General features: G+C 41.5%; 1 protein-coding gene and 1 long non-coding RNA gene across 2 annotated transcripts; one reads left to right on the top strand and one right to left on the bottom strand.

Moving 5' to 3' along the window:
• The first annotated feature begins 35,259 nt into the window (after nucleotides 1–35,259).
• LOC108942624 (secreted frizzled-related protein 5-like) lies at nucleotides 35,260–50,881 on the top strand. The gene is made up of 3 exons (XM_018766080.1): nucleotides 35,260–36,012; nucleotides 42,214–42,291; nucleotides 49,470–50,881. Exons 1-3 carry the CDS (start codon nucleotides 35,493–35,495, stop codon nucleotides 49,799–49,801), a joined length of 930 nt encoding a protein of 309 aa, XP_018621596.1. The 5' UTR covers nucleotides 35,260–35,492; the 3' UTR covers nucleotides 49,802–50,881.
• LOC108942625 (uncharacterized) lies at nucleotides 49,646–53,592 on the bottom strand. Its single transcript, XR_001966719.2, has 3 exons — nucleotides 52,997–53,592; nucleotides 51,896–52,100; nucleotides 49,646–49,707 (listed from the first exon to the last, which is right to left on the bottom strand). It is a non-coding gene; the product is annotated as an uncharacterized LOC108942625 (long non-coding RNA).
• Between the last annotated feature and the right edge of the window lie 18,497 nt (nucleotides 53,593–72,089).

Below are 72,089 nucleotides of genomic sequence, written 5' to 3'. Positions count from 1 at the left end.
TGGCAGAGAACACGTGTTTGAGGATGTTAAATAAATTTTACCATTTAACTGGTTGTACAACGCAGACCCCCTTGTAATGATGATAGTCTTTTTGCTGCACTACATCTCTGCAGTACCCAGGAATAAAATAAACCCAAAATTAAAAAGTTGAACTTAACACATGAATTTAATGTTCTGTAGAAATAATTCCTCATACCATAAATTACAGGCATGGTATATTGTTTACCTTGTATTTGCAATTTGCTGCAAGTTTTGCAAAGACTTTGAGGTTATGACTGAAAAAAATAGGTTCTGAGACTTTTCTGTTTATATCATACGTTTTATGATGCACCTGAATGCATCATTAGTGGTGTAACCTTGGATCAATATTTTGGGTTCTTTAGCCTACAGCTCACATCTCCTGATCTACAGCCATCTAGATGATCTCTCCACAGCCTTAGTAAAAACTTTAACAGCCTTCATCCTCTGGTTGCCAGTGATACCCAACACACAATAAACCCTAAACAACAGCTTTCCTGCAAAGCCCCTGCAGATTCCTGCTGTGGGTACACACCTTGCCCTCATGCCTTTTGAGAATTACTGTTCCACCAGCTCATATCAGTATCTTTCTGTCTTTCTCTCATTTACCTCCTCCATCTGTTATTCCCATCTGGCTTTAAGTTTCAGCAAGGTGGCTTTCTTTTTCTGACAGCAGTACAATATCTGGTCTCACACATGTCTGAGATGGTAATGGTGGTGGTAAACCCAAGTTGTCTTCCTAATTCAACCATCGGCTACCAGTTTTGTGCCATCACCTGAACTGGCACTGGTTGCTCATTCTGCTCTTTCACTTTCCTTGTGAAACACTATTTAGTATCATGTTAGCCAGCAGGTAATATTGTGTGCTATTCACATACTTGAGCACCTGCCAATGATAGCAGCCCTCAGTTACTGCTGTTGTACATGAAAATATTTAAATTAGACTATGGAAAAGCAAATGGACATCTAATCTGTGTTACTGACTTAAGAGTGTTTAATCGTTAACATTTACATTTATATTTACATTTACATTTATTCATTTAGCTGACGCTTTTATCCAAAGCGACTTACAATGTTAAGGTTACAATTATTTACCCATTTATACGGAAAGACCTTACAAGCATGTTTAACTTTCCACAACTTAATCCATAATCTTCTAATATACTTTTTTTGTCAGAAATGAAAGTGGTTCTAGATCTAATGTCATGAACTTCTTACTGAAAACATTTTAAAAAATATACCTGCATATTGCCTTTAAAATGTAAAGATAGCCAGCAGGTAATATTGTGTGCTATTCACACACTGGAGTCTTTCACACACTCCAGTCTTTCCCATCCATTAATTTAGTAATTTTTGATAATAATAAATGTTTACCTTGACTCTGGATACATAACTTATTTTAACTGTAAATGGTTTAATATTGGGGGTGTGGTGGCGCAGTGGGTTGGACCGCCGTCTGCTTTCTGGTGGGTCTGGGGTTCGAGTCCCGCTTGGGGCGCCTTGTAACAGACTGGTGTCCTGTCCTGGGTGTGTTCCTTCCCCCTCTGGCCTTACGCCCTGTGTTACTGGGTAGGCTCTGGTTCCCTGCGACCCTGTATGGGACAAGTGGTTCTGAAAGTGTGTGTGTGGTTTAATATTTATCATATTAAATGTTCTTTCGTTTATGCAGTTTTTATAGGCCATAAAAACTGCATAAACGAAAGAACATTTAATATGATACATTTTTTATTACATTCATTTATTTAGCAGATGCTTTTCTTCAAAGCGACTTCCAATGAACTCTATGTAGTTATTAGCCCACACACCTTATTCAGCAAGGTGACTTACACTGCTAGATACGCTACTTACAATGAGTCACTCATCCATACATCAGTGGAACACACACACTCTCTCTGTCACTCACACACTATTGGTGAACCTGAAAAGCATGTTTTCGGACTGTGGGAGGAAACCGGAGCACCCAGAGGAAACCAGTGCAGACCCACGTCCTCTCGCACCACCCAGGCACTGTGAGATATATTATATTATATTATATTATATTATATTATATTATATTGAAGTTTCATATAAAATTACTCGTTTTTAACCAAAACACTTCTGAAAATTTGGCCACAAGGTGGCAGCATGCTAAAAGAAAAATGCTTATATTTAAGAAATGAATCAGAATCAGAATGAGTTTTATTGGTCAAATGCTGACGCACACAAAGAATGTGCTGTGGTTCTAGGTGTCTCCAGTGTTTAAGGAGAAGCAAACAGCTGACACAGAATTACAGACTAAAAAAATATAATAATAAACATAATAATATTAAACAAATAAACATAAATTCAAAGATCCAGTCTTTATCTCACAGCTTAAACTTTAAAGAACACAGATTTGAAAAAATTCAGGTAAGTGCCAAGTTTAGCTTGGCTGTCTGGATGTCAAGCCCAATTAAAACTTTAAGTATATATATTTCTGATTATTTGCATCATATTTACATTTACATTACATTTATTCATTCAGCAGACACTTTTCTCCAAAGCAAAAGCAAAAGGTTTTTGAGAAGTATTATGATACTAGTACCATTATTAGTAAAATAATGAAGGAGGATCACAAAATGTTTGTGATTATGAAAGACAGTATGTGAAATATATCAAAAAGTCTTCCAGATGTGCATTTCAGAAGTATTAGGTAACATTTATTACCACTTCTGGATCTTGAACATTGTGGTAATTGCTGTCACTACTTAAAAATCTGCTACCTGTAGCTCTGTTCAAAACAGCACAGTAGACACTGGTAGTAAATTAGTTTACCGAGTTCAAAGAACATTTTTAAAGTTTTTTTTTCTTTTTTTTAGAGTTATGGTTTGAGTTAGCATAATATAGCTTGTGTAAATAAATCCATTAATGGATTATTCCACTTTACTGTACAAGTTCAGTTAACTATATAAATATATTAATGCATTATCACACGTATGGTGCTGTATCTATTAACGTGCAGAAAAAACTAGAAAAACACAATGGAAATAAAACAGTTGAGATGCTGGAGAGTGCCGTTGGTTGCTGCTTCTTAATGTACAGAGCATATCATAGCACAACACAGCATAGAGGCACAGGAGAAAATGAATGCAAATGGCAGGAACAGCTAACCAGAGTGCTGAACCCTCATGATCTTCTTAATTTGGCAACAAGAGAGGCAAAGTCATAACTCGCTCAAGACTGTCTTGAACCACAGTGGGACACAGACATTCTACCAACTGCAGCAGGTAGCATTGTGGGTAGAGTGCACATCTTCATACCAGAATGGGTTCAAATCCTAGTTATTGATATAATGCCTTTGAACAAAACATTTACTATAAGTTGTTCCAGTCAAAATTACCTAGCTCCATAAATGGGTAAATCATTGTAAGTCACTTTGGAGAAAAGTGTCTGCTAAATGAATAAATGTAAATGCCACAGTTGATACAACTTACTCTTACAAAGAGTTCTACTTTGAAGGCAGACTGAGAGCTCTTTCACTGATTGCAGATAAATGAAAACTAAGAACCCATGTAACATGAATTTGTCAGATTTTTTAAAAAATAGCAGCATCATTATGTGTACAAAACACATTTCACAAAGCACACTAGCTCTTGCACCCCCCCCTGAAATTCACAGACGCCTGACTCAGAAGGACAAGACTGGAGGCCAGAAAATCTTTCTGTCCTTGTCTCTGTTAACAATAACAGGTCTTCTTTAGAATTTCTGTGTAGACAGGGCATTTGGGTTCATGGAAGACACAACAATATTGTGTCAATCACTAAGATTAAATAAAGTAGAAGGTCCTTAGCCAAAGCTAACAGGCAATGTCTTTGAAGGCAAAGAAAAGTGTTTGAAGTGCAGTGAACTCAGTGCTTGAGCACAGCCAAACTTTCGATGGAAGCCAGGAAGACTCCATTGCGATCTTTCTACACCTTTTTAGGGGCTTATTGGCACCACCTGTCTTGTATCGGCACCCTAGACCAGTTGAGGGCTCACTTTTTCCCCGGGGTGCAGGGAGATTCCACTCGACCTGCTCACCCACCTTCAGCGGCACTTTGCAGTTCTTCTCTGTTGTCTTCCACAGAGCGTGCTCTTTCCTGGGGTCCCCCTGGAAACCCGTGTTTTGTGACAGCTCCTCCGCATAAATCCCAACTGCTCCTCTTTCGCCAGTCGCTGTTTTATCAGTTTGTGCCAGTTTCTGCTTTTCCATCTTCAGGGTTCATTCAGCTTCTCATGGTCCTGCCTCATCCTGCTTCTGACGCTAATGTAGCACACGATGCTCTGGGTCCAGATGGGATAAAGCAAGACACACAGACACTGTTAATTATGAAAGTTTATTGGAACACCGTTACACAATATGAGGTGTCACCATGTAACAAGGGAAACAATACTCTCGGTCCAAGGACCCCCTTTCGTCAAGGACCCGCACCTTAAGCAAACTGTTACAGCCTTTAATAAGCTTTTCTTAATCTCACATTGCCCAACAGACACTCACCCCCTAATAATCCCTCTCAGCCCCCACAGTGGTTGAACAACTATTTCACATTTTTCCCACAATTCCCCTTATAACTATTTACAATCAACATCTTTTCCCGCTCGAACGTGACGCTCTTTAGCGACACAGGTCGTTACAATATTGATAAATATTGATAAGAAATGGTCAAGTAAGGAATGACATCCACAATGATTATTAGTTTTGGATGGGGTCTGTAGTACAGGGCAGAGTTTTCCGGCTCTTTTGGGAAAACCTGCCATTAACTTTAGTTTAGTTTAAACAGAGCTCAATCAGTTTTTAGAGCAGGCATTGCTAAGTAGAGGCCAGACTGTTCCCTGGGCTGAATTTGAACTCCTGGACCTGTCCCAGCTATTATAGCCAGTAGGACAAGCTTGGAATTTGGAAACCTTCCTGCCTGTTTGAGAACTTTTGTACATGTGGATGTTTTTATTTTATATGTTCATGTTTGTAAGTCACAGCACAATATATATGTGTGCCAGTGTTTCTGCACACACAAACCTGCACTGTTATATTAAACTCATGCAGCCATCTCTCCCTGAAGACATAGATGAGTGTGTTCTGGGCCACACTTACAGCTGCCAGTCGTGTGTGAACACAAAATGCTCCTTCTGCTGTCAGTGTCTTGAAGGCTACCGTATGGATGCCACCGGAGACTGTGCAGAAGAGCTTAGACCATAAATATTCCTGTCTCTCAGTATTAACTACTTAAGTACTACATTTATTCATTTAGCCAAAGCATTTCTCCAAAGCAACTTACAATATTAAACTATTTAAGTTATTTACCAGTTTATACAGCTGGGTAACTTCATTGGAGCAATTGAAAGTATGTTGCTCAAGGGTACAATAGCAATAGGTGGGATTTGAACCTGTCACCTGCAAATCTAAAGGCTGCAGATTTAACCACTACACTCCTAACTTCCCTAAAAGCAGTGTTGAACTAATTACAATTATTTACCTCTTTCAACAGCTAGGTAATTTTACTGGAGAAATTTTAAGGTAAGTTCCTCTCTCAGGAGTATAACAGCTGGAGGTGGGACTGTAACCATGTGCCTTTTAGCTCTGAAAACAGCTCCTCTCACAATACACTACCAGCTGTCCCCATGGTGTACTAGAAAACTGTTGACATGATGAAGGAAAGAGCTCTGCAACTACCTCTGGAGGTTCATGCAAGTACATACATAGGCACGTGTGGTTTCTGGAAAATGGCAAAGGCAGTGCAGATAAATTTCTCCATCCCTCAATCTGCACTCCGTGTGTTGTGTTGATGAGTGTTGGGTGGAAACCAGGACATGTGAGCACATCTGCCACAACAACCAAGGCTCTTTTCACTGCCACTGCAGGCCCGGCTTCTCCCCGGAGCCTGACCAGCGCAGCTCCAGACAGGTCTAGAATCCCACACAAGCACACACAAGATGTTGAAGGGGGTTTGTTATGTGTCAGTCTGCCTCTGTCCAGCATAGTTCTGTCCTGCTGCGAATTCTTTCACATGTACGTGCTATTGGGGTCAGGCTGTCAGAACAATGTCATAAGTGAAATGATGCGACCATATAGACTATCAGAATCTTGGGCCAGCAAAAGGCTTTCAGTGAAGGAACTGGCAGACTTGCACCTTGTGTGCCATAATTGACATTTGTTGAAATATAAGTCGGCTTTAATCAATGACGAGTGTAACTGTGCTTTCTGGCAGCAGCAACTTCAGTTAGCAGAATGATAGCTACTGCTAGGTTGCCATGTAGGCAATGCATTGAGGGCAGTGTCCAGGTAGTGTGGGCACACACTCTTGTCAGGATCACACAAGATACCCTCACACCAGCTCATTAATGTAGCTGTCAAAGTGTGATATAATTATTACTTTGAGCAATGGCCAGCAGTGCTAATGGCACCAGCAGTACGGTACACTAAGCAAGTACACAGAAGAAAGGAAAAGGTCTTATCTTCATCCCTTTAACCTCCTCCAGGCATCAATGAGCTCTGTTTAACACTGAATTTATGGAATTTATCAAAACCCCACTCTCATAAAATGGACCATGTATAATCACAATTTTTTTCATCCTGATCAACATGCATGTCTTAAAAAATTGTTTTGAGTACATTATTTTGATGTACACTATTGTGTGACCTTGGTCATTTACAGGCCCTGTAGCTCTATCCTGTACAAGTTGCTGATTGTCACACAGGGCAGAAGCAGAATGTGGGGCAGAAACCAAGGAGCAAAAGAGAGAGATCCTATCACACCTGCCAGTTGCTCTGGCATGTTGTCCATTTGTGATATGTCAGTGCAAGACCAGCCTATATGTTTGTTCAGACTGAACTTTACCAATGTCTGATGTCAGAAAGGCCCCAAAAGACTACCCATGTGTGATGCGTGCCTGCCAGGACCAAAGCATTATGGGGCTGCTCATAAGCAGCTGCTGGTGCCAGGTGGCAGCTACCAAGCAGATCCTCCCTGAACCACATCAGTCAGGCCAGACTGCACTCAGCGCCAGTGTTGCATGCAGACCTCCCTCCAAATCAAAATAAACAGCTCATTTAACAGTGGTTTTCACGGAACCCCGAGGGCAAGGAGGCCCAGTGTCCACTGGGGCTCCCAACGAGCTGGAACCACAGGGAGCCTGGTCTAGTTGGGCTGACTTCCAGGCCCAGCGGTGCTGGCATGCTAGGTTACAGAGAGAGAGCAATACCGGCTAGCAAATGAACCCAAACCTCTACGTCTGCACCATGTCCAGTGCAGCAGTGACCCAAAGTAGCTCTGATTTAACATTCCAAAAGGACAGTAAAACAACAAATATCTAAGTGGTTCTCCAGTAGCTGTTCACAATGGAGTAGACACTTAACAGGTCCCCTTCAGAGCATGAGTAATCATTTGGATGTCTGCGTGTGTTCATATGTGCATGTATGTACATGTGATGTGTGTATTTGAGCACATGTATCAGTGCATCTGTTTTTGTGTGTACATGTCCACGTTTCTGTGTTTTTTGGTTTTTCTGTGTGAATTTGTCTGGGAGTGTGTTTTTGTGTGTATGTGCATGTCTGAATCAGCTGCTTTCATATCTCATTTAGCACAAAGTGGGAAACCCAAGGATCCACACAGTTCTGGCCCCTTAATGCACACTTTGAGATGTCAATCACTGTCAGCATCAGCTTGGAAAAGTCTGCTGAGATGGGAGTAATACTGGAAAACATATGGAATTGGGTCAGAGAAGCTTTGTGCTGTGGACAGCACCCTCTAATGCTCAGTCCAGCACCATGTGCTGCCAGTAAGTGTGTCTAAGTCTTACCCCTGGAAGGTCTAGCTCCTGAATGACAGTGTGCTCAGGCCACTGGGGTACTGCCAGACATGTTTGATGGTCCACTGGATAGATTTCCCTTTTTATCAAGAAGGGTTTTGGCCAATTATGTGTTTTAGAAAGTAATATGGTCTTGGAAATTTTTGAAAGGCAGTGATTATTGTACCTGGAGACTGAAAGCAAAAGCGCAGCCAGAATGGAACTGTATCTGTCTGTTACACTTTCATGTTGCACTCTTCAAGATACAACCCACCCAAATTACTGTCAGATATTTCAGACAAATCCACATAGACACCCACATTGCACAACTTGGGGGGACAGTACGTGGCCAGGGGAATAACCACTGTGGACATTTTGGGAGAGAACCATCATAATAGAAAAGAATATATATTGGATACAAAAGGCAACACCCTCCCACTGGGTCTAATCAGAGTGATTGATGTGTACACACACCAAGCCTGTGCACACTAATCATATTTTGGTCATGGCTGTGTGTGATTTGAATGGCTGTTGTCAAAGTTTTCATTCACATCTAGGACAGAATATCCCACAGCACAGTTACATCTTACTAAGACATACTGGGAACTGAAGTCACAAGCAAAATGGGATGCTGGGAGTTGCTGGTAATGTCATACTGAAGACAGATATTCACTGAAATACAGTGAAATGCAAATGCAAACAACACACACACAGAGAGGAATGAACTATAACCTTTGTCGTGGCTAAGAGCTTCACATTCCGCTCCATGTAGTCAATGATTAATAATGTTAGGGTGTGTGTGTATCATAATTTTCTAACTGAAAGCACTGGGCACAATACAGGTGGGGCAGATGAGGACACATACACGGAGCAAAAGGTTGAGTGCAGCTACTTGGCTGGTTAGAATCCAGCTTATGCATCCCTTTCACATGGTTCATTGGCTACCTTTGTTCAGCTGTAGTAACTAACAATAAACACTCCATCTTCTCAGAACACAAAAATCAAAGCCAGAAAAACTTCATATGTCAAGGAACCACAGAAAGCAGGTAACCATGACTGTGGTTCAAGGTCTGTGATTTCAGCAGTGCTTCATCTGAAAATATAATAAACCATTAAAGGACAGATCACTTAGATTGCATTAGTGCAGCATTTTTTTTGTAACTGTAGTGCTCTGAACTACACAGCGCAGTGAAGTGAAACAGATCATTTGCCATTTGCTCACAGAACAGATTTGTTTTGCACACTCAGTAATAACATTTCAAGCCACTTCTGAAGGCAGACAGTAATGTGCTACGTTGAAATAGATTCAGTTCAACAGTTACTGTACAATACAGCTGAAATCCACTAAAAGTGAATATGGAATTGGTGGGTATAAAAGTCCATTCTGCATGGTGTTTTATACTTCTCGAAGGATCTGTTTTGCTCAGACGTGTTTTGTAATGACCATATGACTATGACAGACTACAAAGGGTCATCTATGGTGGAAGTGCAGCCCTGGTTACACTTTGCTCCAGATGGAACTGTAATTGCCTAGGGAAGTAAGGGCAACGAATACAGTGGACCATGATCATCCAGAGACAGGTCAACTTCCAGTCTCACATGGAAATGTGCATAGGTCTACACATCCATTTACTTGTGGTGATCTGGGGGGTCTATTTTTCTTAATATCAGATGAGCTACTTGTTTGTTCAGCTGGTGTTTGCATATAGGCCCATGGATTGCTCTGACCAAATACTTTTAATCAGTTTGCTTTTACTGGATAGATGATAATCTTTTAGCCTTTGACAGCTGTGAGGATGTGTTGTGCTTCCGTGGGCTTTCATGTGTGACACTGTATACGCCAAACTGCAAAGCACAAACTTTCACAGGTGGGTCTAGTTGATCTCACATTGTCTTGGTGCAGATTGCTAATGTAATACCCTAGGATTTTGCCAGGCTCTTCAAGATTTGGGGAAATGTTAATGTGCATTTTATTACACGGAGTGATAAGATCTCATTGATACATTGACAACACATGAAAAGGGATACTTTCTCAACACCTTAAACAGATAAAGATGAAGATGAATTCGTTATCATCACCATTCCTTTCATATAAGTAGCTGAAGGATGGAATAGTATCAGCATGCCTTGTGTGAAGGTGTGCATGGCCATCAGCACAATGTTATTGCTGGCATGGTCCACAATGTCCCCTGCCAGGCAGGTGCAAAGCATTTTTCAGTCAAAATACAATAATAGACTATTCAAAGAAAAGGTTACATAAAAATGAAGGACTGACACAAACTAAAACACACCTCCCATATCTCCTTTAGCCAAGTGTTTTATGGTATGGTGTCTTTTATGTATCAGCCTGGGTCTTTTATGGAGGAGTCCATTCACTAGAACAGTAGTGTGTCAAACATAAACTAATCAGTCGTGACAAGAATTTATTCTGTGATCAAGAGTTAAACTGTCATTATTGCAATAGGGCTTAGGTATTTTGACTGGTTGCTGATTGCCAAACAGTTTCAAACAGTAAAATTTGGAAATACAGAAATTAGGCTTACAGTTATGAAATGCATTTCTTAGAAAACAGGGGAAAAGGTAAAACTTTCACTCTAATGCAGAACTTAAGTTTGTGCATGTATTTTACTTTCCACTCGGTATTTTGGTTTGTGTAAAATACATTCAGCTCTGAGTCTTCTGCTCTTAAAATCTTAATGGAAATAAATAAAACACCATGCTAACAATACTGTAATGTCTTCAAATAAATATGACATTTTCGGAACCTGAAAGTCCCCATAGTTTCCAATAAGGTAAGGTAAACAGTCCTTTGTGTCAATCTCCTCTTTAACCTTCTGAGTCCTGTTTCATAGTGAAGACACTTGGGAGATCATTCATGACACAATGAACTCTAAGCTCTAACATGAATGTAGACATTTTTGTAAACCACACATCAGTCCTGCTCTTCAGAACTTTTAGCATTGGTCTGGCACCAATATTTTGTGTCACGTCGGCTACATTTAATAATTTTTAAAATGACAAGATTTTACTAATAACAGCCAAATTCAAATTCAGTTCATTTCAATAAAAGTCATTTTTATGGACTGTTCTTTTCAGCAGTGACAGAAAATATCGAACAGAGATGCTGTAGATGATCCAGAATTTCAATTGAAACAGATATTTTTAATTAGAGAGTAACACAGCTGGCTGTGGAGGAGAAGAAAACATAAAACTCCCAATCCATAAAGAAAGAGAAAAAAAAAAAAACTTCTATTTATTTAAACACCAGTAGGTGCCCAACATCCTGGGCTTTCCACACACACACACACACACACACACACACAATGTCTACAACTGCTTGTCCCGAGCATGGTCACGGTGAACCAAAGCCTAAGCCACCAGCACAGGGTGCAGGAGGAGGAGGAGGGGACACATCTCAGATGGGACGCCAGTTCACTGCAAGGTACCCCAAGCAGAACTCAAACCCCAGACTCACCACACAGCAGTCCCTGGCTAAACCCGCTGTACCACTGCACCCCCATCTGGACTTTCTAGGGTGGTGATAACAAACAAGAATAAAAACTAACAATAAAACCAGAATACACTAGTACTCAGGTAGCAAGGTAGGGCAGAATATGAATCAGAGGACCCCACATAAAAAAACGTAAGTTAAAATGTTACTGTAATAGAGTAATAACAGAGTTTCAAAGACAAAGTTATCTAGTACATGTATAAGAGCAGTGGAGAGAGGTAAACAGAGAGATATGCACGACAACTTGTCATTAGTCAGGTGTAGGATTTTAGACCCTGAGGGTAAATCATGTGTGGGGGATATGAGTTGGGAGGCATGCTAAAGGAAGACCTGGAGCTCAAGTACATATGCTTTCTGTGTCAAAGTCTCCTTTTTATATCTTTTTGATCCCACTTCCAAGTATGACCTTGTGTTCTGGTGCATTTCAGAATGCTGCTCCAGGTGCAAAAAAGGCTTTTAATGTAAGTTAATTGGCGAAAACAGCCAAAGAACAGCAATATTTAAGAAGCATACACATGCTGAGCATATGTCTGTGATTATTTTTTGCAAATGAAAAGAGACAACAAACAATGGCTGGACTGAGCAAAAAACATGTAGAGCCATTGTGCATAACCAATACAAAGAAATCAGCTGAATCAGGGCCTGTGGCAGAACCTGGAATACTGTTTAATGCTAAGTTCACATGTGGTTCAAACATATGAACTCATTGTAGGTCATCTTTGTAGAAGTGGACTGAAAAGCGGGTTTCGCTAAACAATTTCCACTTTGCCAAATGTCTTCTGCTCCTTTAAGTGCAGCTAAGTGTTGCGACGAGTTAATGTTTTACATTTGTGGTGTATTATTCAGTGCTGGCACATCTTTTCTGATATTTCCTTCTCCTTATATAACAACATTAACTGACCAATTTGTCACATGTATCTGTCTTTCATCTTCCCATAGACTGCAGCACTGCGTGGATAAAAGTTGAGTGCAGACCTTACTCGTTTACAGCTCCAGAGTTTTCCACAGTTCATTTCCATCCTTATGCCTGTTACCATGTCCCTGCTGAGTCATTCATTATCAGGCATTCACTTTTTGGCAGCACATACTGATGAATCCCCCTAGGCATTAATTCCCTATAAAAGCTCTGTTTGGACACAGTGAGCCTAGAGTGACAAGAACTGTGGGAATTTAGTGCTTAGCTGCTCTCTGTTAGCTTTTGTAGAGGCTGCGAGAGCTGTTGCAGAGGCAGACTGTTGTAGAGGCTGCTGATTTTATTGCTGTAGTAGCTATGAACAGAAAAAGTATAGTGTGAGGAAGCAAATGATAGTTAATGAGAGTCAATGAGAAAATGGGTGAGTGAGTGAGTGAGCAGGCAAGTTAAAAAGTCAGCAAATGCAGAGAGAAATGAAATGAGAGAGAAAGAAAGAGCATAAATTATCAGTTGTACTCAATTAAATTGACCAACTTGCTGATTTTGCCTACCTTGGCTAAGGGTTTGGGAGTGGTGATTGACTCAAGACTGTCTTTCTCTCAGCACATCAAAGCCATAACTCGGTCTTGCAGATATGTCCCGTGTAACATCTACAGGAGCCATTCTTACGTAACAGCAGACTCTACGCAACTGCCTGTCTAGGTCATAGCGTTATCCTGCTGGACCACTGCAAATCTCTCTTGTCTGGCCATCCAGCTACTGCCATCAAACCTCTACAGCTGATACAGAATGCTGCTGCATGAGTTGGGTTTTACTTGCCGAAGCATTCCCACGTATCTCCCTTCCTTGTCTCTCTGCATTGGCCTTTTATAGCTAGCCAGATATCTACGAGACCTGATCATCTGCTACACCCCAACCAGACTGCTAAGCTCCTCCACCTCTACCCGATTGGTGGTCCTCCGCACAAAAGGTCCAAATGGAAAAGCACAAAGGTTCTCACTTCTGGCTCTGGCACAATGTGATGGAACGCCCCCCCCCACTCAGAACTGCGGAATCTCTGTCCACATTTAAAGAGGTCTTAAAACTTATATCTTCCAGACTCACTTCACCCATGATCATTTAAGTTCATGAAATGTGTAAATGTTTATGCACTATACTTTAAGATCATACAAGGGACTTTAAGCCCCTACTAGGGACAGCTGGTAGTGTAGTGGTTAGTGCTACTGCCTTTAGACACAAAGGTTGTAGGTTTGATTCCCTACCTCTGGCTGTGGTACCTTTGAGCAAGGTACTTACCCTAAATTGCTCCAGTAAAGGTACCCAGCTATGTAGATGATTGTAAGCATGTAGTAATTGTGACCTTAACATTGTAAGTTGCTTTGGAGAAATGCATAAACTAAAGGTACTTGTTAAACAATGGCTAAACCTTCATGTAGCTACTCTAATAATGTAAATGTTCATATATTTAATAAAAATAATTATTATTAGGAAGGTGATTATCAAGCGTTGATATTCGGATAAAGTTTTATGCAGCTACTTTTGTGATGTACATTGGTTCATATGGTGGAAAGTAAACTACTTTAGAATTAAAGATCTGTATCTAAGTCTCTCTGATAATGTAATGCAAACAATTTTCATCTGTGTGGAAGACACAGATTTTTATCTAGCCATCAAAGTTAGAAAACATCTGCTCTGGTCAGAATGAAGGGGGGAAGCTGAATAAGTGTGGATGATAACCTCAATCTGTATGCACCTTATAGGAATGGCCTGGCACAGATGCTGAAGTTATAAGGGTACAATAAGGCAACATCTGAGTGAGTGGCATCTGCTTTGTGGAAGGCAACGGCATACAGCCAGACGTCATGTTACTAGTGACATCACGTACATCCAGACCACACAGGAGCACATTGAAGCCCCTGCATGGAACATGGAACAAAGACTTTAACAAGGAAGGCACTTGTTCCCAGCTCAGGGGATTCCCAAAGCTCATGGAGAGTACACAAGCCTTATCTTTGCTCAATAAGCAGGCTTTGAACAACAGTTACAACTCAACTGCCTTATTCTTCAAATGCTTATATTTTTACATAAGATAATATCTATTATGTCAGACAAATTACATTGTATAGGAAAAAAATATTAGTAACATTCTACTGTAGGGACCACCAGTTCAGGACAACCTCAGGTGTGGATAGATGTGTCCTATGGCTCTAGCGGAACGCTTGTGAACGTGGCGTGTAGCTGTGCTGTCCGTGGTCCTGAGAAGAACTACCACATGAGTTACTGTTATGGCTGTGTGGAGCCATGCAGTGGCGGGAAACCTTGTTTCATGTACTTACTTTGAATTTTTAAAACTTTGGTCAACTTTCTTTTATTAATATAAAAATGACACTGCCAGAACAAAGTACACCTGCAGAAGCAAGAGTAGAAGCACACCTTCATGCTCCAAGGTATGCTTCTACTGCTGCTTTTACTGGTACTGCTGCAAGTTTGCTTTGTTCTGAGAATCAGATTAGTTTACAACGAAGAAGATACTGCCGAGTAAACTAATCTGATTCTTAGTCAGCAAGAAAAATAATACAATTATCATTGCTTTTTTAGTGTCAAATGTCTTTTGATATTCAGCTTGCCATTAGACTATTTCAGCTATATCAACCCCATGAAAGATCTATACCGGGGCTGGAATCAGTTCTCTTGCTTTAAGTGAAAAGACAGAACACGATTTACACGGCTTCATGGGGATCTAGAAGAATGGGTAGAGAGTTAGGTGGTGGAAAGATTTGGAAAGCAGCTGTCAAATTTGCATGCTCTTTGTGTTTTTGTGTCATTGTGTCACATCAGTATTGCTGATATCTCAGAGAGTTTTTAAAGCTACAAGACTACATACATTGCAGTAAGGTTCCTTGGTTTAGAGAATGTATTGAAAGTGCAGCCAGTTCCTTTGTCCTTTAAAGATGGTAGTTGAATTCTGTTCCTATGCAGTCCTCCATATAACTTAGTTCCTGTTTAGAGAATAGAGGCAATGGACCCACGGGTAGCAATGTCACCACTATATGCTATATAAACATGCAAAACTCTCTGTTACAGAATATGAATATCTGTGTTGTCATTTGCAGCACTCTCTTGTCGTTATGTAGATAGATAGAGGAGTGAAGTGCCAGGTGAAAGTTGGTTTATGACAAACATGCACGTATTTTTCACTGTAAAGGAATGTATGGAAGTGGTTTATCATTGTTTTCTTTCTTGTGTGTCCTTGCACTTTAGCACAAAAAAACACAGGAAGAATATGCTAACTCCACACAGACTGAGATGGTGTCACAGAGAGGCACAAGTTTGCCCTCTGCATCACCATATGAGTATTTCTCCCTATCAGATTTTCCAGTTTTTGAAAATTTAGTGATGTATACTTCAGGGGCTCTGTATTCCATTATTACATCTTGTTACATCTTATGAGGTGATGCCCTGATACTGCCCAGGCTATGCAAAGCTAAGAAGTGCTCACCATTCATAGGAAGGTTACTGAGCATCGAAATCCTCAACCTCATGTCCTCATGACATGTCCACATAAAAGGAAAGTGTGTTCGCTATCTCTGATGGACTAAACCCAATCACTGTTCTCGAAGCCACTATTGTGGTTTGATGTCTCCATAGCACTAAGGTTGTAGGGTTTGATGAGACTCAAAGATGTTAAAAGAAGTACACAGTGTGGGAGAAACTTCTTCAGTGTTGCATGGAAGGCAAGTAGGGAACCTCTGGATTGGCAAACTGGGATGGTGGTTCACATATTTAAGAAAAGGGACTCTTTGCTCATCATCTGTGCCATCCTTGATCATGAAGGAAAAATATTTTACAAATATGGTCTGGATTTCGGGGGTGCGGTGGCGCAGTGGGTTGGACCGGGTCCTGCTCTCTGGTGGGTCTGGGGTTCGAGTCCCGTTTGGGGTGCCTTGTGGTGGACTGGCGTCCTGTCCGGGGTGTGTCCCCTCCCCCTCCGGCCTTACGCCCTGTGTTGCCGGGTTAGGCTCCGGTTCCCCGTGACCCCATATGGGATGAGTGGTTCTGATAGTGTGGGTGTGTGTGTGTGTGTGGGGTCTGGATTTTTATAGATCTTATGTTACATTCTGATCATATTTTAAACATTTTATTTTGCAATACTTATTGTGACACTTACTGGGATAATTACTGTTCACTCACAGACACACTTTCTGAACTGCTTGTCCCATTCAGGGTCATGGGGAGCCAGAGCCTAACCTGGCAACACAGGGCGTAAGGCTGGAGGGGAGGGGACACACCCAGGACAGGACACCAGTCTGTCACAAGGCACCCCAGCAGGACTCGAGCCCCAGACCCACCAGAGAGCAGGACCCGGTCCAACCCACTGCGCCACTGCACCACCCCCCCGTTACTATTCATTTTAATATAATATTTAGATTTTCTATAGTGCTCCTTCAAGTGTGATTGGCATTGTTCTGCAGGGTGTTTTTTAATTGAAGAAATATCCTCAAGTGACTGATGTGTGCAATACTTAGTTTAACATATTATTATTATTATTATTATTATTATTATTTACCTGATACTGTTCTCCCAAGCAACTTACAATGTTAAATTATGCAGTGATTTAACTATTTATACAGGTGGATCATTTTTACTTAAGCAATTCTGGGTAAGTACCTTCATAGAGGGTATTAGAATAGGCAGTGGGGTGCGATCACAGGTCCTTTGAGTCCTTACAGAAATAAATCAAAAACATCTAATGATTAACTCAGTTATTTAAATCATAGTAAAAATATGTGCTCTTTCTGAGAGCTGAGGACATGTGAAACTTCATTTAGTAGCATTTACAGAAACGGTGACTGGTGAGTGATGATAGTGAAGGACTTCAGAAATGGAGAATGGCTGGGTTCTCTTTGGCAGGGTGCACACCCTTCTATTGCTCAGGAATGTTTAAATAAAAAGTGATGGAGATATTCTCCCCCCTCCCTCCTGCCATTGTGCTGCTGCACACACATATCCACATATATGAGCCAGTCATATAATTAACTTTGAACAGTTTTAAAACAGTTTAATATATTTTCTAGTGCCCTTGCCAAAAGGCAACTGAGGAGAGGAAACAACACTCCTAATGGTGATACAGAAAAAAAAATTCTCTTGGAATGGTAAGTAAGGCCATCTTACTGCTTAAGCCATGTAGGCAAACTTAGCCCCAGTACAATAATAAACAAAACAGAGCAAATCAGAACAGTCTACTCATTTTATTTTCACTGCTTGTGTGAGTAGGACAACATGGTGGTGCTGCTACCCTATGGGCATAAGATCGAATCCAGCTTAACTTGTGTGGAGTTTACATGTTCTGTCTGTGTTTGTATGGGTTCCCTACCACAGTCCAAAGGCATATGTTTCAGGTTAATTGCAGATTGTAAATGGCCTGTGTCAATAAATGTGCGAGTCTGCCCTGCGACTGACAAGCATCCACTCTTGACCTATTGCCCAGTGATTCCAGGATAGGGTCAGGCCTGATGTTACATGCATGAATTCCATAAAGCATGAATATAGAATACTCATTGCCTACTGCATGAAAATGTATTACCCATGCATTTGAATGCCAGATCCAAGATATTTTTCATAAGCTATTCAATTACATTTTTAAAAAATTATTCAGCTTGTGCAATAATTTTTGGGATTAATTATGTTCTCACTTATTCATTAATTGAATTCAAATATATAACTGAATTATTATCCATCCATAAGAAGTAGATGTCAAATTAACAAAAACAGGCCTTTCTGAGGAGAAACTTTAGTCAGAACTGTGTTTCTACAGATATGGCAGAGATAATGTGGGGAGAAAGACTCAAACTCTTCAGATCCTTCCTCAAAACCATTTGTAGCTTAAAACCTTTTGTTTTCACAAGTTCACAAACAATGGGAAGCTCATACTGCAGTAGTGCATTTCCCTTTTACGGAAAAAGGAAAGGCTAATTCCTGAAAACCACAGTCGGCAAATGATGGACTCTGGCTGAAAACTAGATTTACGTAAAACTCCCTGGAACTGTGCTGCAGAATCAGGTTTACCAAAGCTGAATAGTTTGTCAGAAAAACATATTGTAACGTTTAATGGGTCATAGAAATATTGCCTTTGGTTCCCTGAGCACATTCCACGAGTCGCTTTCATATATTTGGCAAAAATGTAATAAAACCTGGCAGTTGCTGCAGATTTTAGGCTCCTAAGCTGAAATACGACCTAGTCATAACCATTCCCCAATATTCTTCTGACATTTTTGAGAAGAAAAATATATGTTCAAAAAGGAGTTTTTTAGAACATTTCAGCTGGATTTGAAACCGTACTTCACCTGAACATAGAGTGGTAGAATCAAGGACTCTAAAGAAATAACGTAATGGCTGAAAAACTTTCACATCAGCTTATATGAATTTGAACATCAACATGTTATAAAAAGTAATCTTTTTAAATATGCAAATTTGAGATTGGTGGCAAGAGCATTTTTTGTCTGTAGTGACAAAAGTACCATCTCACTTGCACTGTTAAAAATTAGTTAATAGACAAAAACTACAAAGACAATGTACTTGGACTTGCATCTGAATTTAAACCAGTTATATTGACATTTGCATTTATTCATTTAGCAGACACTTTTCTCCAAAATGACATACATATCTGAAAAGAAAACAAAAAGCGCATTGCATCAACAGAACATTTGGATGCAGAGATGTGATTCCTGAGTACATTCAGTTTGTCACATACCACCATATGAGCCAGCAGACATTACAAAAGCAGGTGCATATAGGCTTTATTCATGTACACATTTATTGAGCACCTTTGAGATGTGTGCATGGGGGCTCCATGTCCAAATCATGTATTGATGAAAAACAAACGTCAAATTCATTCTAAAGCATGTCTAAATACAGCCACTGCTCACTTGCTGACCACATTAGAACAAGCAGAATTTCGCGTTCCTGACAGAGAGTGAGATGCGAGGCTTCACTCTTTCCTGGGTGATTAAGAGTTGGCCTGCTGATGGTAACCAGTGGTTCAGGCTAACCTAGTCTGCTACCTAGGGATTTTAAGGATATTCCTTTTTCTGTGCATTTCAGCTCTCATTAGTCCACTATTCTGCCAGTTTTGTGCTGTAGACATTTTCCCAGAGTCCGCACATTGAAGTTCAATGGAATTTTTTCTGCACCTTGTATTTTGACTACATTGATGTGTCTTGGTTTGCTCAAGGTTCCATATGAAGTCAAGTTCAAGCAGACCTGACATATTGATGGAGAAAAAGAATATAGCTGTTCAAAAATGAATGAGCCTAGAGGAATATAATTTATAACAGTAGCCAGTTCACACCAGTGCCCGCTGTCTGTACTCATTCATATTGAAAACCAAAATGAGATATGAAGTTTTCATAAAAATTGGCAACGTTCACTTCAAAGTTTCTTATGCAGATGCACTACTGCTATATAAAATATTTAGCTTTCATAAAGGACTGTAAATGGTGAAATTGGAGATTGTCATGCAGGTATACAATTACCATATTTATTCCTTTAGCAGACACTTTCCTCCAAAGCAACTTACAGTGTTAAGATACTAACAATTATTTATCCTTTTATACAGCTGGGTAATTGTACTGGAGCAATTTTTAGGGTAAATATCTTGCTTAAGGGTAGTACAGCCAGAGGTGGGGCTCAAACCTGCAACCTTTGCAACTCTAACCACTATCCTACCAAGTGTCCCTATACTATATCCCATAAAATACTCCAAAAGGGAATTAATAGGCATTTATAAATGTCTGAGGTGTTTATAACTAATGACATCAAAGGTCTCAAGTTTTATTATCACACTTTGTGGGAGTTGGAGTAATGACTGGGGTGGTTTCCATTAGCTATAATACTTTTGGTGTTTTACACTAGTGATAACAAATGACTATATGTGCTGTTTGTCACTGAGCACACAAAAGTAGCCATTCTGTCAAATTTGCATGTTATGAAACAGGAAAGAACTACTAAATCACACACACACACACACACACACACACACACACGCACACACACAGGCTGAAGCTGCTTGTCCCAAGCGGGGCGTGGTGAACCGGAGCCTAACCCGGCAACACAGGGTGTAAGGCTGGAGGGAGAGGGGACACACCCAGGATGGGATGCCAGTCCGTCACAAGACACTCAAGCAGGACTCGAACCCCAGCACCACCATCAAGCAGGACCCAGCAAGCCTGTTGCACCACTAAATCAGTTTAAAACAAATGGAGTCAAAGTGTTATCCTGCAGCTTTTCAGACATTTGAAGTTCTCAGAGCCATGTCTCCAGCCTGGTAAAAAATGTGGGGCATTGATGGAACCTCAGATAGGCCACCTACAGTTGCCAAACAATCCAGATTCCTTAGTCTTCAGCTGTGAGGCCCAAAGAATTGCTTGCTCTTTCACACATTTCACACAGCCCGCTACTGCAGCTCCCTGACAGACTTGAAGTCCTTCTTGGAATTCTGCTGGATGCAGTAAAAGAAAGATCATTATTTGTTGATCATACTGTTTAGTGTGCTATCTGTTTGTGAAATGAAGAGAGAGTGTACGTCAGACAGTTGGGTACTAAGAGAAGCAGAGTAACTATGCATGTATGACAGAGATAACAGAGAAAGAATGTATTTATAGGGGACAGAGGGAGAGAAAGTAATAATGTGTGTGAGAGAGCAAAGCAGAGGACTACACAGAGCATGTGTATGTCTTTGAGGACAGCTCACCCAAGCAACGGCTGACTGCCATCACAAACATCCCACACTTCACTATTGACTTTACCACTGGGGGAGACTGCTGGGGAACACTTGAACGGAGCTCTGCTCAGGAAATTAGAATTCAAATAAAGAAAAAATAAAAAGTGATTAACTAGAATCTCAACAGAAAAAAGGCAAATAAACATTGACTGTGGGTCCAAGTCACTGGATGTGAATGCTGAGTCAGCTTATTCTCAGAACAACTGTCCTTGCCAGAGCCCAGATGCTAGGATTAGCCCATTCTACCTAGCTCTACTGTTTCGATCCAGGAAAATAGCAACATTGATCCAGAAGAATCAAAGCAGACATAAACACAGAGTAAGAGGCTTTGGCATTTGAGTATTCAGTGGCAGAACAGTCCTCCTGCTAGAAAAGGTCTGTGACAAAGGGTTGAGAGCAGAGGCTGATTTCAGGTAAATAGAAAGGCAACACTATGACGTTTTCACAAGCACAGAGTAATTTGAATATGGTCCATTAATGAGAATCTAAACAAAATTAACACCATGTAATCAGAAAATTATGTATTATTGGCTATCCACCCACTTCACCTTCTTATATTTTAAGACTAAATAATAACAAATGTCCTGGATGGTAATGCTATTGTTAAATATTAAACTGATCCATATCATTCTTACCTGGAGTTTGGCTTTGCTGAAGAAAAGGTTCATAAGATGGGTCCTTGATAAAGTGCCAACGGAGAAGTGTTGGCCTGATGAGATTATGTGAGAACGGCATGTTCGGTCATGACAATGACGTAAGAAACATCACACAGAAATGCCATGAAGAGAGCTAACATTAACACTTATGTAAGGCATTCGCTCAGAAACTGTGGATTAATCATCAAACAATTCAGGTGAAGGATTGGACAGTACAAGTTAAATGGATTTTCATTGCGATCCTGACAGTTCCAAACACCGTAAAAATGCATGGCCTGCTTACATACACAGTTTACAATTTAGGTAATCCTTTTGACATTTTTCAGGAGTCTAAGAAAAACAGTTCTTTACAGTTAGACAAAGGGGATAGGCTGGCTCTTCAACATACAAATATTACAAATACAACCGGGACTTGAAGTCTGCTTGTAATTTTTTTCGTTACTCCAAAGTCACTTTTAGCCCAAGTCAAAATCAATAAAGGCCGCATAATACAGACATCTCTCTGTTTATTTATAGGTTAGACTCTATATAAACCTCAGACAAAGGTAAAATAAATAAAAAAATACTCTGTAACACTTTCATCCATCAATTCATTATCAATAACCGCTTGTCTAGTACAGAGTTGCAGTGGTCTAGAACTTATTCCTAAAATACAGAGGCTGCAGGGAATACCCAGAATGGTATGCAAGCCTATCTCAGTGTAACATTTATATTTTTAATTAACTTCAAAAACACGTTATCTAATAAATCACCTATTCAATCCTGATTGTTGATCAATTCATCACATAACCCTTTGCGTTATTCTTTATTGTACTTCTGGCCAGTACTAACTTCATCATGTACACAATAAAATCTTGTAAATACAGATATTCCTTGATTTATTTATTGGTGAGGTTATGTAACATTTTAAAATATAGCATAAATGTTCTGTGGGGGGCGTGCAGTGGCACAGTGGGTTTGACCGGCTTCTGCTCTCTGGTGGGTCTGGGGTTCGAGTCCTGCTTGGGGTGCCTTGCGACGGACTGGTGCCCTGTCCTGGGTGTGTCCCCTCCCCCCAGCCCTGTGCCTGTGCTGCTGGGTTAGGTTCCAGCTCCAGCTCTCCACGGCCCCACATGGGACAAGCGGTTTCAGACGCTGTGATGTGTGTGTTCTGTAATATTTTGTACTTTCCTTTAAAAAATGTATTAACTACGAACTACATTAAAATTGAAACTAATTTATAATGACTGAAAATAAAATAATAAATTTTCCATCAACGCATGCTCAATGCAGAATGCAGTGGGTCTACACTCCCATTCTGTTGGGGTGTGTTTTAAACCCATTTGAGTGCACTAATTAGTCTAAATTTATAATACGTACAATACCCTACCTCAAAATCATTGCGAAACTACCTTGAACTACTGTGACTAAATTAGAAATCCTTATGGTTTAGTAATGCGTCTTTAGGTTTACACGTGTCTTCACAAAGTCAAAAATACAAAGGCAAAAAAATATCTGGCATCTCTTACTGAAAGCTGTGCAGAGTATTGATTGATATCTGTATGTACACCCTCTGAAAAGAATGTTAATGGAGAAATTCAAACGTTTGTGGTGTCCTGGTACCACAAAGCTTTCAATGACAAATCATGAATTCCAGAACACCTTTCCCTAAATAATTATGTGAAAAGGGGGAAAGGGACATGATCTGTATTTATCTCGGCGAAGCACAATATACATTCAGTCTTAGACAGTAACAAAACATTATACAATGCAAAGCAAGTCACTGTTCTTGATCATCTTTTAATGAAGCCTGTGTCACCTGAGGGCTTCTTTATGAACTGAACCAAGACCAGCCTTAATCTGCAACAGAGGAAGATCCTTATATACAGTAGACTCAGATTTGTGCTTCAGTGGGCATAGCATTGCCAGTAATCTTTGGGAACAATAAAGGACCTGTTTGGGCCTGCTTGGTGCACAAAGACATGTTTCATCAACATGTGCTCTAATGCAGAGTAGAAAAGCGATTCTGATGATATTTCAGCAGAGATCATGAAGATGAAGTGCAGGGGTGGATGTAAGTGGAAAATGCACATTCTGCCCTCATGTATCAGTCTTAAAAAAATAAAAAATAAAATTAAACTAATACTTCTGCATCACTTATTTTACTCACTGTCCACAATGTCTGTCACTCTGAAAAGGATGTGGACACTATGCTTTCTCCAGAAATAAAACTAACTATACACTTCCCACTTCATATCACACTGACAATGTCAAAGCATCACAGCTCCCAATTAAGGTAAACATAATATCACCACTGGAGAAAAACAAATATAGGAAAACAGGAATATTTAGAATGTACTACTACAGTTCAGGAAGGCAATGAGGAGCTCAAAGACATACGCATTTACTAATATGTAATGAAATTATGCTGTGTCCATAAGTACAACAATTACAACGGCCTCATTACCACATTCGCAACAGTTTAGCTTGAAAGGACTGCAATAATTTATTTAAACATAAAACTATTAATTCTTTAACTGGATAAGAGAAATGTATGAAATAATCTTATTTGCACCCCTCCTTTTAAACCAGAATGGTGTGACTTTTTTTTTTAAACAACGAGCTCACTGAAATTTCTGGCATGCAGTCTTCTTAAAGATCAGCAGAAATACACAAACAACCACACATTGCCTGACACCGCTGGTCCCATGCAGGGTCGCGGGGAGCCGGATCCTAACTCGGCAACACAGGGCGCAAGGCTGGAGGGGGAAGGGGACACACCCAGGACAGGACACCAGTCTGTCGCAAGGCACCCCAAGCAGGACTCAAACCCCGGACCCATTGGAGAGCAGGACCCAGTAAAACCCACCGCGCCACCTCACCCCCAGATCAGCAGAAATGCAAATCCCATTTCTGAAAAAGTTGGGATATTTTCTAAAACGCAATAAAACCAAGAATCTTCGATGTGTTAATTCTCTTTAACCTTCATTTAATGGACAAAAGTACAAAGAAAAGATTTTCAATGTTTTCACTGAACAACTTAATTGTATTTTGTAGATATAAACAAATTTAGATTTTGATGCCTGCAACACACTCAAAAAAAGTTGGGACAGAGGGAAAATAACAGTGAAAAGTTTATGGAATATTCAAGTAACACCATTTTGGAAGATTCCTAAATAAGCAGGTTAATTGGTAACAGGTGAGGGTACAAAAGGAGCATCCACCAAAGGCACAGTCTTTGCAAGCAAGGATGGTTTCGTGGCTCACCACTTTGTGCCAAGCTTCGTGAGAGAATTGCCAGCCAGTTCAAAAAGAACATTTCTCAACCGAAGATTGCAATGAATTTCAGTCTTTCACCATCTACAGTACATAATATTATGAAAAAATCCAGGGAATCTGGAGAAGTCTCAGTGTGTAAAGGGAAAGGCCAGAAACCACTAGTAAATGTGTGTGACCTTCGAGCCCTCAGATGGCATTGCATGAGAAACCATCATGATAAATATAATCATGTGGGCTCAGGAGTACTTCAAAAAACCGTTGTCACTTACAGTTGTTCGCTGCATCCAGAAATACAACCTGAAATTCTATTATGCAAGGAGGAAGCTGTATACATCAATTCTATGCAGAAACACTGCAGAGTTCTCTGGGTCCAAGCACATCTTAGATGGACTGAAAGACAGTGGAAACGTGTGCTGTGCTCAGCTGTTTCCACGTTTCAGCCCATTTTCGGGAAAACGGACGTCAAGTTCTCTGTGCCAAAGATGAAAAGGACCATCCAGACTGTTATCAGGGAAAGGTGCAAAAGCCAGCTTCTGTGATGGTATGGGAGTGCATGAGTGCCCAGGGCATGGGTGACTTGCATATCTGTGTGAAGGTACGATTGATGTGGAGGCGTACATTGGAATTTGAGAGAGACAATTGCTGCCATCAAGGCATCGTCTTTTCTGGGGAGATGCATGGTAATTTCAGCAGGACAATGCCTGGCCTCTTTCTGTACATGCTACAACAGCATGGCTTTGTAGACACAGAATGCGTTTGCTTGACTGGCCTCCCAGCAGTCCAGATCTGTTTCCTATTGAAAATGTATGGCACATCATGAAGAGGAGAACAAAACAATGGCGAGCATGGACTGTTGAGCAGCTGAAGTCTTGTATGAAGCAAGAATGGACAAAAATTCCACTTGCAAAACTGCAACAATTAGTATCCTCAGTTCCCAAACAATTAAAAAGTGTAATTAAAAGGAAAGGTGATGTGACAGGGTAGTAAACATGCCTTTGTCCCAACTTTTCCGAGTGTGTTGCAGGCATCAAATTCTAAATTTGTTTATATATGCAAGACACTTAAGTTGGTCAGTGAAAACATTGAAAATCTTTTCTTTGTACTTTTTTGTTAAATAAAGGTTCAAGAGAATTAACAAATCACAGATTTTTGTTTTCATTGCATTTTACTAAATATCCCAACTTTTCCAGAAATGGGGTTTCTAATTTTATTTAGATTTGAAGCTCTATTTGTACATAAGTTATCCTGTTCAGATGCGAAATTCTTTTTGATCTCAGAGTTTATAGACTGCATGTGTACCATATTTCCAGCCAACATTAGCACTTCAGAATATAATGGTCCTTCAACAAGCATATTAACATAACTGACATCCTTAGCACACTGCCAGTAACGTCTGTTTTTAAAAGGCTTATTTGTTAATGTACCATGTGTATTTTGGAGGTCGTTGTAACTTTGCATTTACATTAGCCAAGAAGGCACATTGCCAATGTAAACAGTTTTGGGAAAATTTATGACAACTGATGCCACTGTGAATCTGTATACATTCAGCCGATGCAGAAGTGAATTTGCACAAACTGAAGATGGATTAACAGATGCCAGTCACACCATCTGCAGCCTGAACGATGAAGTAAAGGAAATGAGAAAGCTCAATGTCCTGCCCTAATATGGAAATGGAGATGCACGTGGAGGCTGGTGCCTATAGAGAGCTGTCTGGTTTTACATGAAACAGGTCCCTCAGATCTTTCATCTGAGGAATGGATAGTATCAGCCACTTTCAAATGACAGTCCAAGCAGCACAGCTCAAAGAAACCATAAGTGAGTGAACGAGAACACTGGTAAAAGGAAGATAAAGAGCAGAAAATGGGCACAGCCCCCTCTACTGGAAAATATGGTCATTGATAGGATAAACCAGGTAACACACGCCATGTCAACGGGTTCCTAAATTTGATCCAGAACTGGACAACAAAAAGCGATGAGAAGCATGCCTGATATTGTGGTCCCTTTATAAAAGCACATTCATAAATTGTGATTGTGCTCAATTAAAAGTATAAGAAAATAGATTGTAAAAACAAGAAAAAATGGTAGTTTAAAAATTAAACATTTGAAAGCATTAAAAAGCAACATAATGATGTTAAGATAAAAAATACAAAACTGGCCCTTTACATACATATTTTACCATACATGACAAAACTGACCTTGTAAAACATTTTGAGACAGATGTTCTCAGTCATCAGTCATCCCGGTCTACTCATTATACATCGACACTGACAGTCCTTATTGGGAATCTTACACAACTTAACAGTACACACTTCATAGTGTGAGTGTATAGTTTACAGCTAGTGACTTCATAGCTTTATCATGCCAGCATTTCTTATTACCACTACTGTCCAGGTGACACTGCTGTTTCTGGAGACAGCGCTGTCAGTCCTTTTCTCACAGTGCTTTTCTAACATCCCCACCTGCATTTCTGTGGGAAAGTGAATGTCTCAACCCATATCATTGATCATACTTTACTCAACATTTAACCAAAGCCCACCCTGAGATGAATGACCACTCAAAGGTATTGGAGCATAAGGAGTCCCCATCACATACACCCTTCCATTGCAGCATGTAAGTAATTCCAGCAAACAGCATATGGATGACCAGCAACATCCATTCACACAGAGCAGAAAGTGGTCAAATACGATCTCATTTTACAAACATATGCATAAAAAGAGACCTGCTTGTGCTGACAGGTGTCCTGCTGTTACTCTGAAATAGCCGCAATTTTAAGGTACTTAAGGTTTACCGGATCATCATCAAGTTCTATTTAAAAAAAAGATTCCTGGACTGGCCCTTTCCACCTTTCTTAGAGTTAATGTTTTCAGCAGTGTTAACAAATGCACGATTTAGTGTGATGGAGGATTCAAGGTTGTGACCCCAGTGTTTTTGAAAGGAGGTGGTGCACCAGCAGACGAAATATCTCTCACTGGAAAGCCTTACCAAGGACTTTAACACACCTGATGTCCAGGACCACCTGGACAAACTGCGAGTAAAGCCAACAAAAATTTAAGTTCTGACACTTAAATACTCTCTTCTTTACCATCTTAGTCTTTTTGTAACCTCGAAATTCCAAAGAGGCATAAGCTTGACCAGGTGTGAGAAATAGAACAGAAAGTCCTCGTTTCTTAAAATGTTCAATTCTATCAATTACTTGAAAAAATAAGGAAAGAAAGCTGCCAATAAGAGAAGAATACACAAAGCTGTAATTGCATTTATAGAGTAATAATTTTATTTCCCTTGGTCTGTGCACATTAGGGTTGAACCAGAGCTAATATTTATTTGAACAGATGTAGCCACTTCAGGTAAGGGTCTGCATGGTGCTCTGGGAAGTCACCTGGAAATAGGAAGAAGGAGCCTCAGATCTCTGCTAGGGATGTTGCCCGTGCCCCGAGAGAGCAGCCTGCTACCTGCTACATGTTAGTAGTAGCTAACATGTACTTCTAGCACAATGAAAAGATTTTACATTTTCCCACCTACAGCTTTTTTTTTATAAAAATCTGGAAATGAAAGAAAATTGAAAAAGATGTTAAAAGATGGAATCTATCATCATGAATTATTGTTAACATATTACTATATCTATTGTTAACAAATGGTTAATCTGAGATAAGTCACCTAGAAGTCAATGGCTGGGGAAAGCAGCATACTGTAGTAAGGATTGATTATGAAATTAATATATTAATATTCTCAAACTATTTGGAATTTTTTTAAGAGACATGATTTTTTTTTTTTTAATCATTTCCTTCTCTTCAAAATGTTATTTCCTTACTCTTATGAATTTCAGAGTGGCGATTCATCACAGTGTGAAGACTTAACCAAAGCCTTTGCTAATTCCCCTCTTCAGAGTGAGGTGCTGTAGCCAGGGAGGACATGACTGCTGCAGTGGTCAATTCTCTCCTTTATTCCATGTGTGCTGTGGCTGTTTTAATGAATCGCCTGAACAACCCAATTCGCTATGTGTGGTTCGGACCAGCTGGCCAAGAATTTTTTTGAGCAGTTTTGGAAGATTTTGGCACTTGCTGAAATGCTGCTTCCCTTTTCCTTCCTGGTCTAGTCATGAATTTGGAAACCTGTGTGGTACCACTAACTTTTACATATATTTGCCAAAATTAATTTTTAGGAAGACAGTAGTGGCTATGCTGCTAAATAATGCTCAGCCAGTTAGCAGAAAGGAGGAGCGGTTGCGGACACCAAGGTAGGTCCACGCTGCCTGTAAGATCCAGTTCCCTCAATGGTATTTACATTCTTCTCAAGGAGGAAATGGACCATTCAGGCATTATGCACACACACCCTGAACATAAACATCACAACGGTACCCCACACCTTGACATTTTAGTGCGTCTTGAGGAAAAATCTTGCAACACGTACATTTTCATCAATGAGGGTCCCTGTGTTAGAGCACTTACAGCAGATATTTCCATTAATGCCATTTTCACTGGGTGGTTTGGTTGTCTTCCAGTGAGACAGGCTGCCAGTGACATTTTTCTACTTGTCTTTCTCCATCAGTGTGTCTTGACCCCTCCCTAGCCATAATACCACCCCAGCTGTTACTAATAAAGAGCAGTCGTAACATCAGATTAGATTCCTATGGATATTTTGCATATGCCAAAGGCATTGTTATGCTCTTTATTCTATTCCAGATGAATAAGAAGAACAGCGTGCTTGTTTGTAGCTGCCATAGGATACTGATCTTGACCAACTGGAAAGTTACATGTTGCCCCTAATGATGGGCCTAGCTAGCCTGAAGGATTACATGGTGTGGGGTTCAGATAAGGCTGGCTAGCTGAAGCCAAAGGGCATTTCTGTCCTCAAACTCAGTCTCTACCTGTTTGATTCTTTAGTTATTCCTGTAAGGTCAGCATCTGGTAATGGTGTTGGACTCTGTAAAGACAGATGAAGGGGAGCAGGAGTGCTGTACCACTGCCATGCACTCAGACAACTAAGAGGCTCAGTAACAAAGAACTTATGTCTGCGGTAAACATTTGCTTTGTTGTTCAGGGTAGTTTGGGCTGGTCAGGAAGACTCGGACACTCCTCATATTTTAATGTGTCTAAAAATGCCACAGAAAACGTAACAATCTTTGCAAAGGGAATTTGAACATAATGCAAAACAAATATATGTAGAAGCTAATGAAAAAAAGCTTTACTGTAATAACTCAGGGTAACCATTCAGGCCTGCCAGTATTTCTGCTTGTGTTTCTCTTTGGCTGGGCCAAAGGGGCTGTTAATGCTTCCAGCAGTCCAAATGGCCTGGCTGTAAATGTTACCCTACTTTACCACTACCTTGGTACTGGGGTCCCAGGGGCCTTGTGTTGTGGGCCAAAAGAGTTGGGTATTTGCCAATCCCATTTCAATCTTTGTGTGTGACTGTGTGGTGTGTGTCCATAGGCATTCTTCTCTAAGGTTAGCTAACAGAAGACCACGCTGGAGAGTGTGGAATTTATTAAGTGCAAACACCCGCTCAGTTTCAGCACTTGGCCTGGCTGGTATACCCCAGCCCCTTGTTTCTTGGCCTCAAAATCTTTGGCAGGGTCTTACCTGGGTGTTGGCCAGTCATCGGCCATGTTTCCCAGCAAGAATACTCAGTGCTGGGACACTTGGACATACCGCTCAGATGCTTTAGGTGGAGTTTAGTTAAATTACAACAAACGCTGCAGTATTCTGCAGTATTGATTTAATGGTCATAAAGTATTCTACTATTTCAACTGCTTCTGAACATTTTTGGCTGGAAAGAGCATTTCATAACAAATGCTGTTTTTGGTTGCTAAACTGGAAATGTACAAAATATGTATATTAAGGGGGGAAGCATGGTGACTCTGCAGATAGCCCTGGTGCCTCTCCGCTCCTGGGATCTGGGTTCAAACATGGACTGAACCGTGCTTAGTCTATGTGGAGTTTGCATGTTATCCCGGGGTTTACCAGGTTCTCTTCTGTGTGTTTTGGATTCCTCCCAATCAACATTCATATTTTGGGTCAAATAGTGATCCTAAATTGCCCTCAGTGTGAGTATGTGCGTGTTATTGTCCTGCTCTGAGCTGGCTTCCCATACAGCGTATTCATGCCCTGTGCTTTCTGAGGTAGGCTCTGGACCACTATGACCTTGCATTGGACAAATGGTTGCTGATAATGGATGGATGAAGGGAATATATATTAGGTTATTCTGATAATTTCATACCATCAGTTAAAAACTATATTTTATTTGAATTGTCACTAAATTGTGCTTTGATATATAGTAATAATGTACCAAAATAATGAGGTGTGCATCACTCACTTACAAACAAACTCTATGAATGTTACCATACAGCTAAATTTTACAAAATTTTGACAGACACTATAACTGACATCTTTAGTTCTGCTGTGTTAAATGTCTTTTAATGTTGCTCCATCTAAGACATCCCATGACCTTGCAGTCCTGAGGTTATTTTCAAGCAAGTGGTGGTCTGTAACCTTTCATAGAGCTTGCAGCAGTCAAATATCACAGTGGAAAACTTGGTCTGTAAACTATGGTTGTGCTGTCATGCTGAGCTTAAGAAATAGCTGCTTTATACCAATAATAAGGGTTATAAGGTGTTTTATAAAAGTTTGCTGTTTCTTCAAGAGTACTTTACAAGAAGAAAACCAGGTGCTTGTAGAGGAATGGGTGTGAATGTTGGTGTCTGTCACTTAGCTTACCACAGCTTATTTGAATTACAGACAGCAAATTAACTGTAAACCTCACTGCAGGTTGTATGCTCTTTAACATTTGTTCCAGTTTCAGATAAGAACCATTTAATGGGCACAAACCTTTTCTGCTGTGGAAGTCATGAGTTCACCTACTAGAGGACTCTTTCACTTTTAGACATAAGGCTTTATGATAACAGAAATAAGGCTGTTGCATTTACTGCTGTCCCAGCTGATGCCATTGCAATGGTATTGTAATGTTTCAGTGACGTAGCTGAGTGGCATGGCCAATAAATGCAAGCTGGTAGACACTGAGAGATGTTATACAAGATCATGTAAAGTATGTCACATAGCTAGATCACAGACTGGATCAGTGACACCAAACTGAAAACTAAATGGCATAATGTTGCCAATGGCCTAGCAGCAGGATAACACTGGGAATTCCTTAATAGTGATCCAGAATGCACAGGCTTTGTGATACCTAGCTAGTGACCCTGCACTGTTTGCAAACATTGGCCATGAAGGCCCCATTATTAGCAGGTGCAGTCAGAAGTTGCCACCAAAAACAACAATTGATACTTCAGGATTAGCTTTTCCCAAATTATTTAGCAATTTTGTCTTTGGCTGGGCTTCTCAGTAGCACGCTCTATGGGTCCGTGTTAGTGGCTGCTGGTTTATTTTACACTCATTTATTTGGCTGATGCTTTTCTCCAAAGCAGTTTATAATGTTAAGATACATGCAGTTGTTCATCCAATTACACAGCTGAGTAATTGTTGCTGGAACAATTTAAGGGAAGTGCCCTATTCAAGGGCAGTACAACATTAAGTGCACTTCAAACTAGCAACCTTCACACAGTAGCAACTGTAACCACCATGCTATATGCTGCCCCTATACCAATATGTCAAGTAAGCTCAGCATTCTTTACCAGGAGTGGGGACTGGACCCACACGGACATATGACCATTGGTGCTGATGTCGAGCACTAACCACTTGTCCATCCTGGTTAAAAAACATTCATATGTTCTTTGACTTTTGATGGGGAACAAAAAAGAGTCTGGCTTTTCTGGAACCATTTGTTCAAATAACATTTCCACACACACACACACACACACACACACACACACACACACACAGTCTGAAACCACTTGTCCCGAGTGGGATCACTATGAACCAGAGCCTAACCTGGTAACACAGGGCACAAAGCCAGAGGGGGAGGAGACACACCCTGGACGGGATGCCAGTCCATCGCCAGGCACCCCAAGCAGGACTCGAACCCCAGATCCGCCAGAGACTGGGACCCAGCCAAGCCTGCCACACAACTGTGCCCCCACTAACATTTCCACACCCTGCTAAAAGAGATTAAAGTCTATGGGGAATTTATGATCCCCACATTAAATAGTACAGGAGCAAAGGTTGATGAGTTATTTTACAGACCACAGTGGGCTCAGTGCAGACATGGCTGTGTATGTTACACCCAGATGAAGAGCTCATGATCGCATGGCAGTGGTTAAGCAAACCCCTGGACCCTGACCAGCCACCCTCCTCAGAAGTCCTCTCTGGGAAAACTTTCTTTTAAATTTAATTACCACTGAGCACTTGTGAACCCAAAACAATAATCACAGAAACTAACCCCGGTCATAAAAGTCGCCAATCCATGAACAAAGCATGAAACTGCAGTGGTTCAGTAAAACTTAGTACAGGTTTGCTAGGTGCACGATGTGATGATGTTGAGTGGGGTTTCACTGTTAATTTTGTATTGAAGCAAATGAAACTGCGGCATGTGTGTCTGAAATCCAGTCATACGTTGTCTTTATTTTTGATACTAATCTACCTAAAAACTTGATGTCCTTCATTTAGTCTAAATGAAATTGTTCTATACTAATGAAAAGATGATAGGAAAATGGATTATTACAACTAGCAAATTTAAGATTTTTTTTTCAAATTAAAAATGAATCAAAATGTGTATCCACATAATTTTATATATTTAGAGTTGAAACAGTATTGGAGTACTCCGTAATGAAAAAATCCAAAAAAGTGCAATGTTATCTCTGCAATGTTAAAATTCTGTATAAGAACAATCTTGCTGTGACATCTCAGAAAGCATTCCAATGCTTTGTGAAAACCTGATCAATAAATCTGTCTATCGATGGATAATAAATCAAAGTCTAAGTCAAAGATCCATTGTTGCAAAAGCATCCATGAATACTGGAATCACTTCACAGATTTACTGAGAACTGATTACAGTTACATTTAAATTCCATTAAAAATGTTACACAGCTTAATGGATTTTAAAACTTCTACTCCCAGCGCAGCACTCTGCAGCCTTTGGAACCACTAGTTAATAAGTGCTTTAGAACTGCTACCAAGGCCAAGCTTATCACTCTTTTTGTATTTTATTGCATTAAACACTGACTGTGGCCTGACTCTGGGGGTGTTTTGCAGCATCTTTGTGGTCTTGTCGGCAGGCTTATTTGGCTAGCACCATACCTTATGACCCTTGGTGACAGACCTACTTGTATTCTCTGACAGTTACCGGTCTGAATTCAGACCTATACGTGTACTTTGTTGAATAACTTGTATAATGTTGAATATCTGCACAAAAAGTAGATATTGTGAATTTCCCTGCAGTGTTCAATAAAGTACCGTCCCGTAGCATCATACAGCTGCTTTTGCCCACAGTAGCATTTACCATACCACCAAAAGGTATTAAATACTGGTTTATGATTACGTTTACACTTACATTTATTCATTTAGCAGATGCTTTTGTCCAAAGTGACATACATCTCAGCAAAAGTACAATTGATGCATTACATTAAGAGAAAAAGACTTAGATGCAGACATGTGACCCAAGCAAACCTAATTTGTTACCTACCGCTTGCTGCACCGAGGTTCATTGTTCAAGTAGGTGCATAATTGTTCAAGTAGGTGCATGATTAACATAGATAAGATTTGTAAAAAACACTTGTGAAAACAACACAGTGTGACAGGGGACAGGGGATGGCAGAGGAAATGCACATCAACAGAATCTGCCATGAAAAGACCTGAGGAGGAGGACTTGTTTTGGCCCTGGGGCCTCCTGTGGCCAGACCCTTGCAGTCCAAGGCTTGGGCCCCTCAATGTGACTGGGTCTGATGGAAAGAGACAGGGATGGGGAGCAGACCCATTCAAGGTTGCTGCTTCATTAGCATATCTCTTACAGCGTGGCTAAATGACTCAGACCACCTGTAGCTGTCCTGGCTCTGATCAGTGTGAAATCATTCAGTTCTAAACCACTTACTTCCTAACTGGGAAAAGGGGAGACTGAAGGCAAAATGGGAATTATGTGTGTGGAAAATTGTCCTGAGAGTTGGGATCTGAGAAAGGCGGGAAGGGAAAGCAAGAGCAGGATGACTGTCCTCTGTAGGCATTGTACTCTGAGACAGCCTGTGACAACCACGAGTAGTGGAGGCTGTGAAAGGGGCACGTCCTGTCTAGCAGAGGCCTCACCCCCAAACCATACCATTGGCTGGCGTGGGAGGATCTGAGGGTGGGGGCAGCCAGTAGGAGGCGGAGTGCAAGTGCAGCACAGGGGGCCAGTGGCTGGTTCACTGAGCTATCTGCTGGTTCTTATACACTATGTGCACCTTAGAGGAGCAGTCAGACCGGAGCAGTCCTGGCTTTCTGTACAAAGCTCCCAAAACTAACTGAGGAGAGCTCACAGCCAAAGAGCCCCTGCAGGGCTCTCAGACAGTGATCTTTGGTCAGATGCCATTTGAGAGAAGGGGATAAACCCATTTCTGAAGCAAACAGGATTATCACCTCTTTTCAGCAGCAGCTTTCAACAGTGCTGTTCGGTCTCCACAAACAGAGACTTTTTTGTTTTCTCCATACCCAGATAATGGCGGGACCCCTAAGCCAGGCTCTGCTGGTGCTGATGCATGGCCTGGTCCTCCTCACCTGCTCCTTCTCCAGTGAGGAGTACGACTACTACAGCTGGCAGTCTGACAACTTTCCTAATGGCCGTTTCTATTCCAGCCGGCAACAGTGCGTGGACATCCCAGCTGACTTGCGACTGTGCCACGGTGTGGGCTACAAGCGCATGCGGCTGCCCAACCTGCTGGAGCATGAGACTTTGTCCGAGGTACGGCAGCAGGCAGGCAGCTGGGTACCCCTACTTGCCAAGCGCTGCCACGGGGACACACAGGTCTTCCTTTGCTCACTCTTCGCACCTGTCTGCCTGGACCAGCCTATCTACCCATGCCGCTCCCTTTGCGAGGCCGTGCGTGACAGCTGTGCACCCGTCATGGAGACCTATGGCTTCCCTTGGCCAGAGATGTTGCAGTGCGAGAAGTTTCCCATGGACAACGACCTGTGCATCCCCACACAGTTTGCAGGCAATCACGCCACACAGATCCAAGGTAAACCAGAGGCTTTCAGCAGACTTAAGCAAAGCACATGGAAGAGTTATTTCAGTCTAACAATAATGCTGAGTTATTTTGGAAGAATAATTTGATTGGATTTGCATGGTAGGAAAATATTAAACAAAATTTTGGCAAAAAAGAGTAAGAGTGCACAGGACACAAAAAAATGAGGTATAAGAGTGTTTTGGTAAGTTTGAAAAAAAAAAACAATTTAATTTTCTGATTCACAGCGCAATGTCAGGGACTGCAGTCTGTCATTAAGATCAGAGGTTATGTTTGTACTGTTTGTGTTGTATGGTTTTAATTTCTGTCCACTGCTTTATTTCAGAAAAAGAACAGTTTATTTAGAATTTGAACTAGCCTCACTAATTAAGAAAGAATCCGCCAATGTGTTCAGGTGTATAGAGAAATTATTCAACATGTGGAAAATTTCCCCAAAATGACACATTAAAAAAATATTAACACAGGTTCAACAGGCTTACTGACGTTGGCATTTTTCACTGAGGAAGGTTCTCCTAAATCTGCTTTTTAAAATAGTCCAGGGTTGGGATTTTATAGGGAAAGCTTTTGTTTAGATAAAGTTAGCTCAAACTCTGTACAAACCAACTGGCTTCTATGATCTAGGAAACAAAGTGTGATCCTCCTCTTTCATTACAAAAAATCTGCAGAGGAATGCAATGCCTACTGTTCCAGCTGTGACTGTGACTGTGACTGTCCCTGTACTCTCCTTTATCCTGCTTGGCAACTAGGTAGCCAATTAGTCAAGGAGCCAATTACTGTGGAGGGCAAATTAGTCTGAAATGGAGAAAATGAGGTAGTTGCACTGATCACAGTGGGACCATTCACAAAAGATTCGGGAGAAGCGGATGTCTTAAACCACTGGGAGCAGCAGACAGAAAAGATGCCGCCGACTGTATACAAAAAAGGGGAGTAGAGGAGGGGGAGAGGGAAATATCTCCATGAAAAAACAGCTTGTAGGAAGAGACATAGAAAGTCACTGACAGCTGAATCTCACATCATGAGTCTCTGACTACAGAATGGCACAAAAGACACAAACTGTACTTTGACAGCTCATTACACAAAATTACAACTCCTTGCCAATACTCTGCATAAAGTATGTGACTCAAATTCACAAATGCACAAGCTTCACTCTGCCCAGCAGAGCTTGTTAACTTTATTTAAAGAGTAATTGGCAAAAGAAAAAAAAAAAAATCAAATAAACTCTTCACAAACTGGCTCTATGTCAGAATGAGCAAACAAGCAGACAGAAATGCACACCATGGACTTCTTTATCTTGTTGACAAAGGCACTGCAAAACTTGATTAAACACGTATTGTCATTCTAAAAAAATCAAGCAAAAAACTAAGAAAAAACAAAACAGTTTACATAGCCATAACCATAACCGAGTTCTATGAAAAGACAGCAGTACAAATCCTTTAAGTATATTCTGTTAACTACTCTGGAAGTACATTTACCTTGTATGAATTCTATAAATTGCACATAGCTTTAAAAAAAGGCTGAACCTAATCAAAATGCTGAGTGAGGACTATCAATATTCTCCAACTCCCTTGGTTGGGATGAATGGCTCTTATGGGCAGTTCTGAACTATAGCCTTGCTCAGACAAGCCAACTGTGAGCCTGTGGACTTCTTCCAGGGAGGGTCAAGTTGGATGTCATGGGCAGACTGAGATTGGCACTGAGCTGTGCAACTGAGCTCCACATGGCCTGAAGAGCTACTGGTGCAATGACAACAGAAACATCTTGCTTGGAGAGACCATGTCTGTATAAGTGACTTAGAATTTTTGTTAACTTTCAGTAAAAAACTATGTCAACCAACCATAGCCAGCACCAACAAGTCAAGAAACTTGGACACATTTCTGATCTATAATCATGCCTCACAAAAGATGCTAAGCCATGCCAAACTGAATGAAGAGCAAATGCTGGCAAATTAGCATCCCTGGAGGCTTCAGCTCCTGCCATTGTATCAATTGCTAGCACCAAACTTTTAGCAATTAAGGGTTGGATGAAGTATAACACCTTCTGCAATCATATGATACTGCATGGCTGGAAAGCCTGTCTGGAAAGTAGAAGAACATAGGAAATTCAGTTTCACATTCAAGTTGGGTGAAGCATATGTGGCCAGATATTTCCACCAAGCCTGCCATTTAGGCAGGAGAGTTCAATATTTTTGTGCACAGGGTTGTAGAGGAGATGTCAAGACACAGCAGTGCATGCCAAGCCCATCTCAAAACTTTCCATATAAACCGCAGAAGAATTATTCAGAGGAGGAGAAAGACAATCACTGGTAGAACCACTTGTCAGACAGCAGAGCAAGAGTAGAATTATCTGTTTTCTATGTGGCTTCCAAAAGGTCAACTTGCAGAAGAAATGTCCTTCAGGCGATGTCACACTCCTTTCTGCTCATGGGGCAAAGGTACGTGAGGATAACTAAATTGTTTCTTGCCTGTAGATCAGAACTTCCCTTGCACCCAGTGGCCTGAGTAATATTCTTGAAACATTAACTCTTAGCAGAGGGAGAAAAATGGGGTGGAGGAGAAAAGCCTCAAAAAAAAAAAGAGTACAGCTAACAGTGCTTACAAAAGTCCTGATTAAATCTGCTCCTCAAAGCTCAAGCAATCATGTCTGTTGGTGGCTCATTGCTGTCAACTCCATCAAACCACCTGAATGACATTCTAGCTTAACAAGCCTATGGATTCGTGGCTTGCCCCAAGCCACTGCCCCCATGAATGACCTGGCTGGAAAAAACAATACAAAAAATACTTTTGATCATTCATTTCACCAACCAGTGTCAACAATTACTTGTCCCAAGCAGGGTCACAGCAAGCCAGAGCCTATCCCAGAAGCACAGGGTGCAAGGCTGAAGGGGAAAACACAGCAGACAGGACACTAATCCATCACAAGGCACCACCAACCAGGGCTTGAACCCCAGCCATGCCGTATAGCAGGCACCAGCTAAACCTGCTGTGCCACCATACCCTCACCAGTCATTCAGTTTGGCGAAAATCATTTGCCTAAATGAAAACTTTCCTGTTAAAGCATGAGGTTTGCTGTTTTCACGAGTCACACTGGGAGGTCATGGATTCTCCTGAACATTAAAACAGATGTTGGGATTCCTGACATGAATCACAGGTCATATTTCATCCTGATGCAGTACTGTTTCATGTCATATGTGTTACCACTCGTAACTTAGAGTCCAAATGAGCCTTGCATAATTTCAAAGGAAAATGCCCGTGCAGCAATTACTCTAGTACCTGAAATGTTAAAGACATTTTTAAAAGCCAATTTGGAGATTCAAGAGCAAATGAGGATAGGCAGGAATTTAAGAGCTCAACCTTAGTAATAAGGAAAGGGTGGCAAGGAAGTCTGTATAGGTTTCCTTGATCCATCTGGCCAAGTGGGACTCACGACCACAAACATGTGTGTCATACTCTACACATGCACTGAGAAGCATAGAGAGGGACACCAACAAATATAAGAAGTTCCTTAAGCTCAGCTGTCCTCATCCTAGCATCCTCTGTCTATGTCACGTAGACCAAGCCTTCTTACAGCATGAAGAGGATGCATACTAATTTCCTTGGCCCCTGTTTGTTCTGCAATGCATTTAAGGTATAAGAAATTAAGTATGCTGCCATGTGCTTTTGGCTACTATCTGTATTACAGCTGCTCATTGACAGTTCCAGTCTGTAAAGCTTAAACAAGAATGTACTGTTCATTTCGTCCAGTCAGACAATGTATCCAGAGAAAGTGGCTATGCCTTCTTGGTTTCTGTTTAATGTAGCATTATAGCTCATTATTTCACTTATTTTCATCACTTGCTTTCTTTTGTAGATGCTTTTGTCCCAAAAAAAAATCAAGTCCAATGGAGATGTTACATATGAATGGATAAAAGTGCATTAGTGTACAGGTCCAAAAACATTATAGCTGAATATCTTTAACTGAGATCCAGATCACATAGGCACTGCCGTGTCTTCTACTATGATAGTCATCACACAGGCTAAATGCCACTACTGGGACAGCACTGAGCTAATGACTACCACTTACATTTACATTTACATTTATTCATTTAGCAGACGCTTTTGTCCAAAGCGATGTACATCTCAGCAAAAGTACAATTTATGCATTACATTAAGAGAAGGCGACATAGCTGACATGAAAGTCTCAAGCAAACCTAGTTTGTTCAGACAATTCCCGATACCCTCCCACTAATTTTTTTCTTTTTTTTTTTTTTAAATATTAAAAGATACACAAATGAGCAAGTACAATGCCAGAGTAATGGCTGAAACTTGTTCTTTAAACTCTGACATTGTTATAATGTATATTTCAACTCTCCAGGCCTTTTTGATGGGCATATTTGGCTTGTGTATATGATCTTGTATGAGTTTGTGTTGAATATACAAGAGGTAGTCATGCAATCATTTGTATAGTTAAGGAGGAAGATAGATTAGGCCATATACCTCATGTACTAAAATCACTTAAGAAACATTTAACAAGGTTGATATAACTACATTCATTGCTTAAAACACAAAGTGCAGAGATTCTGTAACAAAGGTTTTTCCTCTGGAAGCAATTTTAATGAATCAGAAGTATCCTTGTTCATATCAAACTTGCTTGTGGGTAGTTTTTCCTCTAGCTTGTTTGCTAATCCTGTAGCATTGTTGGGATTCCCTGGCACTCTGTGAACACGCAAAACAAATATTGGAGGACAAATGCAGAAGGATTTTAAAATGTCATGCATGATTAATAGTTGAATTATTTGTGTTCTTTCACATTTTCTAGGTTTATTGTTCTTTAAGAAAAAAATGCATTTTTAAGATTTACACATAAACACACTTTTTCCATGCCTGGTTGGCTCTGATTCCATTCTTCTTCTTGGGGGCATTTGGCTGTGCATTTACTGAAGCTCATGTGCAAAGATTATCACTGCTCACACTACTGACATTAAAGGACCTTTCTCAGGCCACACTGGCATTTTTTTCACCAACACAAACACAGATGAGGTCAGAGTTCATTCTCAAGCCAATCTTCCAGTCAGTGGTCAAGTTTTCCATAACTAGTAAAGCTCCAGCTTTGTACATTTTATATTTAAATTTATCCATTTAGCAGACACTTTTCTCTAAAGCAACAGACATTTCAGAGAAAAATACAACAAATGCATTACATCAACAGAAGAAGAGACTTGGATGCTTACACGTGATTATAAAGTACAGTTAATTTGTCACATTCCACCATATGAACCAGTATACATCACACAAATAACTACATAAAGGTTATCCATTATTCAATCCAATCAATCCATTATATTCATTATAGTACAGTTGAATGCAAGGAAGTGAGAAAGGTTGGTGTTCACGGGAAAAGGGTGTGAAGGATAGCCAAGAAGCTGTAAATGAGTAGTTTTTGAAACACAAGCTTGGACAAATTGATCTTTGACCTGCCTGTTCCTGTTACTTCATAATAGACTTGACTCCTAGCTTTCCAGTGTTCATATGCAGGGTGGAATCCAACCTCTTAATTTTAAAAGATTTCCCTGTCATGATGTACCCCAGGGCTCCTGACTGTACTTGTTGCTCATTCCTCTTGGCTACCCTTCACTCCATGACAGTCAGCAGAGGGCGCATTTACATAGGAAAATCTTCAAAAATGTAAGATGGATGTAAAGGTAACATTAATTGGCTGCTCAGGATTTCAGAAAGGCCATACACTGATGTTTGTGTACTACTTACTCTTCAGGCATGCATACAGTTTACTGTGCCCTACAGAGAACCATACACTGGCAGAAGTCTCATGGCAAGATGAAGTTGTCCAGATCTGGCAGCGCTACAAAGTTTCAGGATATACTGACTACATCTAAAGTCATAAAGCTCACCATGGTTACCCAGAAAAACATACAAATCATCCAATTAGTCATATTCAGAACTGTAATTGCATGGTAAACACCCTGGAAGGCTCCTATGCTGTTTCTTTTCCCATAAATAACATCTGACAGCAAGTCACTAACTCCAAAATAAAGACAACTGAGCCCTTTAAGACCTCAAAATGATGTCTTTTGTGTTTAATGCAATGCAATAAAAAGGATTTTTTTTTCTTGTTTAAATAGCATCTGTGAGGCATCATGTCAGTATTTGATGGACTGTGACTAGATTATGTCCTTGATATGAGTCCTTTCTCTCTCTTTAGCGTCAAAAGCTTGCCCGCCCTGTGACAACGAGCTAAAGACTGATACCATCATGGAGCATTTCTGTGCCTCTGATTTTGGTAAGGGTTCTATAAACAGGCAAACATCACATGTGAAACTTGTAGCCTTTTCACATATTATTCAACCAGCCTTTAATCCTTATTCTTGTACCTCTAATCCTTACCTTTGCGGAATACAAGTTCCAAATTTCATTGGTTCTCAGTCTTCCTTTCCTATGTTTTCTAAGCTGTAATTTTTTTTTTTTTTTTCCATTTAAATTGTGATTTAAGATCGCTTTCATGAAAATAAGTTAAATTGCTGGCCTCAAAAGAGTTTGTTTTTGAGAGGTATACAAGGAGATGAAGATGAATATCAAGGCTCTTCAATTTATGAACACAACTGGGACCAGAGGGCTGTTCACAACTTATTTTATTCATAATTCCCATGTTTATAATTCCATTCGGAAAAATTTTCAAAAAATGTTTGGAGAAATGAAACTTGACCGTTCAGAAGTTGCCACAATGAAAGTTATTCAGGATGTTGTTGACACAGACATTTATGTTTCATGAGGAAGTTTCATATTAAAGTTGTTCACATGGAAGGAGCACAACGGCTAACATGGCTAGAGATGGCAGAATGAAAAGACTAGGCCTGAGACAAAAAAAACTCTCACATTAACTGTTGCATATGGTATCTAATATAGGTACACTTTTTTTAATCTAACAATTAACTTTTCAGGTTTATTATTAAATTTTTTCATATTTCTTGGAGTCAGTCAGCCCCTAAAGTTTGATCTTAATTTGAGACCTAGCCAGTCTGGTAACCAGAAAACCAGAGCTCACATAACTACAAAAGTTTCATATAATCTGTTAAGCCTTGTTTGTCAGGGGTATGATTCACAGTTCATGTAACTTAGTGGGGAGACAAGACTTGCCCATGTGCCTTTAGACAGTTTTCAAATGAAATATGTATTCACATTTTAGCTTCTTGTAATTTTTAAAAACTTTCCATTTTATTTCATCTACCTATGTTTGTCATTTGCAACGCTTGATCTTTTCAAGGAAAATAAAAGAAAAGAAACTAATAAAGAAATATCCGTATGCTGCTACTCAAGCAGTAGAGATAAAAAATATTAAACTTGGTGTTCTTGCCATGAGGGGGGGTGCGTTGGCGCAGTGGCGCAGTGGGTTGGACCGTGGTCCTGCTCTCCGGTGGGTCTGGGGTTCAAGTCCCGCTTGGGGTGCCTTGCGGTGGACTGGCATCCTGTCCTGGGTGTGTCCCCTTTCGCCCTGTGTTGCCGGGTAGGCTCTGTGACCCCGTATGGGACAAGCAGTTCTGAAAGTGTGTATGTGTGTTCTTGTCATGAATCAGTTTTTAGACTGTCTTTAGAACAAAGCTAAAGCGGCTGTCTGTGAATTATGGATAGCAATGAATAAAGCACACAGCTGAATTAACACACTTCTTCTGCATAGTAAGTTTTGCTTATAGGTGCCATTTAGCTTAATAATATGAGTGATTACTTTCACATTTATAGTATATAGGACTGACTTCATTTTTGGTCCCACGTAGACTAATAACAGGTGATTAAAATAACACTGACATCAGCTTGAACTCAATATCATGCCATATAGGATAATAATTTGAATGATTACTATTACATGTTAACCAGGTGATCCATGTTTCTAGGGTACTACTCATTGTACAGTAGTTCAGCGAGCACAGTGGCTCAAGTTGATGCTGTACAGCTTCTCAGCCTCTTAGTAGCTGTAGAGTTTAACTCTTGCTCAGAGCATGTGGAGTTTCCGTGTTTTCCCCATATTTGCACCCCCCTCGAAATCCACAGGAAAAAACACTGGCAAACTATTTCAATTCCTACCATGCAAGTAGTCGTTATGAGTTGTGTTGGATTTGTTGGGGCATCCATTGTCACTCATATATTATATTCTGCACAATGAATATTTTCATTGTTGTCTAGTGGGGCTAATACCTTCGTCATGAACACTAGAAAATCTGGGAGCGATTTAAAAGACACACATGCTACAAGCAGTGGGTTATCTCCATTATTCCTGAAGTGTCTTTCTGGGCACAAAACTTGTCCATTTGAATGTAGCTTTGTTTTTTTACTTAAATTATTCACGCCAGTAAGAGCAGAGAGGAAAAGTAACCTTTGGCTCATAGTTTTACAAAACTGAAAACACAGGGTGTCATTTTTTCAACAAAATTACAAAAATAGGTTTTCAACCTTCTGCAGCTGTGTATCTGAGACATGTATGCATGGGTAGAGTATTTTTTCATTAGGTTATATTGTTTTTTGTCAGTCCTGTAGATAAATATTTAAAAAATTTGTGTAATAAAACAATGCAAAACTTTGTAGCTTACTCCAAAAGCCTGTAAGCCAGCAAATCAGCAAATACCCTGTTAACACCAAAACCTGTAGAAAAATGTTAATGTTAGAAATGTTATTAATAGTATATACAACAAATTATGCCTCTAAATGACTTAGATGTTTATACAACTGTGTTAAACTGGGCCATGACAGAAAGTGTTATTTCTTCCAGAACTGCTGAAGGGTGAACTGACTGTAGGTGTGGGTGGACCACACGGTTTTACAAGCAGCCTGCCTGCACTGATGGCACTTGATTTCCTTTCCAAACTAGCCTGTTTTGTGTGATTATTGTTTTCTGTCTATACTTTGCTGTTGGTTCCCATGCTTGGTCAATGTCTCAGCAGTGGCTCAACTGAAGTTTAACACATCACTGATCACTTTGCCTCTGGTGACCTGGCTGTACCTGTGGATACTCACATCAAACTAAATTAGCTAAAAATAGTATTTTAAATAGCAACAAAATTTGTTTTTTTTCAGTCAGGAAAGCCAGGCTCCACAGATCCACAGATGACAGGTCCCAGAGCTGAAAGTGTATAGTTATTGATTGATATAATGAAGAATGGTCACATTAACTGATGGTGATCATACTTATTTCTGAGCCATGAACAACTCCACACCATTTGCCACATTGTATTGCACTTCTGGCTGTTGGGGGGTGACAGAAGCATGAAAAATGCCATTGACTTTTGAGTTCCAAGGTGCTGATTACTGTTTGTTGATGTTGGTCCTGAATGTTTGGGAGGTTGGCTTCTCCAACTGGGAGGAAGAGGTATGTAAAGGAACCAGAGCAGGATGCAAATTTGCCCCATGGGATATACCAAAAGCAGGAGGCCTGCAGAGCCCAGTCACTGAGTGGGAACAGCAGTTCTGGCCCACAGCTCTAGTGCTCCCTGCATGCTGAGTAGGACCTCTGTCTCATACCGTCTGGCCAGCCCTCCTTCATTCTGGCTGAGAACTCTGTGTTGTTGTCCTCTGGGTCTGTCACCTCTTCTGAGTGTCTACAGCTGGGACTCTGTCAAAACTGACAGTAAAAACTGTGATACCACTAATATTCATAGTTTTAAATATGTGTGCCTTGACCTGGTGACCTTGCAAGTAATGTGTCCCCAAGCTCTCTAAATTGATCATAGACTGCACTGTGCTAGATACAGCTGTTCAGTTTAAGCACACTGTGTACTCTTTTCTCCTTCAAATGATATACAGTAGCCAAAGAAACATACCTACAGTTTAATTTCCAAACATAATGTATTCCTGAGCACTGCTCATAAACAAAATTGCATTTAACTGGGGCTTAAATGACCATTAAGTTACATTTACATTTGTTCTTTGGACAGTTGCTTTTATCCAAAGCAACATTTAGTTAAACACTCTAAAACAAAAGTGCATTTCCCCAGCAGATGAAGGGATACAGATGTAGACATGATTCATAAACTAGTCAGTTACTCCAGCAGCATCATTTTTTGCCAGCATACACTACAGGAATAGCTGTAAATAACCATATTTTTAAGTGAGCAAAGAAGACTTCAGTCCTCAACCCTTCATATTTTTACCCAGATATTATAAATATCGAATTATATAAAAAAGGACAAGCTACTTAAATATTTTACAAAAGTTATCATATCTCAATTTTAGACTGTTCTTGCAAGGTTCAAAGTCTGCTTTTGACTATCATATTTCCAACAGTGTTTGTGCAAAAAACAAATTATAAACACATTTGAAATAAAGTACATTTACATTTACATTTATTCCTTTAGTAGATGTTTTTCTCCAAAGTGACGTACATCTCAGAGAAAATACAATTTGTGCATTACATTAGGAGAAAGAGAGACATAGTTGTAGACATGTGGTTAAGCAAACCTAGCTTGTTTCTTTCCACTTTATGCACCAATGTTCAACGCTCGAGTAGGTACACAAAACTCAGAATAGGCGAATCTTAATCACCTTCCTACATTTTTTTTTTTAAAGGTACACAAACATTTACATACAATACAGGAGTAGCAGCTGTGTAAATGCTTAGCTGGGTATGATCATAAAGACATGGTGCATGAACATTTACACCATACATGAGCTTTAAAGATCATAGGCAAAGTGAGTCTGGAAAAGGTGAGTTTTCAGAGCCATTTTTAATAGACAGAGCTTCTGCAGTTCTGAGTGAGAGGGGGAGGTCATTCCACCACAACGGAGCCAGAACTGAAAAGGCTTTACCTTTCGTGCGCGGGACCACCAAGCGAGCAGAAGTAGATGAGTAAAACGGTTTGGTTGAGGTGTAGTGGTTGATCAAATCTTGTAAATAGAGCAGTGCTGTTGACACATTTGTAGGCAATAACCAGAGTCTTGAATTTGATTTGGGCAGCTATAGGAAGCCAGTGCAAAGAAATAGTAAGGGAGGTATATGGGAATGCTAAACTAAAGTGGGGTGCCCTGTGACGGACTGGCGTCCCGTCCTGGGTGTGTCCCCTCCCCCTCCAGCCTTACGCCCTGAGTTGCCGGGTTAGGCTCCGGTTCCCCGCGACCCTGTATGGGACACGCGGTTCAGAAAATGTGTGTGTGTGTGTGTGTGCTAAACTAAAGTCAGGAATAATTTGCAATAAAGGAAACAAGGAGATAAACTTCCGACTAATGGATAACTGACACATTGGCACAAAGGGACTTAACCGAAACTGGATAGAGGCCATTGTGGTGGCTCTGGTATCATTAGGACTCTATATTCTTCCATAGTGTAAAAGCTACCAGTTTTTTAAAAGATTTTTTGCCCATAAAGAATTTCTCTTAATTACACAGCACAAGTCATACTTATTTGTATCTACAAATTCTTATTACGTAGAGGTAAGGGAGTCTGGTACAGCTAAGTCATATATACACACACACACTGTCTAGAACTGCTTGGCCCAAGCAGCGTCACAGCAAACTGGAGTCTAACCCAGCAACACAGGGTGCAAGGCTGAAGGGGGTGGGGACACACCCCAGACAGGAGGCCAGTCCACTGCAAGGCACCCCGAGCAAGACTTAAACCCCAGACCTACCCCACAGCAGGCCCTGGCCAAACCTGCTGTGCCACCAGACCCCTTGGAGTCATATATAGATACACTTAATCAATGTCACTGTTACGGAACTTGAAATTACTCTGTACCCTAAAGAAAAGCAATATTTACTGGCAACACACAATGAATCTCAAATTACTATGTCATATTACTGCTCCTACAGACAAAAAGCCAGTCTCACCTGACACTAGTGTTCTGCTGCCCTTTCACCAGCTAGATGGAATCCAGACCTTAGAATGAGAAGGAGAGTATAATGTGATTTTTACACTTCAGTATAACATTTAAAAATCTGTGCTTCTGCATGAGGACAAAATAATTTTGGGGGGAACTAGTCAAACTGTGTATCTTCATTTTTACTTTTACATGTATGCTTAGGCTAGCCCTCCTTAGGGTGCAAGGTACAAATGTATCTGCAACACTGCAGTGCATACTGGAGCTAATTTACTGTTGTGCTGCTGAGAATTCTCCATCTGTGCCCTTCTTATAGTCTTTTTATTTCTGGTCTGTATACTACTATGAAAGGATGAGAGGTTCTGCTGACTGAAAAAAGCCAAAGCTGCACTGTTTCGTCTGAGTAGTTTAGCCATTCGCACAGCCTGCCTCAAGCTTCTGTTTACAAAGGGCCCCTCACCTGTCAGGGAGATGTTGCCCAGGTGTGTTGTCTGGTGGTGGAGGCAGGAGAGCAAACTGAGGCCCCTGTTACCGTTTTGTTTGGAGTCCTAATAATCTGTGGTCAAAGCTGACCCCACAGCTTTCCCTGTACTTTGAGAGGTGAATCTTGAGTCTGGAGGCTAAAACAAGCCTACTCCAAGCAGGTCTCTGCTGCACCAAGAGCAAACTCTGCTCTGCAAACTTCTGCTTAGTGTGGCAAAAGACTCACTTACGCTGGGTTTGTGTTGGAACACTCTCCCAGCAGAGTCCATTTCACCAAGCTCCTTGTTGTCATTTAGCCCTACATTTGCAACCTCTCTGCTTCACGCTGAGATAATATTTACACGGCCACCTAACCTCCTCATGCAGGCTGGAGAGCTGAGCCATGCACAGAAATGCTATTGGTGAGTGTAAAAGAGTTATTTAGGACTGTACTATCAAAACAGCAAGCTAGCAATTGTCATTAAATGCAAATCCTGAAGGACTCAGGAAGTTATCTGGTATATTCATGCTCTCCTGGACTGGCAATAAAATTCTCAAACATTCACAATGTGTCCTTCTTCAGAAGAGCTGGTTATTATATTCTGGCTTGTGAGATTTGTAAAGAGTGCTGGAAGAACTGTTCCTGAGACCACTAATAATCCAAACTGTGACTATGTTTCAGTTCCTGAATATAGTGAAGTAACAACACCTGATACTGTGGGACCAAAAAAAATATTATCAATAGTATTCAAAGAAGTGTAAATACTGAGGAGGCATATAAGGGTTGTTTGAATACTAAAACGGCATGTACCGATCCTTGTTATACCTGTGCCTGAACAATAAACACATCTACACACTGCCTGTACAACATAACAAAATGACATACATAGCAGCGCATGCAAACATCACTGTCAGATCCTTGGAAGGATTTCAAGTAATGCACGCTCATGTTTTCAGGGTCTGCTTCATCTTGTATTCCAGTTCAAAACTGCATTCACCATTTTATGCTGGTTGGATATGCTTTACTCTCAGCTGGTACATTAATAGCAAATGTTCCAAAGAATGCTATACATGTACCAGCTGAGAGTAAAGCATACAATCTGTTACCTTTATCAAGTTAAAACCTGTAAGTGAAAGTAAAACAGGGAGTGTCTGATGGAGGTCACTAATGCTACTTTTAACCCTGCTTGTCTTTCAGTACTCAAAATGAAGATCAAGGAGGTGAAGAAGGAGAAAGGTGATCGCAAATTAATCTTAGCACAGAAGAAGAAAAAGGTGCTGAAAATGGGCGTTTTGCACAAGAAGGACCTGAAAAAACTTGTCCTGTACATCAAAAATGGTGCCGACTGCCCGTGTTCACAGCTGGATGGTCTGGCCAGCAACAGCTACCTCATCATGGGTCGCCGTGTGGAGCAGCAACTACTCCTCATGGCTATCTACAAGTGGGACAAGAGAAGCAAAGAACTCAAATATGCTGTGAAGCGCATGAAGTCCCACCAGTGCCCGACCTACCACACTGTCTTCCAGTGATCACCCCGTCACTCTTTCACCAAACCCCACTGCCTTGAAGCAACCCAAATCACCCCATCCCTCCCACAGATACTTCCTAGTATTTCACTTTCTTGTTTCTTGCCAAGCGCTGTCCTATTAGTAGTGCAAAACACACGCAGTGTCTGCAGTGTTGTAGATCATCTCAACTGAGGAAGGAAGCTATAAATATCTTTCAGAGCAATGGAGTCTTCCATATACACTCACCCTTTCAAGATTATGACATGAGAAGAAAATAATTATTTCTGAAGCAGTCATTGTACTCTTCCACTAAAAGTAATGACGGATGGGGGAAATAGAATGTGAGATAAAGAAATATAATAAGTATGAATGCAGCATTTGAGAAGAGAAAGGATAAAGACTGCTATAAGACTTGTAATTACACAGAGCAAAATGAATGCAAAGAGACGTTACTGGGAGGTGAGCTTATAGAGGAGTGCCAATGTCATCTGTTCAAGAGAGCATTGAATCATTATAGAACCTAGTGCAGAATTGAGACAAAGTGCTATAATGGGATCTTCCTTTCCAAATTAGCTTCTTCTGTATTGTAGCTATGGAAAATATGTTTATTGTGTGGATAAAAAAGTAGACTGAGTCATGACAATTAGGTGAGATAGTAAAATAACTGTTGGAGTTTCCTTTCTTGAGTGAAGGAAGACTGCATGATGATGCTGCAATGGATTGCTGAACCACGCTATGCCCTCTAGAACCTGAAAGCTTGACATATTTTCTGGAAGAGAGGATTCAGTCAGGAGAAATACCCTCATCATGGGACATGATAGGTCTGTGCTGGACTTTCTCTGTAGTCTGCAAAACATTTGATTATCACTTGTTTCGTATTATTATAAAATGCCTCTCTTTTTAAAATAACCATCTATGAGAACAAAGCATACAGACATAGCATCTGGATTCACTGTTGCTGTGATAAATGATACATTTAAACTTCTTCAAATACAGTTTTATTCAGTTCCTTTAAAGCACTGTATCTTGCTGAAAACTTTGTAAACAATTTTTAAAAAATAAAAAATAAAAATAAAAAACACATTTTGGAATAGCATTCAAATCTTTACAATTATCAAGGTTATGGACATGATTGTAACTGAAGAATTTTAACTGAAGAATTAAAGTTGTCTGAAATCCAAAATGAGAGCTGTAATTTCACACTGGTATTTAAGAGATGGCTCATTCATTTTTCACAAAACATGTTGCCTCAAATGCACACACACACACATTTTCAGAACCGCTTGTCCCATACAGGGTCACAGGGAACCGGAGCCTACCCGGCAACACAGGGTGTAAGGCCGGAGGGGGAAGGGGACACACCCAGGACAGGACGCCAGTCTGCCGCAAGGCACCCCAAGCGGGACTCGAACCCCAGACCCACTGGAGAACAGGACTGTGGTCCAACCCACTGCGCCACCGCACCCCTCGCCTCAAATGCAAATATATAATATATCAGCATAGCCTGTCCACTTCTACTTTGCTTTTTACATCTTGCAGCCTCAGAACAAGCTTATATTCTGGATTAATAATGATCAGGATCCATAGTCATTGAGAAGAAATTCCCCAAACTGAAGAATGATTCACACTTTTTCTCACTGTTCATTAAAAAGCAGACAACACTTATTCTATTAGTCCCTCACACCAGTAAAGGCCTGAGATACTCAGAGAGCAAACTGAGTATTTCCGGGACCAGACTTTTCCAGTCAGGGACATCCCATGAGCCTGGTCCCAGAAATGTATTTTGAACTCAGGCCCAGGCTGACTTCCCAATCTGCTACCATGCAGAGTCCAAGACCTAACAGGAAACTCTGAGAGTTTCAGCATCCAGGATCTGTGAAAGCTTCTTAACTTACTGAGTTACAAAGGGAAAACATGTTACAAAGCTGAATTACAGGTTTCCCCTGCTATCTGAAAGTAGAGCATTCCTATGAAACCTTTTGTAAGCCGAAATGGCATAACGTGAAGAACCAATTACCATTAATTTACATGGGAAAATTTTCTGAGCATTCCCAGACCCAAAAATAACCTACTAAATCATACAAAATAACACATAAAACTAAACGTAACACTAACCGGACCCAAGTGCGGAGCACAGGAAGTGAAGTCAAGGGGCAATCCAGTAGACATGGTCAGGAAAACAGGTACAATGGTCAGCGATCTGTGAACGGAATCCGAGGGTCAAATCCGAGAGTCGTTGTCCAGTAAACAGGCGAGAAGTCGTGGCAAACCAGGAAGTTGTAGACAAGGAGCAGGAACTGGGAAACGGAGGTCAGGAGATCTAAGGTGAGAATGAGAAGCACAAGCGAGTAGCAAGGCTGAACAAGGTTCCACAACTTCCTGCAGTCCAGGCTGTCCTTTCATGTGCCCAGACCCTGATCAGCTGCAGTTGTTGCTTGTTACTGAGGTGGAAGGCATGACAGACATATAGTAAAAGCAGGACTGATATGCTCTTAGGCTTTTCTGATACCTTAGGACACATCTTGCTAACGGATGCACAAAATAGATACATTCACATTTATTCATTTAGCAGACGCTAAAGCGACATAAATCTCAGAGAACACAATTTGTGCATTACATTAGGAGAAAGAGAGACATAGTTGCAGATGTGTGATTCTTAATGAAAGTTTTTTTATTCCACCATATGTAATGTTCATCACACAAGTAGCTGCATAAAACTTAGAATAGTCCATAATAGTCCATTCCTGATCACCCTCCTACAATTTTTTTAGAGATACACAAACATTTACGTACAATATAGGATTAGTGGTTGTGTAAAGGCTTGTCCAGGCATGATCATAAAGTTATTTGTGCATGAACATTTACACATTATATGAGCTTAGGTGAAAATGTTCATGCACTAGGGTGTAGCGGTTGATCAAGTTTTGTAAATAGCTGGGAGCAGTTCTATGCTGCATTTGTAGGCAGTAACCAGTGTCTTAAATTTGGTCTGGGCAGCTACAGGAAGCTAGTGCAGAGAAACGAGTAAAGGAGATACATGGCCATACTTCGGCAAGTCAAACACAACTCGTGAAACAACATTCTGTATCAGCTCCAGAGGTTGGATGGCAGTAGCGGGAAGGCCACACAAGAGAAAGGTGCAGTAGTCGAGACGGGATGTCACCATGGCCTGGACAAGTAGTTGGGTAGAGTCAGTTGTGAGGTGTAGGATCTCACTTTGGAAAGATGAGTTGGAGATGGTGATCCATGCAGAGATGTCTGACAGGCAGGCAGCAATGCGTGCAGAAATGTTTGATGCTCCAGGTAGAAAGGAGAGGAAGAGCTGGGTATCATCAGCGTAGAGCTCTGTGAAGTTGGCCTCCACACAAACAGCATCATTCATTAGTGTTAATTTGTGCCGTAAATATTAGAATTTGTGCCACTGGAGTTTTTGAGATAGTAACATTTATTTATTTCGGAAGTGACATCACTCCAGCCCCCCCCACATTCGTTTGTACTACATTTGTGCCGATTTGTTTTGTTCAAACCGCGGTTCTATCTCCTTTGCTTCTGGAGATATTAAAGGTTGTTTACATGGCAGGTGACAGCACTCCAGCCCCCCTAAAATGCCATAAAAACTCGAAACTGGGCTCATTTATCTGTGCTACATTTGTGCCAATTTGTGCCATTCAGACTGTGGTTCTATCTCTGTTACTTTTGGAGATAATAGGGGTTGTTTACATAGCACGTGACGTCACCAGCCCCCCTACAATGCTATCTCTTTTACCTTTTTAAATATAAAGAACAGTATTTCACATGGTGTCACCCGGAACAGTGAGGTAGGCCCCCTACAAATGGCACAAATAAAGAAATATATATTTTTTCTAGTGCTACATTTGTACCGATATGTGCCGTTCGAACCGCTGTCCTATCGCTCTTAATCTTTTCAAAATAAAGGATAGTATTCCTCATGACATAACCCGCATCTGTGAAGTCCCCCCCCCACCCCCACAAACGGCACAAATAAAGACAAACACATATTTTGTTAGTGCTACATTTGTGCCAATTTGTGCTGTTTGAACTGCTGTTCAAACTCTTTTACTTTCGGAGACGATAGGTCTCGTTTACACTGGAAGTGACATCACCACCCCCATACAATGCCACAGTCACTTGAATTTGGGCTCATTCATTAGAGCTACACTTGTCTTGATTTCTGCCATTCGAACCGTGTGTCACGTCCATGCCTGCACCACAGTCAACAGCACCTGACACCAATCAAGCACCTGACAGACCACTCACCTTTAAAACAACCTCCTCAGCTCCTGTACACTTGCAGAATCTCATGTGAGACAATCGTCCTCCTGCACTATGTCCTGCTCTTCCACACCCCTTGTTTCCTGTATCCGTTCTCTGGTTTCCGACACTTCGCTTCATCCCCTGACCATGTCCATGGATCCTCGCTCTCACTCTGATCGCCGATCGACCGACCCTTCACCTGTCCCCAACAACGAGAACTCTCCTGACCCCTTGATTCCAGACAAACAATCCTGCACTCTTTAAGAAGTTAAAGAGATGGAACCGCAGTTCCACGCGGAACCGAGGATGTCCAGCCATGGCACCACGGTTCCATCTCTTTCAGTTCTTAAATATTAATGGCTATATTACACGACATCACTGCGGTATTTCAGATTTCTGAAACTGCTGCTGTTCAATAAACAGTATTAATTCAATCAGGTATTTTTAATGAACGACAGAACTCAAAACATGTACAAATGCACTGCAATGTTTCCAGCGTCCTGTGTACACAACACATGTGTTGTTCTGTGAGACAATACCGACTTAACAGAAAACATGAAGAAATAAATAAACAAGCTGGAAAATTGCTTGTTTTCTTCTTCCTGTTTGGAAGTTATTCCGCTTCGGTGACATCTCCCTAAAATCCTATAGTTAAAATTACAGGCACGGCAATGAAAAATACAACTTTATGTAGCATTTGGAAAACCTGCAAACGAATCGTTTTTGGGAAATCTTACGAGAAAAAATGATTGTTATTTATGAATACTTCTTAAACTAATCGTACATATCCAGCTCACAGCAGTTCCGTGAGGAGACTTAATCAAAATGTTACAACGATCCCAGTACTTTAAACAAGCAAAAAAATCAAAGTGGACGCTGTGCTGTAATTACACACCGAAATAAAACAAGTCTTTACAAGGACCCAGCATCCTTTTGGTGGGGGAGGTAGTCTAGGTGATGTCATAGACAGAGTTATTATACTATTGAAATGTTTTTTATTATCTACATTCATTACCAAAAATATACATTTGCAAAGAAGGAAATAATATGTAAAGAAACTTTACACAGAAAAATTACATACAAATGCTATACCATAGAATGAGGCCAGATCTGGGTCCGAGCACTACATTAGCGGAGGTCGGGAAATGTGACCACCCACATACAGAATAACTTCCAAACAGGAGTGAGAACGAGCAATTTCCCAGCACATGTTTGTTTATTTCTTCATTTTTTCTGTTAAGTGAGCATTGTTTCACAGAAAGGGGGTGCGGTGGCGCAGTGGGTTGGACCACAGTCCTGCTCTTCGGTGGGTCTGGGGTTCGAGTCCCGCTTGGGGTGCCTTGCGACGGACTGGCGTCCCGTCCTGGGTGTGTTCCCTCCCCCTCTGGCCTTACGCCCTGTGTTACCGGGTAGGCTCCGGTTCCCCGTGACCCCGTATGGGACAAGCAGTTCTGAAAATGTGTGTGTGTGTGTGTGTGTTTCACAGAACAACACATGTGTTGTGTACACAGGACACTGGAAACACTGCAGTGTATTTGTACGTTTTGAGTTCTGTTGTTCATTTAAAAAAAAAAAACATAGAAGTTAACAGTACAGTGCTGTTTTTTTCACTCGTTGTCAACCTGGGTGAATCAATATTGTTCACTGAACAGCAGCAGTTTTTCCGTTGTTCGACCACAACATGGATCGGTGAGTGAAGTGAGACAGGTAAAGGCAGTAGTATTATATGGACTGCAAATCATAATATACATGTTATGAATATTGCCAGAAATAACGTGTCGTATAATCACTAATACCTGAAATCTGAAATACCACAGTGATGTCACGTGTTATATATCTCTTAATATTTAAAAAGCAAAAGAGACGGAACCGCAGTTCAAACGGCCAGGAGGGGTGGGCAACCACTGGCCCGTGGACCCCCAGAGGTTTTTTTTCTCCCTCAACCTTCAGTTGGGAGTTTTGTTCTTTTCCCCGGTGGCCAGTAGGTATACTCATAGCTTTATAATTTCTTCATTATGGTAGCCATTAGTTGACTGTCTTCTTTGTTTGTATAAATTTTTCTTGCTGTATGCCTGTGTTAAAGCGCTCTGTGTCACTGCGTGAGAAGAGCGCTCTATAAAAACAAAAATAAATAAATAAACGGCGGAAATCAGCTCAAATGTAGCACTAATGAATGAAACCGAATTCAAGCATCTGCGACATCGTGTCGGGTGTGACATCACTTCTATTGTAAACAACCTCCATTGTCTCCAAAAGTAAAAGAGGTAGAACAGCGGTTCGAATGGCACAAATGTAGTACTAACAAAATATGTGCTTGTCTTTATTTGTGCCGTTTGTGACGGGTGGTGACTTCGGGGTTCTGGGTGGCGTCATGTGAAATACTATCCTTTATATTTAACAAAGTAAAAGAGATAATAAGGAGGTTTGAACGGCACAAATTGGCACAAATGTAGCACTAACAAAAAAATATATTTCTTTATTTGTGCCGTTTGTAGGGGGGCCAACTTCACGGACCGGGTGGCATCATGTGAAATTCTATCCTTTATTTTTAAAAAAGTAAGCAAGATGGACGGCGGTTCGAACGGTATAAATCAGCACAAATGTAGCACTGTCATACCCTCATCAGTCAGCTCATCAATGACACCTGCTGCCTGATGATGGAACAGCAGATAAAAGGCAGCATCAGAGCATCCCCCGTTACGGAACCTCTGAGAAGAACAACCACTGTCCCCACTCGACTGGTATTTTCCGTGCACATTATCCTGAATTCTCCAACCTCTCGCCTGTCTACCGCATACTATAATTCCTGTCTCGCCTTGTTACCGATGTTCGCCAATCACCTGACCTTCGCCTGTTTCCTCAACTACTCTTTTGTTTGCCCCTTCATGTGAATAAAAACCTGGTTAGCAGAGCTCACCCAGATGTGCAACACTCTGGCCTCAAAAGCCACCCTCCTCAGTGCCCATGATCAGTCTCTCAAACGAGTAGAGGAGATGCTCGATTGGCTGATCAACGCCCTCTGCGCTGGTGGGATCATTCAGACCATGGAGGAGACCGAACCAGTTCCACCAGCAGAGAGAGCTGTTCCCACGCCTCTGAGCACCCAGTCTGCAGAAACATGGATCACCCCCCCCCCCGAGAGGTATGAAGGGACACCAGAACACTGCCAAGGATTTCTAATGCAGTGTGAGCTGGCGTTTGCCTGTTCCCCCCCAGATGTATCAGTCTGATGAAGCCAAGATTGCGTTTGTGGTGGCCTAACTTACCAGCCCAGTACATACCTGGGCTATGGCGGGGTGGCACACCTGTCCGAAGACAATCTATGCCACTTTTCGCAAAAAGTTTGAAGCAGTATTTGACCACCCAAACGCAGGGCATACTGCTAGTGATCGCCTCCTACGCTTGCGTCAGGAGACCCGAACAATGGCTGAGTACACACTCGAGTTTTGGAACCTGGCGGTGCAGAGTGGTTGGAATCAGGGCTCCCTCCTTGTCTGCTTCTGAAACAGGCTCCGACTCCATATACAAGCAGAGCTCCAATACCCTGGGGAGAACTGGTTCTTCGACCGTTTCGTCAAGGCCGCTATCACCCTGAACAATCTCGGCCAAGGCCGGACCCCGCCGCATGGGCCAGCTGTTCCATTCTTGACTTCCCCGACCTTGGAGGCTGAACCAACACAGATATGCCAGGGGAAATTAGACCCCGAGGAAAGGAGGTGTTGCATCCAGGGTAACTTGTGCCTCTATTGCAGCAGGTCTGGGCATTTCAGGGCAGCCTGTCCAGTGCGGCCACCATAAGGAGTCCATGCTGGAGCGCAGGTGAGTTCCGGGGGCTACACCAGTCAATTGAGACTGCCAATCAACATAGCCAGGGAGGGGAACTGGTTGAATGCTCGCACGTTGGTTGACTCTGAGGCTGCAGGATGTTTTATGGAAATAGCCTTTGTTCGAGCACACCGCATTCCCAGCCATACCTGTGCAGTTAAACTGCTCATCAGCGCCCTTGACGGCCAACCCTTAGGGTCAGGGGTTGTTGCCACCTGCACCGTGCCACTCAAGGTGGTGACTGGGGCATGTCACCAGGAGGACCTCAACTTTTTCTTGATCCAAGCCCCAGATACCCCAATTATTCTAGGTTTCTCCTGGCTGGATCTTCATGACTCAGTGCTCCAGTGGAGCACCGGGGAGCTGGTGGTCTGAGGTGATGGGTGCAGGGACAAGTGCCTTATGCTGTCATGTTGGGCCACTTCCGTGGAGGGCGTTGCAGGGCTCTCTACGTTGGACATCCCACGGGACTACAACGACCTCAGGGAGGTGTTCAGCAAGACCCACGCTGCCGAACTTCCCCCTCACAGACCATGGGATTGCGCCATCGATTTGTTTCCAGGAACAACACCCCCTTGGGGCCGAATGTACCCCCTGTCATTGCCAATGCAAAGGGTCATGCAGGATTACATCAAGGAGGCACTGCAGGCCGGCCTCATCAGGCCCTCCACATCACCCTCCTCCGCCGATTTCTTCTTCGTGTGTAAGAAGGATGGGGGACTCCATCCCTGTATAGACTACCGAGGTCTAAATGCTGTAACTGTCCGTTAACCACATTCCTTGCCACTAATTACCGCTGCCTTAGAGAGAATACAAGAGGCAACTATTTTTACAAAATTAGACCTCCAAAGCGTGTACAACCTCATCCACATTCGCAAAGGGGACGAATGGAAAACAGCCTTTAGTGCCTCCCTGGGTCACTACGAGCATCGGGTCATGCCTTTTGGTTTGTTGAATGCTCCTTCGGTCTTCCAGGCTTTTGTTAACCACGTTCTAGGAAATTTCATCAACCGCTTCGTGTTAGTCTACCTGGATGACATCCTGGTCTTCTCCAGAACCCAAGAGGAACATGTTGACCAGGTACAGACCATTTCACGGCAGCTGCTCTGCCACTGGTTGTACGTAAAACGTGAAAAGTGCCTCTTCCATCAGACCCAGGTCTCCTTTCTGGGGTATATATTGAGTCCAGAGGGGGTGACCATGAATCCCAAAAAGGTCAGTGCAGTAACAACCTGGCCTAGAACCAGGACAGTGAAGGCACTCCAACACTTTCTAGGCTTTGCTAATTTCTACCTCCGCTTTATTCGAGATTCCAGTACCTGGCAGCCCCACTCGTGGCCCTCACCGCTGCCAAAGGCCCCCGACTGCCCTGGAGTGAGGCCGCCAATGGGGCTTTCCAGAACTTGAAGGCACGCTTCACCTCAGCCCCGCTGCTCAACCATCCTGACCCCTCTCTACCGTTCGTGGTCGAGGTCGACGCTTCTTTCGTGGGAGTAGGAGCAGTGTTGTCTCAATGGCAAGAGGACCCGCTGAAGTGTTTTCCTTGTGCCTACTATTCCTGTAAGTTGACACCGGCCGAACACAACTATGACATCGGGAACTGGGAACTCCTGGCCATTAAACTGGCACTAGAGGAGTGGCAACACTGGTTAGAAGGGGCAAAGCATCCGTTCCTGGTACTCATGGACCACCGCAATCTAGAGTATCTTGAAAAAGCCCGTCATCTCAACACCCAACAGGTCCGTTGAGCCTTATTCTTCACACGGTTTCACTTCGTGGTTTCATATTGACCAGGGTCTAAGAACACCAAGGCCGATGCCTTATCCCAGATCCATGATTCCGAGCCCACACCAGACGAACCCAAGGGCATACTGCCCAAGAACTGCATTGTGGTCCCCGCGCACTGGCGATTTCACCAGGACCTACAGGCAGCACAGGTCACCAAAACAGAGCCATCAGGAAAACCAGTGGATAAGGAGTACATGCCTGCCTGTCTGCAATCCTCTTTGATGCAGTGAGCATACGATTCTCCCGAATTTGGGCACCCTGGCGTCCGGCGCTTGTTATCCCTTCTGCAGAGATGGTTTTGGTGGTTGTCCCTGGCTGACGACGTCTGAGACTATGTGGAGGCGTGTGTTACCTGCTCTCAAGCCCAAACTCCATCTCTAAAACCAGCAGGTCTTCTAGAACCACTGCTGGTGCCTTCCCGTTCCTGGACCCACATAGCAGTCGACTTCCTGGTGGAGCTCCCCATCTCCGAGTGTAAGACAGTAGTAATGAACGTGGTGGATAGGTTCTCGGGGGCCTGTCATCTTATCCCTCTTCCAAAGTTACCATCCGCCATGGAGGCAGTGGAGGTTCTCTTCAACCAGGTCTTCCGGCTATTCGGGTTGCCGAAGGACATCGTATCTGATCGGGGCCCCCAGTTCACCTCAAGGCTGTGGAAAGCTTTCTGGGCACACTTGGGAGTCCAGGTAAGCCTTACCTCTGGGTATACCCAAAAGTCAATGGCCAGGTGGAGCGGCTACAACAGGGGATTTCTAGGTACCTACAGTCCTATTGCTCCCAAAAACAACACCAGTGGGCCCGGTACATACCCTGGGCAGAGTACACACATAATGCCACTCCACACACTGCCATCGGGTTGTCCCCTTTTCAATGTGTACTAGGATATCAGCCGGTTCTTTTCCCCTGGCAGACCCCGCCAAGTCAGGTCCCAGCAGTGGAGGAGTGGCACCAGAACAGCGGCAATGTGTGGCACACCATCCAGATTCACTTAAGGGAAAGCTCGGAGCGGTACAAGCGGCAAGCAGATTGTCACTGTCGGACCCTGTCCTTTGTGCCCGGACAATGCGTGTGGCTCTCGATGCAGGACCTCTGGAGCAGCCTGTTGGATGAAGAGATAAATGACAGCTTCAGTTCTGGTAGTACCCTTGACCAAGGTACTAACTGTAAAATACTCTGTATAATAAATGGGTTAAAAAACTACATGTATCCTTCAGTACAAATCAAAAATTTTCAGTTGTTTAAAACGAAGTTACCAGCTAAATAAAGAATAGTAATAAATAGGTCTCGTAAAGTTCAATGCTGCATCAAAAAAGTAGGCAGAGTGCAATGTGCATCTGTGGGAATGTTTCAGGTAGCCATGAATAGTGCACTACTTTAGTTGCACCCCCATTCCCATGAAGTCTTAACCTATGATGATATCGAGGAACATTCCTTTATTCCACATTCCTTTGTAGCTCAAAGAACATGACAAAAACAGACACCAACTGAGAAAATGACCTTAAAGGTTTAGTCAAATATCACTTCATTAGGATCAATCACACAAAAATGTCAAGGACTTCAGTTGTTTGTAAATGTCTCCTAACAAATTAGAGAAAAGGAACCACTATGGTTTTGCATAGTATATCTAGAATGCAAAAATACAAGAAAGAAGGTAGGACATGCTGCACTACAACAATGTGCTAGCAGGGCACAAAATAGTGAGCTAAGGACCATCCATAAACAGATCTAACAAAGCAGCAACACTAAAGCACATAGCAATACTCCTAACTCAATGACAAGTTAAACTACAAACACAAAACTTCCTGTGAAAAAGGAACAGCAGTTTATTTTCTGATTTTATCAGAGATTAGGTAAAACTGCAAAAAAAAAAAAACAATGAATTCTGTATCTTCAACAAACGTTGAAAAACCCAGTACTGCACTTGTTATCTTAAAATGCTCTGCATCTCCCATTCCCCAACTTCATATATCACAGTACTCAAGATCTTATGCAGTGAGTAACATGCACAAGTAAGGAACAGCATGTGGGCACCACACGTCTACCCCAGTCTCAGAAATAGGACCAGTGACTAGCTTAGGATCTGCCTTCCATCATCCATGTTGACTTCTGCGCTGATAGACATGTGCATATGACCACTGACTGTCTATGGCGGTATGCTGCATATCTGCTTAATGAAGACCTGTGCCATCAGGCCCAGGCAATCAACACATACCCATAAAGGGATTACTTCATCAGAAGCTCATACTATCTTTGGATGCCATGACATTCCATCTCCCACGATTAAGAATGACTCCTGTATCCATACTGTCAACAATCTATGAGTGTCTAGCAGCAAGAATGGAAGCAGTCAGTTGTACAGGGGGTTGAGGTACATTCCAGTAACAGACCCCATTTACAGGAAGCCACACTTACAAATTACAACAGTGTCATCAACTCCCTAGTTCTGCTCATCTGACTCTGGTCAGTGACTCTGTTTCTTAGTAACAGGGTAACTCAAGGCCAGGGGACAAGAACTGCTCTAGTCTACAGAGGGGTTTGATAGCACTGGCTAAATCTCAGGGGAGAAGGCAAAGTATGTCACAGGGCAGACCAGTGGATCAAACACAAATGGGTTTTACTCTCTGGTGACCCTTTTGTAATGCCTCTGTGCTGTGTCTGTGTTGGTGTTGATGCGCTGATGGGCAGTTCTTTTGAAGCAGACTTCTTATCAGACAGTCTGGCTTCCACACCCAGGGGTTAGAAGTGTACTGTGACAGCTGCACAGTGTAAGTAACACCTGAAACTTTGATAGGGTTTTAGAACAACAAACACATTTTTACTTTTAGCTGATGCTTTTCTCTAAAGGAGGTTACAGTGATTTTCCAGTTTAAGCACCTGTTTACTTTTCACTGGAGAAATTGAGGTTAGATACCTAGTGCAAGTACACCATAGGCAGAGGTAGGATTCAAATCTGTAACCTCAAAATCCAGAGGCAGCACCTCTAACCACTACACCAGATGCTGTACTAACATGTTCTTAACCTTTTTATTATAAATAATACACCATTCTGACAGATTTGCCCATAAAAGGGAGAAATACAAGCCTCACTTTCATCCATTTGTTAGTTATTTTAATGTAGTAATGTTAACGTCATGGCTCTCATCTGTGATCTCTGTGTAGTGGGGCTGACTTGGTCAGATCAATGACTTCTCAGATGCCTTCTGTGGGCTGGCCAGTCTTGTGGGTGCCATGTTGATTAGGCCATCACAGCTCATGCTGGCTCACACAGACTGGCATGGAAATAAACCCCCTGCCCCACCCCGACCCGGACGTGCTCCTCACATGGAGCCAAGCCATGCCAGGCAAAGTAGTCCTCGGGTTCCAGCACCGACAACAAACAGTTCGGATCACACTCCACTCACTTCCCTTCTGCCTATTAGAGGATAAAAAATACACTCGTCGTAGTGCACTGGCCAAGCCAAACACAACAACATAAAGACACACAAGCATACTACTGTGCACTTGAGAATGAGAAGTACATATCTCTTTTTATATCCTTTAATACATATTGAACCTGTTTTGATTAGGCACACTGATGTGTCGGCAGGATTTATAAGAGCAGAAGAACATTTGTGACTGAATTTGTTAACAGCAACATTTTTTTCACTTTAGACTGTGAGCCTCAAACTTTTTTATATTGCTTATCGCGGGACTTTCTTAGTTCTTCAGATCACAGAGTAATGGCAAGTTCTCGTCTCAGAAAGGACCCTGTGATTTTAAAGGCAACAGTATAAAAGCTCCATATCAATAATATCTCTTGGACTGAGACACCAAGAGACTATAAACCTTTTCTTTTTACATCTGTAGTGTCAAAGAATACCTGAAGGATAGAGATTCCTACTATCTTTCACACTGTCCCCTCTAACAAGCATTTCCAGCACCTCTCTGTCTGTTAGTAGAACTCCCATGATAACCCACCAGATATATTCATTGTGCATCTTGTGCACTATGTTAGATTTCTGCATATTAGGCTTTTCAAACAAAAGAGCTATGAGACATGTGAAAGTTTACAGCTGGTTAAAGCTGTTCAGGTTCATTATAAAACAGCATTACATAAGAACAGAAAGCTTAAAGGCTGGAAAACAGTGTTCCCAAAGAGAATGTCAAACTTCAGTTATACATTTTTATTGTTCAGTGATCTATGTTCAGTGTTACTCTCCAGCACTGAATATATGGGCAGTACCAAAGCAGTACAATATGTAAGCATTCAAATGTGAACAAGCACAGAAGTACACAATCACAGATAGTTCTGAATGAACTAAAGACACAAGTGTGAGTTCTTGCCTGCTGCTTCCCAACCAATTCAGATATTCTGTGGTAGACAGGAAATATATAACATTGTCATGAGTAAGACTTAAAGATTTGCAAAATTAACTTTGAGTTAAATTAAAACTATTTCAATATGAGTGAAAATGACAAAAATCTCCACAAAATCCTGTTTAGTCATGATTGCTGACCTAGTCATCCCATAAACATTAAATGTTTTTTCTTTTTATTGATCACTAACTCTCATGCACACTACACACTAGCTGTAAAACCTGTGGAATAGAGCTGAATTACAGGGGTCCCTAACATCTGTTTTGTTTGGATGTATTTCAGTGTTTTCAAATTAGATGTGTTAGATTGATAAATACAGGTCATTTTTGCAACAAGCAGAAATTTTATAATATTTTTTTACAGAAGTAATCTAGAAAATGTCTATATGTCTGTAAATTCATAATTTGGCTGTTAGTAGTATGAGGACAAGTGTCATTCATTGTTTTCTTTCCTGGAGATGTCAGTGTGAAGTGCATACAGAAGGTGAAGGGGAGCAGTAAGGAGTAAAGCAAACCCACCAATACTCAAACAGACATGTCTGATGGATCATAGGGCCTGGTTACACAAAAAAAGAGCAGTGGGCAGAGCCACAACCCTGATGCTTGAAGGTCCCAGGTTCTACTGTAGTACCGCACGGTATTCTCAGAGAATTTTAGTAAAAAGTAAAATGATGAATAAATAACGAACAAAGAATTAAAAAAAGACATGGAAATATCTGATGGGTGAAGACTTTTAAGTGATCTCTAGATGCTTCACAAGGGCAGAGATGGGGATGCTGGCATGCTGGTATCCTACAGGTACCTCAGGCACAGATCCCCTGGGCTGACATGACAACCACTTTACCAGTATCTTACACGACTCAAGAGACACACATGTGTGCATGTATGTGCCCAAACCCAGGGACCCTGGGATAACCGGAACAGGTTATAGCTGGAAGGAACCCTGAATACAACCCTAATGCTGATGCTGAAAACACATTTAGCTCTGTGTCCATCAGCTGGACAGTCCCCTCAGCCTTCCCAATAGAAGGGCTGCTTCAGTGCTTACACCACTTCTGGCTGTTAACCAGAATGGCAGTAGCTGCTCTACATTTCACAGAGCTCCAAATATTTGTCCAATAAAAGTGCAGACATGAGTTATATGTAGCTGTGTAAATGTGTTTCTCTGTAAATCTGGATGTTTGTGACACACAAACGAAGTGCTACCACAATGCAAGCAGGCCAACATCCCCCTCTCCATTCTCCAGACAGTTCAGAGCACTGTGGACACTGTAGTAGAGGGCAGGGAGGGGTAGCCCAGTTCAGGGACAGTGAAGAATGTTAATCCTCTTTGTGGGCTCCCTGCCATGATTAAACCTTTTAACATCAGACATGATGAGAAACCAGAGGTCGAAACTAGGTCATGTCTGGGAAGAAAGCATGAAAGAGAAGGAGTCATACTGAAGCACCAACAGTACAGCTCATGACTGAGAAAGCTCTAACATGGCTCCCCTCTCTGTAGAGCTCTGTATCTGTCTACTGAACTATAGCTCAGCTTTGATTTATTCAGATTTAACCCAGTGAATGAATAGGGGCTCTAAAGAAGCACTGCTCAAGCAATCCTGTAACACCATGTGTTCACTGAGTCAGAACAGTTAGTTGCCTGCCATCGCCCTCACAAACAGCACTCAGGTGTCACGCCACACAAACTAAAGACTATTGAGCTTTCTTAACACCCTTTCATTTCCTGTAATTTGGTCAAAAGCCTGAATGACCAGTGGGAAGCAGAACTTACGTACTTATGCCTTCCCTGTGTGCCTCAGCATGGTCATGGAGGTGATTCAGTATCAGAGGTCAGGTATGATTAAGTCAAGTATTTTATTATATACCACATTTTTCCTGACTTCCTGGCTTTTGAACATTGGAAGGCACCCAACAAGTCATGTCACATGGAAAGCTCTCTGTGCTGTAATGGGGCCGAGTGTGAAGTACATTTCCACCCGCCTGGCGGGCTACTGTCCTCTTCATGAGGGGCCAAGCTGTTCAGCTAGCTGGAATCATGGTCAGCTTAGTACTAACAGTTTCACACACTCACATTCAAATCCAAATATAACTCAAATTTCCAGTGCCTCCTCCACTGCAGTCCTATTACAACAAGTGTTATGGCTCTTACAAATGTTCATCACAAGGTGTTGCTAGGCTTGTTAGCATCTCATGTCTGGAGGGTCTTTATCAGTGGTGGCACCTAAATTTCATTCTTTGATGTCTAACTAGATGTAGCTGTATGTTGGATGTCAAGCAACACATTTATGCTTAAGAGAACCTGGACAAGCCCCAGTTTAGCAACATATAACAAACAACAAAGAAAAGATCTTTCTCTTGCCTTCTTTCACAGAGAATATGCCACACTACACAGCAAGCCAACTGACCAAGCCCAAGTTAGGAAGGCATCAGTCGCAGGTCTTTCAAGCATAGATAAGAAGTATACAGTAGCTGGTTGATTTATCTTCTTGAAGTAGTACAGCCCATGTTATCTCTGAAAAAAGTGATAAAATACACAAGGGCAAGGGGGTGTTAACCAAACTGTTTGCTTTCCTACTTTTGGACAGTGCAGCAGAGACCTCTACTGATCATAGCACTATGATGCAGGTTCCCAAATGGTGAATAGTGAATTCTGAACCCATTTCAGTGTGACAGAAGGACTCCGCAGACTCCCAGTGTAACTGCTCCTAGTCTCCAACTACTTCAGGGGGCTGACACTTCCTCCCTGGCAATGTAAGCACAGCCTGTCAGTGCACTAGCATTCTATGACCCATACAGCTTTGGTTCTGGGCAGTACCTCCTCATTATTCACATGGGCTTAAAAAATAGGAATGGCTATATAGTCAAAGAGCTCTAACTCAAATAAATGAAATTCAAAAAGAGTGACCCAATATTCTAGAACTGATTTAAATTATCAAATGTTAACTTTGTAGAAGGAGAAAATTTCACACAATTTGTTTTGATAACTCATCCTGTTAGACAGATTCTCATTGTTGGGGGGTTGAACTACCATTATTTTTTTGGAAAAATATTGAAAGTTTTACATAATAACAATTAAAATACCAACAAAATAAATGTGCATGACAATGCATACCAACATACTGTATTTTACAATAATTGAAAATGCATTATTTCTAGCATTCTTTAATTTCATCTGGCCATCCAGATTCTATCCAGGAAGCAGAGGGCATGAGACAGAACACATCCAGGAAGGAGACACGGTGATAATTTGGCTCATGAATTTTTATGATATAAAGAAAGAAAGCTCACAGATCAGTGCCTGTGTTTTTCCCTTAGTAAAATGCACAAACACTGTGCTGTTACAGGTTCTCTGTAGCATATGAACAAATGTGTAGTATGATGCTGCATGATTTTATTTGATCAATATATTAAGGCTTTATTTACTGGTGTTTTTAATATAACTAAGTTACTAGCTGCATGTTTATAATTTATTTCTATAAACTCAAGTTTGAACTCCTGCTCCCAGTTTAATACTTTGAGGTACTTACCCTGAATTGCTCCAGTAAAAATTACCCAGCTCAACAGAACAGTAGAATAACTGTAAGTGGCATATAACTGTATCTCATTTTGGAGTAGTGTCAGCTAAACAGTTAGTAATGACAGCATTCAATTGGCTATTTCAGTTTTGTTATTAGATTTATCTTAATATGGTTGTTATTGATAGAAATTATCACCATGATAGGAAGTATGTAGTTGGTTTTGTTACGTATCAAGTGCAGACATGGTAAACTGAAGAAAAATAACCAGACTAACACCAATAAGAGGACAAAAGATGTTTCTGTTTCCAAAACTCACATTGTCTGAAAAACATGTGATATGGGCAATTATGTGTACAGAATAAAATACCTGGTGTGGAAGTGAAAAAATCATGTAGAACGAAAAAATCCTGTTATACTGAATAAAAAGCCCATTGTGTGAACAAAGGGTACATATTTTCATAATGCCAGTAATTTTGTATTGTAGAATAGTAGCCTATTATACAGTAGATACCCATTCATCATCACTGAAAGACAAATCAAGGTCATGCCTCAGCGCATCAGAGCAACAGTTAAAAGTTCAGTTTAAATAGTGTATAATGCAAACATCACGGCCTTATAATGCCACAGTTGAAAGTATTTACAGAACTCAGTATTAGAGAGAACAAAGTTTTTCTTAAATGGTTGAAAGATACTAGCATTTCACCTGAAACTAACTAAATATGACAGGTCTGCCACCTCAGACATCCATATTTGGAGATCAATTTGTCTATGTGTCAATGGGAAATCTGGAGTGAAAGCAAAGGGAAACCATAATGATAGTCCAACTTATATCCAGACATTACAAAAGTTCCATGTTTACTGGTGTTTTATAAACATTACGTGTATTTAAATAGAGTAGGTGGGGTAACAAGTAAGACTGTCAAACTATAACCTACAGTTTTCCACTTTGTATCACAGGAGTGACCCAGCTGTTGATGCTTTGAGAAGGGTATGTAATCTAAACTGCTCATCTAAAACTATTCAGATTTATAGAAGAATCAAACTGTATGTTGTTAATAAATGCATGAGCTAAGCAAAGAGTACTGTTGTTTTGAAAACCCACATCATCACTGTAGAGTGCCTGCTCGATGCTAATGTAGTGGGCTCAAAACTGAATTAAAAAAGGAAGAGACGGCCCCTGAAAATATTTTTTTGTTTTTTAAATGAGGATGGAGTGACTTATTGAATGTTGTACATCATATTTTCAGTTTTGGGAAACAATCAGTTGTTCAATATATTTGTCTTATAAATTAGTTTAAGCTAATGTTGCTCAACTGGAATGCTATAGGGAGGCAGTATATAATATGCAATGTGATTATCACTCACAGAAGTGTGCTATTATGTTCCAGTTGTGTAAAAATTAGAAAATATTTTGGTGTAAACACCTTGGTGGGTAAATGTGTCGATTTGTGTGAATTCTCAAAATAATATTTCAGTGGTTCAACTGCACAGGGAAGATAGGAGTGTTTAAAATAGTAAAGGTTGGTTGTGTTGAATGAAAGTGTGGGGTTGATTATCAGATTAATGACTATTTTGCTGGATCTGCCTTGTTTATGTCGAAACTGTAAAAAAGTTATGGAAAAAAGTCACCACCAGAACCGGTTACATGCTAACTCGCGTCTGGTCTCGTTATCACTTTTCAGTTCACTCCCACTCAGGCACCCTTGTCTGAGAGTGCGGTAACACTAACCTCATGCATCATTTACAAAGGAGAAAGAATAGTTTGCTAAGGATTATGGTACCAACACTCACTATTCCAAGTAACAGCTCTGTGTGATCTTCTTGCATTAATGTGCCACTAGTTGGCGCTCGGGCGTTTCGGTGTGGTTAAGCATGATGACAAAGAAGAAGTTGTTGTTAGAGTGTGCACATGGCAATGCTGGGCCGATGCATGTTCCTATGCTAATTCTATATATTTATTAAAATCTCTAAAGGATAATCCTCCTGCATTTCTTGTCTACTTAAGTCACAATAGTCTGGAAGTGATGGAATGGAAGACAGGGTCATTAGATTCAAGCAATAGAATGTGATAGCACAGTTTTGTCATTTAAGGGACAATAAAAATTAAATGCCACTTCAAACTGGCCTGCATTACCATTTCAGCAGAAAGCCACAGTGCAATTAATCACATTCACATATTTAGCAATCGCTTTTCTCCAAAACAAAGTACATATATACACACACACATTTTCTGAACCACTTGTCCCATACGGGGTCACAGGGAACCGGAACCTAACCCGGCAATTGAGGGCATAGGGCCGGAGGGGGAGGGGACACACCCAGGACAGGACGCCAGTCTGTCGCAAGGCACCCCAAGCGGGACTCGAACCCCAGACCCACCAGAGAGCAGGACCTGGTCCAACCCACTGCGCCACTGTGCCCCCTTGAGCAAGGTACATATAGAAAATACAATATGTGCATTACATTAGCAGAGAGACATAGAGGCTGACGTCTGATTAAGTGCAGTTTGTTTCTTTCCACCATATGAACCAATGTTCATCACACGAGTAGCTGCATAAAACTTTATCCAAGTATCCACGATTCAAAATCACCTTCCTAGTAACATTTTTTTTGAGATATATATATATAAATTTACATTACGTTACAGGAGTAGCTTTGTAAAGGTTTATCCAGGCATGATCATAAAGTTATTGTGCTGGCGCAAATTACCTTCCCTATTTCTTCCCCGGTGACCGGCAGTAGAAGAGAAAGATGGAGGAGGAGAGTGAATCCCAAGAGACAAACCCGAACCCAAAGACAACGCTGGCATCCGAATCGACCCGAGGCTCCCAGCCCCCTTGACCCACATGAAGCCCCATCCTACCTGTTCCCTGGCCCTCCTTTTGCATCCCCCTCCTTCCCTCTGCACTGGGAGTAAATAAAACCCCTCACAGACAGGCACTGCACCTGTTGTCTCCTGCCTCATCTCTTACAATACCATACATGAGCTTAAGAGCTCATGGGTAAAGTGAGTCTAGAAGAGGTGAGCTTTCAAACCCTTTTTAAATGTGGACAGGGTTTAAGCAGTTCTGAGTGAGAGGGGGAGGTTTTTCTACTGCAACAGAGCCAGAACCGAAAACATTCATGCCTTACCTTTCATGCGTGGGACCACCAAGCAGGCAGATGTGGAAGCACTCTGGCTTAGGTGTAACTGTTGATCAAGTCTTATAGATAGATGGGAGCAGTTCTATTGATGGATTTGTAGGCCATAACCAGGGTCTTAAATTTGATCCAGGCAGTTATAGGAAGGCAATACAGAGAAACGAGTAGGAGAGATACATGGGAGCACTTTGGCAAGTCAAATACAACTCCGGCAGTACCATTCTGTATCAGCTGTAGAAGTTTGATGGCAGTACCAGGAAGACCAGACAGGAGAGAGTTGCAGTAGTCCAGACGGGATGTCACCATGGCTTGGACAAGAAGTTGCACGGTCTGTTTTGAGGTAAGGGTGGATCCTGCGGATGTTATGCAGGATGTATCTACAGGTCGTGGCTTCGATATGCTGAGAGAAAGACAGACTTCAGTCAATCATCAGTCCCAAACTCTTAGACAAGTAGGTAGGCAAAATGAGTGAGTTGTCCAGTTTGATCGAGAGATCATGATAGGAAGACAGGCCAGCTGGGAGGTGTAGGACCTTAGTTTTGGAGAGGTTGAATTGTAGGTGGTGATCAGACATCAATTGTAGGCCACATCCTTGGGGTATGAAGGCTCCCAGAGGTTTCTTCTTCAGTGTGAGCTGGTGTTTTCCAGTTTGCCCCACATCTACCACACCGATTGCTGACCGTATCTGCGCTGGACTAGACTACGGTTATCTTAAAAAAGCACACCATCACTACCTATGCTCATTTCAAAAAACAACTTGAGGCTGTGTTTGACCACCCGATCACTGGAAAGATAGCAGGCGATTGTGTTATGACCATCCAGCATGGCAACAGGTTGGTGACTGTCTATGCCCTGCAGTTCTGCATGCTGGTGACAGAAAGTCAGTGGAACCCCACAGTCCTCTTACATTTACATTTATTTATTTAGCAGATGCTTTTCTGCAAAGCGACTTCCAATGAACTCTATGTAGTGTTATCAGCCTGCACACCTTATTCACCAGGGTGACTTACACTGCTAGATACACTACTTACAATGGATCACTCATCCATACATTAGTGGAACACACTCTCTCTCACTCACACACTATGGGTGAATCTGAACAGCACGTCTTTGGACTGTGGGAGGAAACCAGAGAACCCGGAGGAATCCCACACAGACATGGGGAGAACATGCAAACTTCACACAGACTGAGCAGGGATCAAACTCATGTCCTCTCACACCACCCAGACACTGAGACAGCAGTGCTACTCACTGTGCCACCGTGCCGCCAACTTTTATCAAGCTTTCCTAATGGTCCGAATCCTCGCATTCAAACAGAGCTCACCTACAGGGTGAAGACTGGACGTTCGACCAGTTCGTGGAGAATGCCATTCTGATCAACAATCTGGTGTATGCAACTCAGCA

This window comes from Scleropages formosus, chromosome 8, assembly GCF_900964775.1.
Source record: "Scleropages formosus chromosome 8, fSclFor1.1, whole genome shotgun sequence".
Lineage (NCBI taxonomy): Eukaryota > Metazoa > Chordata > Actinopteri > Osteoglossiformes > Osteoglossidae > Scleropages > Scleropages formosus.
The sequence above is the reverse complement of the archived record's forward strand: the minus strand, read 5'-3'. Positions and strand labels throughout refer to the sequence as shown.

Bases quoted from the DNA above. Each gene is read 5' to 3' on its own strand.
- LOC108942624 (XM_018766080.1), top strand. From the start codon at position 35,493: ATGGCGGGACCCCTAAGCCAGGCTCTGCTGGTGCTGATGCATGGCCTG. The intron at 36,013-42,213 runs GTAAACCAGAGG...CTCTCTCTTTAG, and splicing joins TCACGCCACACAGATCCAAG to CGTCAAAAGCTTGCCCGCCC. The intron at 42,292-49,469 runs GTAAGGGTTCTA...CTTGTCTTTCAG, and splicing joins TTTCTGTGCCTCTGATTTTG to TACTCAAAATGAAGATCAAG.